Here is a 72089-nt window from a genome sequence, read left to right on the forward strand (position 1 = left end):
CCCACCTGAAGCCTGTTTAAGTACTCATCTTTGGGGTTCATTTCCCCCATTTCACTTGGACGAATTTTGGAGCTCTTCTCCACTCTCTCAAGACCACAAACTCCTCTCTTCTTTAAGATAAGCAATCCCCATTATATTGGTGTGTAATTCCATCATTTCTACGCTGGTGTTGATGAAATTTACACATGGAATCTTTAGATTTTCAAGAAATTTCTTCAAGAACTCAAAGGAAGGGTTTTGCAAGATATCTTCCAAAAGGTAATCCTACACCCTTAGACTTACATGCATGGATTTATTATTAGAATATGAGTAAGAATTAAGTATTGGGACTCATGGGATGGTGATTGAAAGCCATAATTTCCCAATTTAAATACATAACCATTGTAGAGATTGAAAGGTAATTATTTGATTAAATTTTGTTAGTTGGGTGTGGATGGATGGTCGTGCATGTGATGTTGGAAGTTATAAAACATTTAAGAATGATGGTGGGATAAATTATTGGTAAATGGTGGTAGTTGGATGAACCAATTCTATGGCTATGAGATGTAGAGATTTATGCCTACTATGTGTTTGATAAAGTGTCTAAATGGCCTAAACTATGGAATTTGTTACTAATGATGGTCCCATTAGATGTTAATATTGTAGACTGAAGTTGCTTAGTGTAGTGGATCATTGTAGTATCATTAAGGGGCGAATTTCAGGTATGTATGGCTAAACCCCCTTCTTCTTAGAATCGAACCTCTGGTGTACGTGTAATTGGCGTAAGTCCCTAAATTGATCATACTAGAATCGTTGCCCTAATGTGTTGTGTTGAAAGATTAATGTTCAATGATTGTTCTAAATATTTATCATGTCGTTATGCTATTTGAGAATGTGTTTAAATGTGGAATATATGTGTTGAGAAAAGTCAAGAATTCATGTCAAGAATCGAAAAAAGCTTGCTATGCTATTTGTATGAAAAGCCTCCGTATGATTAAGATTTTCCATGCCTTCCCCATGTGTATGCAATAAATTACATGATAGGCCTTATGATATGGATGATAATGTTATTTGAATGTACAAAAAGGGAAACTTGAATTGTAAGATACGGCCAAGTGCCAAGAACGATTTAATAAATAAGGCTACTTGTGCCATGTAATGAAAGATGGTAAGGAAATGTGAATTGAGATGAACGATTGAATGGTTGATGTCTCAAGTGAGATGGCCTAGCCGATCGCGCCGTGATCGGACACCATGCCGCACACATGGTGGTAATTGTGCTGGATTGATTGATTGAAATTATGGAAATGGTTGATGTCTCAAATGAGATGACCTAGCTGGTCGGGTCGAGATCGAACTCCGTGTAGGAACACGGTGGTATTGCGGATTGTGGCACATGGCACAGAGATTATCAAACCTAAATAAGATGAAAAATTAACCGGAAATTGCGTGATCCTTACTTGATGTTTTCGTATGAGTTTGAAGCCCTTGTTGTATATCATGACTGCTTCCCGTTTATTTCATTGTTCGTTCTATTAAGATTGGTGTTTAGTTTTACATACTAGTACTATTCGACAGTACTAATGTTTCTTTTGCCGGGGGCGCTACATCTTTAAATGGATGTAGGTGGTTCCATAGCAGTCGGTGTTTATTGCAACTAGTGGTGCATCATCATCATCTTCCCAGCAGACTTGGTGAGCCCCATTTCTTTCTAGGGTCATGCAGTACATCTTTTGTTTATATGTTTGCCACGTTTTGAGGTATAGCCGGGGCCTTGTTGCCGGCGTTGTTATGACTCGCTTTTGTATCATTAGAGGCTCCATAGACACTATGTGGGTTATATATGGGTATTGGAAGGGTCACTGGATTATGTTGTGTTTTGGACCCTTGTTCCTTCAAATAGAAAAGTGTATGTAATTTTGAAAAAACTTACCAATGATGTAACAATTGAATCGATTTGGAAATGTTTACAAAATCTTCCTGTTATATAGTTAATAATAACTTACTTTCTTGATCATAATGAGTTGGGTAGAAAATGTCTGATACGCTTGCTCAGTCGGGTTCACTCGGTTGAGCATCAGTCGCGCCTCCCGAGGTCGATGTCACCCTATATATGTCATGACCTCGTATCCGTTAAGGAATGTCATGACCTCGTATCCGTCCGAGCTCTCAGGCTAGTTAGCAAAATGGCCGTAAAGGTTAACGGGTACGATATTGAATACAAACCCCGAACGACTATAAAGTCTCAGATTTTGGCGGATTTCGTGGCTGATTTCACACCGACCTTAATCCTCGAGGTAGATAAAGAATTATTACTTGCCTAAGGGACTAGTTCGGGGGTCTGGATCCTATGAACGAGCAGTGCTTCCAACGCGAAGGGGTCCGGGTTGGGAATAATATTAAAACCACCCACAGGTAATATAATAAGGCAATCTATTAGAACTGTGAAATTGACTAACAATGAAGCCGAATATGAGGCTAAGATTGTAGGTCTAGAACTGGCTAAAACCCTAGGGGCTGAGATGATTGAATCCAAGTGCGACTCCTTCCTCGTTGTTAACCAAGTTGATGGAACGTTTGAAGTCAAAAAAGACTAGATGGGGAGATTCTTGGATAAATTACAAGTGGTGTTACATCGGTTTAGAGAATGGACGTTATAACATGTGCCCCGAGATCAGAATAGCGAGGCCGATGCTTTGGCTAACTTAGGATCGTTAGTCGACTCCGATGAATTTAACTCCAGAAGGGTGGTGCAATTGATGAGCTAAGTGATAGAGGAAGGTCATGCCGAGGTAAACTCAATGTGTTTGACCTGGGATTGGAGAAACAAATACATAGATTACCTTTAGAAGGGGAAACTGTCATCGGACTCTAAAGAATCAAGGGCCCTGCGAACTAAAGCTGTCAGATTTAGCTTAGTTAGGGTCCAACTATACCGAAGGTTATTTTTTGGACTGTAGCAAGATGCTTGAGACCCGGGGAGACCGATTACATGATGAGGAAAGTCCACGAGGGAACTTGCAAAAACCATTCGGGAGTGGAATCGTTGGTTCGAAAATTGATCAGGGCCGAATATTACTTAAACAAAATGGAAAGGATGCAAAGGACTTTGTTCAAAAATGCGACGAACGCCAAAAGAATTCCCCGATGATCTACTAATCGGGGGAGCTGCTTCACTAGTCCTTTCCCCTTGGCCGTTCATGAAGTGGGGAATGGACAGCGTAGGTCCTTTACCATAGGCACCCGGTAAGGCCCAGTACATCATGCTTATGACCGACTATTTCTCCAAATGGGTTGAATCACATGCGTTCGAGAAAGTTAGAGAAAAGGAGGTCATCTACTTCATCTGTGATCATATAATATGCCGGTTTGGGATACTGACCGAGATCACATGTGACAACGAGAGACAATTCATCGAAAGCAAGGTCAATAAATTCGTCGAAGATCAGAAAATCAAAAGATTTTATCAACTCCTTATCAACAGAGTGCGAATGGTCAAGCGGAGTCAATACACAAAACCATACTGCAGAACTTGAAGTAAAGGTTGACCAAGTCAAAATGAAAGTGGAAAGAAATTCTGCTCAAGGTCCTATGGTCATATCGATTAACTTCGAGGTCGAGTACCGATGAAACAGCGTTCTCTCTAGTCTACAGTGCAGAACCTTTGATTCCGGTAGAAGTGGGAAAACCGAGCTTAAGGTTCAGATATGCTACGGAGACATCGAATGACGAGTCCATGGCCACAAGCCTAAATTTAGCTGACGGAAGGTGAGAAGCCGCCCAAGTCCAGTTAGAAACTCAAAAGCAACAAATGGGAAGATACTACAACTGAAGGGAAAACCTTCGACACTTCCAATTCAGGGACTTGGTATTGAGGAAAGTCACACTGCATATCAAGAACCCGAATGACAGGAAACTAGGCCCGAACAAGGAAGGGTCGTACAGAGTCACCGGTATAACCGGGAGAGGCTCGTAGCAGCTTATGTCCGGAAATGGTGTACAACTGCCAAACAATTGGAATGTGGCACACTTAAAGCGTTACTACTGCTAAGGTATGAATACATAAATTTCTTTAAGGTTTATTACGCTTTGAACTAACCCATGCAGGTACTCAAAATCGAAGTCATGTCCAATGATTAGGTCTGAAAGCACGTGTTGCACTCTTTTTTCCTTCTACCGGTTTTTCCCGAAGTGGGTTTTATGGAAATGTTTTTAATGAGGCAACAGTAAGAGGGCTACTCTAGTTTTGAAGACCGGCCTAAGACCGGGAACTGAGGATTGCCCGTATCGGATCAATAGTACTCGAGCCCTCAAAATTCAGCCTTGAGTACTAGGGGACCGTCACACCTTGTGGCAATTCTATTCAACATTAAAAGCCAAGGCTTGAATGATAACATTTATTGTAAGGGCCAAACAGCCAAACGAACAGTGCCCATATAGCTCGTTCTCGCCATGGCGGATAGCTTTGTATCTTCGATTACTTACACTACATTTATAGTAATAAAACAATAAATTCTCCTTCTATGATTCAGTGATGCACATTCGCACAATGTTATCATTACTTAGAATGAGCACTGGGTTCGAAACCTCCTAGGTCCATAGGCCATCATTAACCGGGGGCATGTAACCCAGAAGACAGTAAGAGTCCACGGGACCATGCCCAACCACCTAAAGACCCTTACGCTTATGGGTCTTCGAGGGCACTAAGCCTATAAGGCAGAGCCTAAATATGAAAGGTCACGGCCAACTTAAGATACGAAGCCATTGGAGCTTCGATAACGATGTATAAGCGACTCAGAGGCGTTCTAGTTCGTACACATGAAAGTTAAGGTCCTTACATATTTTAAATCCATAAGAGATTACGTCTTATATAATCAAGTCAATCGGTCTCGAATTACGGCCATGAAAAGAGCCACCTTTGGCAAAATTTAATTGTGCCCGGATTAATCATTCAAATATTTTAATAAAGACTTTATTTTATTTTATATCGAATCCTCCGAAGTCAAAGTAACTCAGAGTCGTTACTTGACCCAAGCCTTATCCGGGCTTTGAAAGCTGATCAATTTAAGCAATGTGAAATATTATGCTAAGGAACTGACGATATATTAGATTTGAGACACAAGTTTTATATCGTAAGTCCTAAACATAAGCAAATGCAAAAAAGTTAAAGGACGCGATATGTAGTCAAAGGGAAAATTTCATATATATACTAACCAAAAGGTATTTACAAAGGCACGGTAAATGGCCTCAGAGTAAAAAGCATACAAATAACAAAAAAAATACAAAATAAGAATCTTCTGGCTAGTCTTCCTCGCAACCCAGTTCACTATTCGAACCCTCGGGCTGGTACTTTGCCTTACCCTCTGTTTCGAGCCTCTTGGCCTCCTCAATTTCGGCCTCTAAGTTAACTCATCGGGCTTGGATCTCCTCGAGAGTCTCTCTCCGAGATAACCACTTCATGTACTCGGCCTTCATTATAATACGGGCTTTGGCTATCTCTACATCATTCTTGTACTGGGCCAGCATGTCCTGGGCTTTTGAGGCCTCGTTCAAAGCCAACTCTAATCTGGATGTCAACATCGAGTACTCTTGGCCGAGAGCGTCACGCTCTGCAATGGCCAAGGCAGGCTGTGCCCGAAGCTCCTCATTCAGTCGAGACCATTTGTTGGCCTTCTCTCTAATCACTCGGAGCTGAACTTTGGTTGATGTTAGGTCCTCTTTGGTGGCATCCCGCTCCGATGGTAGAAGGTCCATTTTGCCCTTCAGCTCGTCAGCAGAAGCCTTGACCTCGTCCATATCAGACCTAAGCTGGTCGATCAAGGTTATTTTCTCCTAGACCTGCGAGGTTAGGCGTTAGCATTTTCATTTAAACTCTCGTTATCGATCTCGAGCACTTTTACCTTTTCAACAAGAAGGGCATGGTCCTGTTTTGCCTTCAGAGCTCCTTTTGGGCTTTCTCCAGCTCGGCTTGGAGGACGGAGCGATCAACCATGTCCCTAAGGACTTCATCCTTCTGCTTATAGAGAGCTTTGTACATCTCTTTTGCTGGACTTGCTCCTTGAGCTCGAACTCGAGGTGACTCACCTCCATCCTCGACTGGTGAAAGCTTTCATGGTGAAGCACCGAGGCCGGAGATATAAAAAGAAAATTGTTAGAAAATTGTTAAGGTAACATGAACTCGTTGAGGTAAAGAGGGAAAAGGGTATACCCGATTTAGCGCCTGCTGAGCTTCGTTGAAGACGCTTGGACCTTCTACCTCGTTCATCTTCATTTGGTCCTATTCGGTTACCAAGGAATGGAGATAGTTGGCCACTCCGACTGGCTCGGATATCATGTTATTATCCGTCGGTACTGTGAACATGACCATTTTTTTCCGTTAAGGGTCCACACTCGTGGTGGGAAATAGCTTCTCAAGCTTTGAGCTCGAACTCGGCCCACCTGACCCTGGTTGCACGACCCTTTTCGGGATCTCTAGCTGGCAAAAAACTGGAGTAATCCTCCAGCATGCCGACGTCCATGCCCTCAAACAATGAGTTAAGGGCCCTATCTACGGCCCGGACGCCAAGGTCAATTTTTTTACGGCGGCTCGAGCTTCGTCTAAAATAGCCTTCATATGAGGCGGTGACTCCGGAACGTGGATAACATCGGCATTTTTCGATGCGGCCCCCACAAAAGCGGAGGAGCCTCTTTCGAAGCGGTGCCACTTGTTCTTTTCCAAGCCCTCGAGCCGAGGAAGACTCAGCCTTTAAAGCGTCAACCTCTGGGGCCACCAACTCGAGGTCGACATCGATCGACACATGAGTGACGAACTCCAAGTCACGTCATCCTCGGGAAAGTCCTTAAGCTGATGAAGAGCCTCAGGATTGGGGACCCGGGCACTCGAAGCCTTTTTGGTGCTCTTTCTGGCCCTGAGCATGATCCTTTTCTTGTTCTTAGCCTTGGCAGGTGCGTCCGAGGAGTCAGGAGACCTTTTCTTCTTCTTCGTTTTCTCCTCCTTCTTCGCACCAGCTTCGAAAACTGGCTGTAGTGAACCGGGGTCCTTTGTAGACGGGGTCGAGGCATGGCCTCGGTAATTTCCCGAAGTTTAGTGGTCTTAGGCAAACATGTGGAAGGAAAAGACTTAGTCATAGAAATGACACAATATGAAATGGCCAAAGAAAAAAATAATTCAGCGACAGTTGCATATCAAATGAAACAAATAATGAGAAAGAAGAGCAGATTCAAAAAAAGTACTTTGACAACTTAAGAGGAAGTAAACTTACGTTTTGAGTTCCACTTCTCGAAGGAACGGCAAGAAATCGGAAGGAATAAGGTCCTCGGTCTTTATCCGAACAAAACTTCTTTGCCAGCCTCGGTCCCTATCCTCGTATATGCAGGAGAAGAGAGTTTTCTTTGCCCGACTGGCGAGCTTGAACAACCCCTCTCGGAAGATCCGGGGCTATTAACTCGGAGCATGTGGTCAATTGTGAATCAATGCTCCTCCTAGTTGTTCCCGAAGTGACGAAGAAGGGTCACAATCCTCCAAAAAGACGGATGAATCTGCCTGAGGCAGATTCCGTACCTCTTACAAAACTCGGGGATCACTGTATCTACCGGACCAAACGTGAAAGGATACGTATAAACGCTTAAGTATCCTTCAACGTGCATCATGATGTCCTTATCGAGACTGGGAATGATTATGTCTTTGCCTTCCCATTTGCAGTTCTCTTAGACTACTTTAAGCGTCTCCTCGGTGATGGAGCAAACATACGCCCACGCTTCCTCGCCTCGGCCTCCTTGTGCGAAGGCTTTTTTGACCTTGAAGTCGTTATCTATAGAGCAACCACTAGGGATGAACTATGTAAGGGGAGGTCCCAAGGCTACCACCGGAAGCGCTGCCTCGGCACCGGTGGCTGAGGAAGAAGTTTTGGGAGTAGTTCTTTGGGTCACTGATTTCGATGTCTTAGTCATCTCAAAATTTGGAAGTGTGAAGGTTTGAAGGTTTGGTATGAAGGTTTGAAGGTAAAGTATGAAGGTTTGAGGATAAGATATGAAGATATGCAGATGTGAAGAACAGGTTATGAAGATTTAAAGGATTGATGAACAGATGAAAGACTCGAGGTTAACTCAAGAAGGTTCGGATTCAAAAAGTAAAATGTGAAAAAAGGAAATCGGAGCTTTTATAGGGAAGGAATAATGAATGCATAACGTTTCACATTCGAGAACTGCCGAGTATGATCAACCGATGGCTGACGTGTCCAAATCAGAGCGACGTGACTGATGGGACGTTTTGACTCGTCAACTTGCTAATGGTGTACGAAGGAAGGAACCAGGGTCAATCAGTCACTTCTCATCGTTCCTATAAATCTACTCTCCGAGAGGTGAGGTGACTATCTGTGTACGGGTAAAATCGGGGATAGTGTTATTCCCAATTTTCCGATGAAGAAACGAGGAACAACGTAATTCGTCGGTGGCTCGGGTAAGATCGAGAAGGCCCGCAGACCGGAACCAGGAGCGGACAGGCGATACGTTGGAAATCGAGCATGGCCGAACCCGGAGAATCTCAGCTCAAGCAATACAAAGAACCGAGGGTAAAAGGAAGAAAGGTTAAAGAAGACAAATGAGAAACCGAAATATCCGCCATCAGCCGGGTATCACGCCACGAATCACGCCCGATATTAACTATGGATCAAGTTTTCTTGGGAAGAAAGGAAAGAAAGGATTTTTACCTTACTTAGACTTGTAATAGGGTTAAAAAACTCCTCTACTATATAAAGAGGGGAACCTTTTCGTATTTTGGGTCACTGTTGGCACGCATATCAAAGCAATAAAGTTTACTTTTGTCTTTTAGCAATTTTTAAGTGTTCTTCAAGTTGTTCATCCATGCCGTTACAACCGAGCTCTATTCCGAGGGCTCGATTGGAACCAGTCTTTAGCATTCAAATCCAACGCCAGGCTTAATTACTTCGCCACATTTGGTTTGATCGTTTTTTTTTTCCTTTAATTCGATTACGTGTTGTTCTTTGATCATTCGTGTTAAATTAAATCACGTACAAATTTAATTATTACTTATGTTAAGGGAAAACGGTATTAGTTGAGTTTCTTGTTGGAATAGTTAGGAGATTCTAATGATATACATCTAAACACTGGGAATGGGGAGGGGCGAGGAAAATTAGCTGCATTGTCAGTCAAAAGAAGCTAAAGGACTTTATCTTTTGACTAGTGATTTTTTTACTTAAAGTTACTGAGTGAAGCTTTGAACGTGATAGTCTTACTTTCTTTTTCTTTTGGGTACATTGAAAAAACTAAATAAATTACTTAAAAAAATTCATAAATTATCAGCAAGGAGAAGAAACCACATCTCCTTTGAGCACATATTTTTAGATTATCAAATTTTCCTTACACTTGTAACCTTCATTTGCTAGAAATTCTATACATGTTTTCGCCTCCCTCCAAAGTCTAGACATATATAATAGCAGCCTAACTAATTTCCACCAAATACTTGCGCCTTCGACAATGGACGGAGTGTTACGCAAACATAGCCCATATAACAATTGACTCATGCCATGTTACTTTTTTCCCACTAAATACAACATAACTATGCCCCGCAAACGGGCGGATCGGGTCGGATATGGAATGGGTCAAAACAGGAAACGAAAAACGGATAAATTATCCGACGCGACCCACATTTAATACGGATAAAAAACTTGTTAACCGGCGGATAATATGGGTAACTATATTTTCCATTATTTATTGAATATGAACACTTTTGGGAGAATTTCTAGTCTCCCAAACTTGAGGAACTCCCAATTTGAGCCTTTACAAATGTAAAAGTTAAACTCATTAGTTATCCATTGGTTATCCATTTTCTAAATGGATAATATGGTTCATATCCATATTTGATCCGATTTTAAAAAGTGCATTATCCAACCTATTTTTTAGTGGATAATATGGGTGGTTAACTATTTTCTTTTAACCATTTTATTACCCCTACTTATGGGGAGAAATTCAAAAATAGCCAGATTTACAAGTGGTCGTTCAAAAATAGCTCAGTTTCAAAAGTAATCGAAATTTAGCCACTTTTCATGTAAAGATAAATCTGAGCAAAGACACTGTTCAAAACCCGGAAAATACGCCAGTATATTATGCTGGAGTTCCAACATAAGTATACTTGAACTCCAGCATATTATACTGGAGTTCCAGGATAAGTATGCTGGAACTCCAGCATAATATGATGGAGTTCCAGCATAAGTACACTAGAGCTCCAGCATAATATACTGGAGTTCCAGCAAAGTATACCGGTCCAGTATAATATGCTGGAAGTTCATACACAAGTGCTCGAATCTCGAGTATATTATGCTGGAACTTTCCGTGTGTTGGAGTTCCAGCATAATATGCTGGAAGTTCATACACAGGTGCACCGAACTCCAGTATATTATGCTGGACCGGTCTCTGTTGCAGCAAAATAGTGGCTATTTTTCATTAACTTGGTAAACGCTGACTATTTTTGAATGACCAGTCCGAGAACTGGCTAGACCGTGCTATTTTTACCTACTTATGCCATACAGATCCATACTTGCAAACAGTGTTTTAACAAACATTTTGGGGGCAGAGTCCTGTGGCGAGCCCGGGGTGAGGCGTAATAAAAATGCACCGGGGCGATTTGGGTGACGAAAGTATCGCGAGATGTAAATCTAATTATTTTGGACGTACACTTGGGCATTGCACAAGTTTTTCTTTTAGGGCGTAAACATAGAAAACCTACTAAATTAGAATTAGCATTGTTAAACAAGTCATTATTATACCAATATACACAAAAGTCACCTCGTGTGTTGCATTTCAAAAGGTTAAAAAACGTAAAAGTCAAAAGATCTTTTTAAGCTTAGCCCTAATTTTTATTTTTTCACTTCGTCTTCTACCGGTACCGGATAAAGGAGAAAAAAATTCCTTCTTCGCTCTTCTTCCTTTTAACTTTTGCTCTTTCAAGCTAGTTCATACATTTTTACTCAATTTCTCTTTTCAAAGTTCTATTAGTCTTATTATAAATAAAGCATTTCTGATTTGTTTTTTAGCCAATTGCTGAAACTGAATAACATTTGAAGATGAAGCAGTTTTATCTCATTTATTTATAATCTCTTAATTATTTTATAATTACCTTTTTTTAATATTTATTTTTATTATATTAATCTATAAAATATTAAAACTTAAAAACTCATGAGGCTTACGGCCAACACCTTAAAGCTAAGGCCTCACCCCATATCAGATATAACGTCTCGCCTCGCATCCCGACCACTACTTGCAAATAAAAATTGTACCGTGCAATAACTAACTTTACAATATCGTGGATTACGGCTTGCTTGACTTTATTCTGCAAGGAGTGAGTCAATGAATAAAGAATAGAATTAAAAAAATGAAGTAGGTCGCCTTGATAGTTTTAGACCTTCGATGCAAAATGGGATTGCTACAATAACTCAGCTAACCCCGTTTTTATGTGGAAAAGGCACGTACCAATAATTCTGAATAATTCATCCACAGCTTATTCATTCACAACAAAATAGTTTCTTAGTGCGTAGGTAAAAAAACACCACTCGACCTTCAATTTACTTTTTTATTTTATCTATGTTCCATCTTTTTGGTGTAAGAAACCTTCAATTTACTTTTTGTTTATTTATCTTTTATCTTTAAGGTGTAAGAAACTGAAGCAAAAAAAGGAACTTTGTTGTGCCTAGATATATTTCCCTAGAGCAAGAAGGAAGACTTGCTGGTTTCGGATTCAGGCCTTCTAACCATTGTTTGCCCAGTGAAAATACTGTTCAGTCTCAACAGAAATTAAGCTTGAATTTAGTGTCGGAGGAGACGCTTAATATTAGCTTCTGCTTTAAGTGTCATCTCAATTATTGATTCCCTAAAATAAACAACGAAAGTAAACTAGCACAAGAACTTATCATCCTGCACTCGGCTTTGCACGGTAACAAGACCATCGAACTTGAAAAAGAAAGGCTCCGGCAAAACACCAGATGTGAAAATACATGAAAAGTGTATTATGCACCATGTTTGTCACCGAATTTGATACAGACAAGAGTTCAGACTTATCACAAAGCTATAGGCTATAACCAACTCCAACGTGTGGAGACACTGCAGAATTTGCAGTACTTCTTAGACACCTCGGTGGAACTATACAATCCTCTTGATACTATACGTTACTAAAACGAAATTGACATTTATAGAATGGCTATACCGCAGTTGAAGACCGTTCTCTCTTTTTGGAGTGTATAGTGTGTTTTCCCGTCTTGATCCTGTTAATGTTTGTAAAATGAATTGACATTTGCTGGATGGGACGCTCTTCTTTCTGTCCCACCATAAAAACGAAAGCAGATAATCTGTAAGATCCAAACGCAAAAGAACAGGCAGAGTGCTTGAACCCACATTTGAGGCATAATATGTGCAATTCCTCTATAATCTTGGAGTTAATTTTCATTCCCTACTCAAAAACTCTCATTCCAAGTATCCGCTAGGAAAAATAATAACAAGGGCATAACCACGGATACAAAAACGAGAGCACCAACCTTTGCTACATCACAATACTTCAGCTTCATCTTTATCAACCACCCTATGCAGTAGCCTGGAAATACCCATCCAAAAGCTGACCGGAAGTTGATACTTGAAATGACTGGTTAACGCTGAACCAATGTCAAAAGCAAATTTCTGGAACTCTGGTTTCACCACCATGCGAATCAGCATTGCTGACCACAAATCCGGAGCCAATTTCACTGCACGTCCTAGAGAACGAAACCCACTCATCACACGAACTAGAATACCATGCTCCTGCAGAAAAGAAGGATGGATCATTCTCGGCTTTGTTATGCCTGAAGAGTAAAAGCGGTCACTAGGAAAACAAAGAACCAATCCAAGAAATTAAGATGCAGACTGCGAAGTGGTCAACCAATTAAACAAGAAAACCGCAATCCATCTGTGACCATGTAAGAAACTGAATTCAATAAGTGTCAACAAGAAAATAAAGTACCAAAACAAGAACTTAAGATGCAGACTTAGTAGTGTCAACCAATTAAACAAGAAAAAAAAAATCCATCTGCTGACCAACTAAACTGATTTCCAAGAGATTTAGTGAATTGTGACATCTCATATGACCACTTACAATCAGCAAATTACACAAACAGAAGCAGCAAATCTGTGTGTATCACAAAAGGGAAAAAAATGCAATTTGCCTAGGAAGGTAATAAATTTGCTTCCAATTACTTAATTAATAGGATCCCTTGTAATTTGTTTAAATTAGATTGAATATTTGGAGTTCAGCGAAGGTTGGTTAAATTGTCGAGTTAATAGTGTCATGTTTGAATATTGAAATCAGAGTACATGCACCTTCATTGTTTTGATAAAAAGTACTGTTGCTAAAGAAGAGCATAAATGATAAATAGAATTTACCTCATATCCAAATAAACGTCTCGCTCGAAGCTTCTCATCAAGAAGATTATTTAGAACTTCGTCTTGATAGAAAACATCAGCTGCTTTAACTATGTCCCTGACAAGGAATACACGGACCCTTGAACCCTTGTCTGATAAAATAAATTGGAGAAGATCTTCCGTAGCAGAGACTACGGCCCTTATATCAAATGATCCCAATGGATTTGAATAACTTTCTTGAGTTTCTCCTTCTGTTTCAGAAGCTTGCTGAGATATTGCTGCAATCTGCAGGAAGATACAACATTTTTAACAATTCGCATAAAAGAGTGACCTAATTTACAGGAGTCCTAAACTACTCATCACCACCTTTATCAGTCTCAACCTAACAGATTACAGATTTTGAAGTATTATGAAAGATATCAAGCTTCTGAGGATTATCTTTTAATAGCAAAATGCTTCCTACGGTCCTACCCAATGAAATTTCTATTTGGACACATTAGACAGAAGTGCTTCTTTTATTTATCTAACAAAGAAAAAGAAAACTGACAGCTTCTACCTAGTACTCTTTTTTGATAATGCAACTTCTACCTAGTACTCGTGGCATCATTCTATTCATAAGGATCATATTGAAAAGAAGACCTAGAAAAATCAGATAAGGTTTCACATCTCATAAATTGGAGTCCAGCAGAAAAAAACTAAAATGACCTCCTTTTCACGATCTAGTCAAAGGTACCTGTGCAGGAAAGACATAAGCTTCTGTTTTATTGCCTGCAATTCCCCACAAAGGGATCTAAAACCTCAAAGCACAAGCTAGCTACTGTCAGTTATTGTATCTTAAAGAATCTTAGAAGATTATTTCTTCTCCTCATTTAACCTCCTTCCTACTATACTGACACGCAAACAACAACCAAAATACCTAGTCACCATTACACACTTAGTAATGCCAAGCTCCGCCAACCTCCCTCAAGTACACTGGCTAAAGCAGATGAATTTCTTGGGACGAAGTACGTATTTTCAGGAATAAAGCTGATACAGAAACACAAAGTTACAGGAAAAGGAGCCGAAGCCAACTAAACAAATTTTACAAAAGCAAGCTGTTGTCAAAACATATATTTATTTTCCCCATCCTGCAACGTCGGATGCTGCTCGGTTGCCTTTTATTTCAAATTGGATGACAATTTGGTTTCTTATAATGAGCATAAATTAGGAATATCTTCAAATTTTCACCCTACAACTATTATTTTCCTTTTGGGAGCACGGGAAGAAATTTAGATCTGTACAACAAGTTCTCTATATACTTTGACAGTTTGTGAGAAGCTCTATCCTGTCTAAGCTGATGCAGGCTTTGCTTATTCAGGATCTTTCCTGTCGTGAAAATTACTCATTCTTCCTGCAAATCAAGAGCAACAAATTTGAACCTTCCAAACAAAGTGGTGATAGACGAAGAGTAAAAATAATTGTTTCGTAAAATCTCGTCTAATACTAATATCTAATCACTAACAATCTAAAATCTAATAAAAAAATAAGTAATAAATTAAGGTTCTATTTCAACACGGAACAAAGGGGACAATATACAGTATATCCGTAATAACAATGGTCAGGTGCAGAAAGCTAGGAGCCAAACATAATAGTTTTTATAAGCAGTTTGGAGGAATTACAAAAATTGATAACTCAACAGCTAGTAATGAGTCAATTAATTAAGCAAAAGCAAAGCTGTGTACATGTTATAAGAAGAATGAGCTCATCAAACATGTAGAAAACATACATTTCAATACAGCATACAGAAACAAGTATAACAACAAACACAAAAATAAATGCCCCACCAGTCTCTCTAGCCGATTCCACCTTATAGTACCATCATTGCGGATGAGAAGCTCTCTCAATATTCTCCTCATATCAGGAGTTGGATCTACCAAGAGTCTTCCGATAACAAAAGGATATGCACTTTCAACTACTTTGAAATCTGGATCCAATGCTTTTGCTGTTCCTTCAAGAGATCCAAGCGCTCGTATCACCAAAGCATAGTCAGGAGGAAGAGAAAAGTTGAACTCATACATCACATCATACAATTGATTCATTATGCCCTGAAATCATTTGAAGTGCCATTTAGTGCTTTCAAGGTCATGAAACAATCTAATACTCCTGTCTCGCTATCCATGAAGGTAAAATAAAATTGTGCAATTGGTCCACCAAATTTCGGAGGAAAAATCATCTTATAGTACAATGACGGTGCATCAATGTCATATTCCTTAGATAAATATCAGGAAGTTTATCACACAACTCAGGAAATCCAATCAAGAAGCTATAACCAATCCACCAGGGATTGTTAGATTGGTAGAGACATAGAGTATAACGATATAATAACCCACATCAAAAAATGTAACACTTGGTCTGTATCTCACACCAGTTAATATGTGTTTTAATACATTCTTCCTCTATCTCACTTATCTCTCACATGGTATTAGAGCCTCTATGATTTTACTAAGTACATAGGCGTTTACACCAACCGGCAATGCCATCAACAAGCCTCAATTCCAACCTAGTTAGAGTTAACTATATAGTATATACATACTCAATATCCACCCCGCTCCATTGGACTCATTTTATTCCGATACTAAAATTCTATAACACTAGAAGTTTTCTATTTTCTATGGGCAATACAAATCTCTAAAAATACTACAAAGTGTCTTGGCAAATACCAAGTAAGCGTACTAACACAACTCAGCCTAAACCCTACAAATTGATATAACCTATACGAGTTTTTTGCTTCCATAGTGTTCTACTTTACGTTAAGTCGGCATTGATCCTAAAGATGGTAGGTCTTTTTAGATAACTTGTGATTTCAACTCTATCTTGTCCACTTTCATGACCTTCAATCGTTGTGGAATTGTGCGTATACACAGATGCATATGGAGGTCTATGATGAACAAGACTAGACCATCTTAGCATCCTTCACCAATTTTTTTTTTTGTGTGTGTGCTACTTGCACCTTCTGCCAGATGCTATCGTGATACTATCATTTCTGATCATGTCTAATATTTGTATAAGGGGACATCCACTTCGGAACAACATTTTTACGAAGCTAATATGTGGATATATAACATTGCCAATCTTGCAACAACGCTACAGGAACTGGCTTTCACTTTGACAAGGATACTTCTATCACATAACACTTCCATTAACTCCTCCATTTTCAACCATCTTTTTTTAATCATGTGTACATCTTCATGTATCACATAGAATTCTCCTGTAGCATTAAGCCTAGATATCTTGATTGTTGTATTTAAGCACTGCAATGTATCATCAATGACACCCTAATCGTCTATGATAAACCCTCCAAACAAGCGCAAACTACTATTAATGAACAAATATAAATTTACCTAGTCAAATTTTGGCAATGTGAAATTTCTCAGTGCATTGATATAGGAAGCATCTCATCTAATCTCAGCTCTACTTTATTCTCCTTATGCTAGCTGACATGGAGTTTATGTATTTTGTCCAACTTCTACTAATCCAAAAAACCTTACTCTCTGACTGCATCTCCAAAGTCCAACCTTTTGGTTGACTCCCCGCAAGTCTCATCACTAAACAGCATATATCATGGAATCATATTTTGATTTTTTAGCTCGTTCATGACCATGGTAAACAAACACCCGCTAATTGTAGATCCTTGCTATAAACCCACAATTATGAAATATCCTTCTACATCTCTTCACATTGTTCTCACAATTGTCATAGAGACTGTCACCACCATGGCTCGACACATGATTGAGAAAATGTAAGGAATCCATATAATCCTCCAAAAGTATATATGCAACAAAGGAAAATGAAGTCTAACCACCAAAAAGGCACTAGGAAACTACTTCCCAAAGAAGCAAGGTGGATATAAATAATATCTTCATTAGGAAGTGCTTGAAACTGATGAAGCTGCTCACCATGTATTGATTTGTCGGGTTATGACTGTGACTGTTAAGCTGATTGCAACATGGAAAGCTAAGGAGCAAACAGTATGAGAGCAGACAATGGTTGGTAGGCCACGACACACTTGTGTTGACTGCCCAGAGGGAGAAGGAATTTAGGCTGGTTTAACAAGGAGATTCAGCTCCACAAAAACAACGTTATTAATACCATACTTCATAGCTACTTTTCTTTTTTTGGTCAAACTGAGAAAAATTAACCAAAGTAAACAATATACACAACTAGCTCATTTGACTCTAGAGCTAGATCATACAAAAATAACCAAGTCAAAAACAAACTTAAGATATTGATTGCATAAGCTATCAGTAGCTAAGACCTTAGCACCTTTTAGGAAGGGTATAAGACATAGCCTCTTCATATAGCTGCAAGCTATACCTACTAACAAGGAAATCTATTCAGCTGCTCTAGTTTTGCATTGCTCTGTCCCACAATATGCAACTGCAAGACCATTTCTTTGAGCCTGTCACCACTCTCCCTCTCTATCTGCTTAAATCTCGATAGTTACTCCCTACCCAGATATGATACACAGCTGCAGCAAATAGGAAACCCAGAACCATGAATATAGGCCTGCTATTGCTTATCTGAGAGAATAACCATCTTACCTCTGTATCCCAGTCGCCAATCTGTCTACCTATGCCCATCCACGAGAGCAATGTAAGCCAGGTACATTTGGAGTAAGAACACTCAAAAAAACAGGTGTCAATGGGTCTCCTCAGCATTGGAAGAACATAAGACAGTCTGTAGGAACTTGAATACCCCATCTCCTGAGTCTATATCCAGTGTTGACAGTCTATTCTGCAATGCTAGCCACAACAAAATGATGCCTAGGAGTAGACCTTTAGCCAAAATCAGTTTCTTCCAGGGAACTTTTGGATACTAAGGAAAGAACAATAAGCCCTCTTGATGCTGAAGTGTGACACTGTCCAGCAAATCACTTAAGCTTACTCTACCAGCCAACCAATTCCTAGCAGCAAAGATCTTTCTAAGCAACCAGCTAGCTTGTTTAGGTGTGGAGACAGATGTGAGATGCTTCCCTTTTATATAAAAGGTGTGAATCCATTTGATCGAAGCTTGGTTAAGAGGGAATCTATCTACTATTTTATGTGGGGTAGAATGTGGAATAAGTATGCGGGTATTAGTAACACACACATTACTAAAATAACTAAAATGACAAAATAAAACCTCACAATAATAAACAAAGTTCCATTTTGTTTAAAACGTGAACACATTTAATACATTATGTACTAATTCTTAAATGAATCAACACAGACATCCATCACGGGATAATCCGTGCTACAATCTCTAAATTACTAATTCCCAAATAACTCGTCTTTAAATGAAACGACTCCGTAGTGTTTTAAACACCATCTCTTTGTGATTTTTTCCTTCCTTTTTTTTTTGGTTGTTGTTTTTTTTTTTTTTTGGGGGGGGGGGGGGGGGTTTAAACTCGATTGCTACCTTTTTTTCCGTAGATAAACAAGATTGCACTGTTTTTGTCTTTCTCTAGAGCTCTACCATAACACTTACATGCATAGATGAAAAAATAGGAAGCATTCACAAGCCAGAGAAGAGAAAAAAGAAACATACTCACACACAGAGAGGGAGCAGGTTTAGAACCTGGAAATCTTGGGATTGTCTGGTTCCATCACCAAAGGACGCTTGCAAGGCGTCTGAAACAGATTGAATGTCTACTCCATCAGGTAGAAATCCCAGTGAAAGAAAGTCATTTGCTAAACCCATAGAGTCTCGATTAACGAAATGAACAAGCTGCAGTGCACAGCACTTATCAACTATAAAAATGAATTTATTATGCATATTTTGCTTACAGAACAAATATATTAGAAATAGCAAACCTCTTGCATAAAAAATAAATAAATAATTGCAAAGCTCTTGTAGTGCAGTCCTAAGTTGCTCCGACACGGCAATTTAGGTGCCGCACCCGTGTCGACACAACACTAATATGTGTGTATGTATAGAATCCGTACCGAAGCTGGTCAAACAATTTTAGGTACTTTGACCACGACGGATGAAAAAATTCGAGACGAGATACAATTTGATTCCCGAAATCAGAACCAAAAGTACGGTAAATTTGAAGAAAATAGCATACATTATCAAGGAAACTAATCATTTACTTATCTACAACTTGAGAATAAAAAAGAGATCCACACGTATGTAAGTATTCCACAAAATTTCTCATAATATCTCTGAAAAGAGATTGTAGGAACAAATAGTTAATAGACATTTTGTATGATTGTAGTTCCGTGAGGTTCCCACATCCTGAATAATGGGAAGGGTGACACTTGTCATTCAAGACTCTTTACTACTCAATACATGCCAAACTTTCATCATCATAACTCAATTAATTCACTTATGATGCTCTCAGTTCCTTCTCAAATTATATTCAAAATTGGATGCTGTCAAAAAAGAATTTGGGCTTTTTTGAGGTCAGGTCTGATACTAGCAAATCTTGTTTCATCTTATTTAGCTCATTCTAATATAGATTAATATGTTTTTTTTTTTCCTTTTTGTGCTTTTACCGGAAATCAAGAAATCAAAGTTTCACGCAGCTTATGCTTTAATTACAAGGTCTCTATCTCATAACAGATTAGCTTAGCACTTACCACATACTACAGATTCAGATGCCAAATATCACACATTCATACTCCGTCATCCTTTTGCTACAAGATTATGGTGGAGCTCAATTGTGACTGTATGGAGAAGCCTGTGTTATTATCGACACTGATTTTCTATCATTATATTTGTTTTGGCTTAAAATAGGATTTGAGGCAGGCAATGAGCAGAGCTTTCTTCTTGTTCGGGAAAGGACAAGTATCCTTGTGGTGGAGGGAAATGAAGGTTTAGAGGGCATCATTACTGGCAAGAGCACACAGTATACACGAAGAAAATGATGAAAAACAAGTCAAATGAAGGAAGAGAGAAGATATATGAAAGAAAATAAATGAGCAAGGGGACATCAATGCATCAGAGAGCAACTGCAACAAACAGCTAAGTGGGCTGGAAAGAAGGGAGAAACCAAGAAGCTCAAAAGATAAAAGGGATTAAAAGAAGAGGTTTGGGCAAAAGTTGAGAGGATAAACAAAATTAAAATGTTGTAAGGCCTCTAGACCTGTGATTTATATTTAGAGGCCCAAAGCATTTGCTATCACAGTATTCAAGCATAAGGCAATACTAGCATATAAATAATAAATGCTTCACTATTATACATAGTCCCCCAGCCTTATAGAGTCTACACATCTTTAGTGTGGTCCCATCAGTTTCAGTGTTCCAAGGAAAACAGATTTAATTAACTCCTCTCCTTCCTTTCATTTCAGAGAAAATCTCAATCAAAGAAGGATGCTTAGGCAAAATAGGAACGGAAACTAGGTAGAAGGAATATCTAAAGAGTACATGCTCAGGTCACTCCAACCAAAAAAAAAGGTAGTCTTAGAATCCCAGGTGCCCCGAAGAAAATCCCAAAAGATGATTTCACGAGGACTCCATTGTCTTTAATGGATTGCAAGAAACTGCTTTTTCAAAAAATAAATCTAGTAGAAGAAACAGAACTAAAATAACTTAATAGAACTATTCCTTCTCTAACTACTTAAGCATTAAAATAGAGTGGTAACAAAAATCTACGAGCAGGTATAAGTTGTCTTTTCTCCACCTTAAAAAAAGTAAAGATTATTCATTCTCTAACAAATTAAAAAATGACATAATTGATGGACCACCAGACATGGTGATATACAATAAAACAGGATCTCAAAGACATTCAGAAAAAATAAAGGGCAAGGGCTGTCAGTAACTGCAAACAATTAATGAAGTTGGTCACTATTAATTTGAGCTAAAGGTAATAACGTAAACCCAAACAGATAATAATTTCTTTGACCACTTGAAATGATCCGAACTATAGCCCAATACTCCTACTTAACACAAGATTCAACCATGAATGATGAGAATCATTAGAGCTAACCACTTTAATAAGTCCAACACGATAATGGCGTGGAATGTCTCCCATCATGCCAAAGTCAAAATAGGCAAGAGCTCCGTCCTCAGTAGCAACAAGGTTCCCAGGATGAGGATCAGCATGGAAAAACCCCACCTCCAGCAACTGTCTCAATGAGCAGTATAACCCCTGATAAAACAAAGTTAACTTCACAATTCACAAAGCTTAAGAATAGCATGTAGAGGAGCAGAAACACTCTACTAAGAAAGACAACTAACATTTTTTTTTTGTATAAGAAAGACAGCTACTAACATGGTCAATAAGTCTCCTCCTATTTAGATTTGCCTTCCTCAGACGACTTTCATTTGTCAGCTTAATCCCATCTATCCATTCCATCGTAAGCACCTCCTTACGGGTAAAGTTCCAATATATTTTAGGGACCTTGATACCATCATTTTTCTGACACCCGACATTATCAGTTGCTGCACTCCCTGGGACAATTTTCTCTTTATCTGCACCGAAAAGCTAAGTAAGCATAAACTGAAGTGAACAAGGTTAAGGAAATATTCACTGAGCATTAAAAAAATCACACGCATTAAGTTCACTTACTTTAAGGTTCTGAAAATATTGATTTTATTTCATTGTACTCTACAACTAAGAGCCCGTTCGGATTCGCTGAAAAAAGAAGCTTACAACCACCTGACGCACTTTTGAAGTGCTGGAGCTAGATTTGTAAATAAGAAGTTACGTGTTTGGATAGAACTACTGAAACTGAAAAAAGGCTATTGAGTTGTACTGAGATATCCTTAAAGTTGTTATCACTGTAAAAGAGCTGATTATTCCAAGATTGTTAATTCAAATACAAAATAATTTATTTTCAGTTCACTTTCTGTTCTCTATTGATTACAATAGATAATTTTTAGGTCAAATACATATATAAATACTCCCAAGTTGGTACGAACTGCTACATAGAAAAATCAAAGCAATTTAAGTAAAAAAGCGAACAGCCCCTAAACCCATTTCCTCCCCATCTCCATAAAACAACCAGCGTACACAATGCAGAACTAGAATTTGCACGAACGGAGAGAGACTGACTTATAGCCAGTTGAGGTCTTCTTTTATTATTTTTTTTTCTTTTCCTTTATTTGGTCCAATAAAGGACATAGTTGACCAGTTGTGATCTTCATCTCCGTCGATCTAGTTGTGTGACTTCATACCTATGACTATGTGTGACTAGAAGTATCTAGATATGCTTCCTCCATTTTTGCTAAACTTCTGAAGGTTTATTCAGATCTATGGCTTCAGAGGTGGAGGAAAGGAAGAGGTTATAAGAGAGAGGAAAAGAAACAGGCTAACAGCTGAGATGGAAGAGGAAGAAAAGAAAAGGAAACGGTAATCTAGGAAGGGTATTGTTGGAATTAGAAACAAATATAAGGGATAAAAAGGTAAAATTATTGGTCAAACTAAAATAGCTTTTAAGCCAAAAAGCAATAAATTGGATTTCCCAGCTTATGGCTTGTTTTAAGCAGTGTTTAACTTGTTTTAAGCACTTTTACTGAAAAAAGCTAAAAAGCTTAAATGTTGGTTTGACCAGCTTAAAAGCAATTGAAACGCGTTCTAAGTGACGCATCTTAAGAAGGCAGACGGGGGATGAAAGAAAGGAAAAAGGAGCAGAAAGAATGAGAGAGAACAAGAACAAAATAGAGAGAGACCATTCACGAAGTCTTACTCATCAAGTCAAGTAAATAAGTGCAAAGATCCCCATTAAGATGAAATTATCAAATAATCAGTACAAAATGGAATCAATTTTATATATACTCGTTTATATGCATTGCCAGTATTGCTTTACTTTCTTCAATGCTAAACAACATCAGCAGTGCCCTCACTCCGCATCCATTTTGATTAGTCATACCATGCTTGCTTAATACTAATTTCCTTAATCTAGTCATCCATTTTTTTATAAAGAAATTGATTTCCTTAATATACTGATCCAAAAGCCCATGCAAAGAGAATTTAACCAGCATCTATGCTAAAATTAACTGCAAGGTTATCCTTAGGAAGCATCAGCTTCTTTATCATAACCCAAAACCTTAGCATATCTGCTACAACTGGAAAACTTTCGCAGCAAACAAAAACCTTAGCTCATTGCTGTGAGAATCAAATACATCATCAAGGGAACATACTCCTCGTATCAAAAAGTAATGTCCTGTTTGACTTTTACACCTTACAATAATTTCTGGAGTTGCTATCTGACTACACATTTCTTATGACTAGTCAACCGAACACAAGAGAGTGATTGATTAGCTCTCTGTCTCTTTAGATATTAGGAAGGGTAGAATTATAGCCCATTAAGCTTTTGATGGTAGACAAATAGGGTCATTAGAATATCCAGTTGGAATTAAACATTATCCTGTCAAGACCCGGTATATATTCCATGACAATCAATCTACATTTGTGACAACTAGTAATAAAAATGGAAGACAAAAAAGATATTCCGTGATATCACCAAAACTACTAACAGTAATGTTCGGAAGAAACTTACGACTGCATGCATAAAGAGATGCAAATCTTTCAGCATTTTGTGCTTCCAGGATGTAGTCAATTTCTTCAAACATGTGTCTCACCTATCCATTCAAGCAAAACCTAAGGGTTTAGCAAGTATATAATAGACGACTATTTAAATAAAGCGCAACATTGTTCTCATATTTACAGCAAATGGGGAAAATAAGAGGATAATGAACCAATAGGAAATGAGACATAAAAGTTGAGCAATAAGCAATTACTTAACAACTTTGCCAGCATTCTTTGATTTTAATCTCTCTAAACAAAAAAATAGGTTAAGAACTAGTGGCCAAATGATAGTGTCATCGCTTGAGTAACGTAGAGATCTCTTCATCTTCGTTAATAGCTATTGGTTGACTTGTTCAGTTTCTAGTCAGGATATTTTGTTAACTGTTGCAACTGCTTCATTGAGCTGTATCAAGTGAGCCTGGTAAATTTGACTAATACATGCATTAGCTCGATCAGAATTCATCTCACAATCATCCCAAAGAATTAGCAAAAGACTTGTGATGTACTCTCTGAAATAAAGACAGTCTTGATGTATAACCCGTTACACCCACTGACTAATTGGCTGCCAGAATCATCTTTCGAAGTACAGAAACATAAGATGGAAATTTGGAATCTCACCATCTCATTGACAGCTACTAAGAGATCCTTACGAGCTTTTGCAAATCTTTTTAGTTGGCCACCAATCATGTGAAACAACATAGCATCAAGTGTCAGTAAATGTGACATATGAGGCCTCTGGACCTTAACAGCCACAAGCTCTCCAGAATGCAAATGAGCTGCAAAACTTGAAGCCGAGAAGAAACATTAAAAGCTTGTGAACCCCTGAAGCCCGGCACTCACTCTTCCAAAACCCGTTACATTCCCCTTGTGGATTTATTTTCAACACAAATCAAGGGGAAAAGGAAGGCATGAAAGGAAGATAAGGTAAAAGGTTAGGAGAAGCAAGTGAGAAGTAATGAAACGCCATAGAACTAGCAGTTAGAGAACCACTCATAGAGAGTGGCAGAGAATCACAAAAAAAATTCAAGCTCTAACCTTTATATACTTGCCCCAGAGATGCTGCGGCAATTGGCTCCTTGCTAATGTCAGCAAATACTTGTGAAACGCCAACACCCAACTGGGACTCGATAGATCTTCTTGCAACATGAGTTGGAAATGGGGGGATTTGATCCTGGCAAGATGTGAATGACAAATTAACATTCTGTTGAGAAGTCTATCCAGCTTTCAAGGGTACAATACTTCTTTTCTCCCAATTTGAGTAAGCAATAAGGCCAGATTTTATAAGGTATTTACAGAGTACACGTAAAAGTCAACCTTTTTAAGAATTGAAACTTTCTTTTGAATGAAAGTGTGAGGTCCAGTATATCTTTTTTGTAATACAATATTGAAAGATGAGACATGCTTGGGACAGAGCAAAAATAAATGAAATGGCAAGTTGGGAGATGACCCTAACAGCACCATTGAAGCATTAAGTTTACCTGCAACTTTGCAAGTTCTTGACAATACACTTTCGGTAATATGTCTGGCCTTGTGCTTAAAGCTTGTCCCAGCTGTTATTCAAACAATTGAAGAATTAACCATAAGACCTTTTTCACTGCTGGAGACAAGTTAGAAGCTCCTGTTGGGATCCAGAGCTGATGCACCATGTAAGCAATCTGAAATTACAAGGGCTCTGCGGCCCATTTAACCACATAGAAGTGATATCACACAGGGATTACTCTGTCTAAAAGCTCATCTAGAATCAGATATATAGCCAATAAACAAGAAGAATATCACAGCAGCAAAATATTTCTTCCATAATGGTGTGCTATCAACCCCATTCTCATTATCAGTGGGTGTTGAAGAGGCATCAGTGATCAAATACATCCTCTTTCCATTTCATAGATGCAACAAAGAAGACCTCAACCCCCAACCCCCAAATTGTTTGATTCCTTCAAGAAAACAAATGAAAAAAATACTAAGTTCAATCCCATTCAACAAAAACCAACTGTGCCACGATTAAGATACGTCACAAAAGCTTCAAATGATCTAATCATTTAATCAAAACTCCATCTCATTAGGTTCCGAATTTGATACCACTCTGGCCACAAAAAAAGGAAATCGGAGGGAGACCGACTCATCCTCTTATTTCCATCTTAAAGTGCAGGAATTAGGACTACAAGCTCTGATCCATCACATTATAAGCCTCTTTTTTCGCTTCATATCATGGCATGCCCTTTTCTAGAATTTATCAAATTTAATGGCTCCTTAAAAGGATATCATCCATTAGTAAACCATTTCAAAGAAAGGAATCCAATTTAGACGGTAGAATTGATAAGATTCTTTTTTACAAGGCAAAGCATTATTTTTTATTTTTTTTGGATGAAGAGGCAAAGCATTAATAAGATGTTATGAGTATTTTGATTGCGAAATTTTCGACCAGCAACACAAGGGATAACATTTGACATACATAGAAAGATCAAAGCAGGGAATAGGCTCTTTCTAAACGCATTTGACCAATAAGTCAATTATTTTGTGAGATCAGTGCAAAACCCCTAAATATTTTATTGGATAGACCTTGTTTTTAAAATCTGTAGTAGGTCATCCAAATTTCAATGATCTTTTCCATAACATTACATGGAAGAAATCAGAAGGCTTATAAGTTGGATTTTCTTTTTTCTTTTCTTTTATATCCACACCAACTTGCATCGCACCTTGACTAATTTACTGGTACCTAGTACCTCCTACTAGGACAAGTTCCCGGAGATGGGAAGAATTCACCCATTGTCGCCTCTAATTGTATTCTACCATTAAATCCAAGGTTGTTACCCCAACTCCTCAACTGTCAAACCATTTATCTCTACGTAATCAAGGACATTCTATTATCATTGAACACTTACGCTAACCTTGTTTTCCTCTTAAAAGGTATTTGTTAAAAGGGAGCTACTCTCGTATGAACTACCATCTAGCCCAAACGATCTAACTTGAGCCTAACTTAAGGTAGCCAGAGACTACAACAATGATCATGTTGAGTCCCAACATCTTATTGTCCCCGCTTCGGTCACAAGCTCACGCAACCGAGCTCAGCATCGAGATGGGTCATGCTCTGATACCATTGTCGATGTTGGGACTCAACAGATCAACAGTACTGGTGCCAAAACTTAATAGCTAATCTACTTCGTACAACTCTTTACAACCAACGAAATCCAACTTCAATAATAAACATATCTACATGAAAAAACACTATAGTTCTCATGTTGCCATGCCGTAAAAGGACTCGCAAAATCTTTAGCTAGCTCTAAGAGTTGTAATTCGTACAGATGCAAGTCAAATCACTACTCGTGATTATTTTGTAATGGAGCATGCAAAGCAATGAGGCCTCATCTACGTATATCTTAATCATTCTTTTGCCAACAAGGAAGCAGTAAATGCACTCTTTGCACAATATATACATGCAATTATTGCCAACTACACCTATTTTGCATCATTCCTCTCCAATGAGGAAGCCGGAAAAGCAATCTTTGCAGAAAATTCCAGTAAGGAATCATCTTTAGTTATTCTCTGAATATGTATTTCATCTTTCTCCACTCTTCTCCTAACCCACGTGTTTGTCAATAGTATTTTCAAGGTAAGGCAATTGGACTCTGTGATTGGATCAGAGTTTCTGCAAAAAGCGGTACTAGGTGACACGACGGGTGCAAAAAAAGGCAGAGGCTTCTGATCTGCTCAGTCCTACGTACAGGTTAGAGGAATTTAAGATGCATCACTTTGACTGAAGTGAGCATGTAAGAATGAGATTTCCTCTATTAGTTTAAGATGTTGATGCTGCTTGAAAACCCAATTTGGCGCGTGAAATTAAATGTAATAATGTATTAGCTATAGAAAGTGATATCATGATAAAAGAAATGGAAGATGACTTAATACATTAAGTCTCAGTTAAAATGCCTATTTTTACCTGATGCAACTAATCTTTGAATCAGAAAGTAGTAGACCATTAAATGCCACATATCACTTCTCAAATAAACCATAAACTCATTAAGATTCTGTTTTTTTTTTTTTTTTCTGAAAAACAATTATATGAATTCATTTTAGCAATGACTATTTCAATACAAAAGATAAAGAAAAACTAATTATTTAGATACATATAAGAACTTCTTCTCATGCTAGACATTAACAGATGAATACATTTTTACATTTTAGTTTGATAATTAAACTTTACATCCAGAGACAACATTCGATGGTATGACTTTATATATCAACATCAGCGACTAGATAATTCAATGACGTGAAATTGAAACAGACATAACATTTCAGGTTTCAGATCTATCAAAACAACCCCTTAATTATCCAAATATTCGCTTGCTGACAAGAGACTGGTCAAATTGGGTCTAAATTCAATTAAGTGAAAATCTCGCCGTGCAGTTTATAAATCTCAAGATCCTACTGAAGCAACAACTATGGTCTTATTGAAACTAATTTTGGCCCCTCAACTCTTATTCTCGCTACTTGGCGGACCAAACTAGATTCTCTCCTGCTAATTGTATGCATATCAAGCAGAATCATAAACAAGGAGAAAGATACCTGCTAAGTTCAAAATACGAGCACTTCTGATGGTCAAAAGCTTTTGCGTAAAACCAGTGTTCCCTATCTAGTATTTTTGATGTATAATATAGAAAATAGATTCTGAATAACTTGTTTCTTTTTAGTCTCCTGCCATGCCCTTGGCCTAAGCTTAAACATCTTGGGTATACCAATGTAAGCCACAATCCAAAATGCAAACTGAGAATGGAACAGAATGGTGCCCCTGGCCTCTCGGCAGTGTCGGGCTTAACCCAAGAATAACCTTAACAAGCTAAATTACTTTCTTCTATTTATGCTCCTTCCATGTAATCAAAAGACATGTCATCACCGAACATGCTCCTAGAGCATTGGTTATAAGTATATTGAAGCATTATCCTCACCCCCTCGAGAAATAAGAACTAAGCACAGAAGTGATTATAGATTACACCACAGCAGACCGATGTGAACACTTTTACAAACAAAGCTGTTAGTGCACCAACATGACAAGCCCTTCAGTCAACCGCACATCCAGATAATCATAACAGATAGTGTAACTTGCCTTTATGTAGAAAGGGCCCAAGTGGATAAGAGTTTCACGGAACTGCAAAAAAAAAAAAAGGATAACTAGCTCATTGTTAACCAATTAACCACTTGAAATTTAGTAACAGATAAAAGATAACTAGCTCATTGTTAAGGCCAGCGTGGATAACCAATTACCAACTTGAAGTTCAGTAAACAGATGGGAAAAAGTAGAAATAATTAACAGCCATCAGATAACTTTCTCCGAAAAGCATCAAATATCTCTCTCATCAAATACTTCACTAAACTAAGGTCAATATGAACCATAAACAATAGTAAAGAACAAATTAACACGGAAACGAGAAGGCCTGTCCTAATAAAAGCTGAAACCAAATCTAGAGAATTATATGAAATGCATATTTGATGAAATATGAGAGGGGAAAGATTAAGCAAAGAGTATAAAACCACAAAATTAACTATCCACCTTCCTCATCAGCACAAAGTGAAAGGCAATAGAATCCATACTTTTTAACAACCAAAATCTTCAAGGAGCAGCAATTCTACGATTCACAGACATATAGGTATCAACTAGCTCAGGTCAACGGGAGAAAAGCATATCTTGATACTCAATTCAATAACAGCTGATTGCTTGACAAAACAGCATGTGAAAATTTCCATTCAAATCACTATAATAAGTAAATACCTAAAGAAGGTGCTCCCAGTTAATTTGAAAAACATATAGTATTAAAGAACTACATTTGAATATGTTGTCGGCTTGTCGCCCATTTTGTACAATGAGGATTTTGCCAAGCTCCAAAAAAAAGGTTACTTGTGAGGGCAAAGACTAGTCTATTTGGTGAGGATTTACAACCTTGGATTGATCTTTCTTTATTTTCGCCTTCTTTATTTCCTTAATTTTTCTGTCTTCAGCAATAAGGAAAGGGATTATGAGGCACTCTACCTGTTACGTGTGATAAATAAAATGTTATGGTCAAAGCATGTGAAGTTAGTGCCAGTACTTGGTAAAAGAAGAAATAAAGGTTTTCCTTTCCTCTACTTCTCCATTTTATCATGCAAGATTTCTAGAAAACACTTAACAAAACATGGTGTTTTCACAGCTTTCATGCTCTAAAGCTGAAAAATCCACTTTCTGATCCATTGAATGCAATTGACCAAATAGAAAGCACACCTTCATCTGTCAAAAAATGCCTATAGAACACCTACAGTAAAAAATATCTGATCGATTATATGCAATTGACCGAATAGAAACCACACTGTCATCTGTCAAAACTCAAAATGCCTATAGAACACCTACAATAATAAAATCAAACCTTTCAGATAGAATTTCATTGGAGAACTGAATATACCTTAACAGCACGTCTTCTTATGTCATGGACAAATAAGCGCCAAATGGTTAGCTTCAACACATAGAATGAAATAATGGTTGCTCTGTACAAAGCCAAGAATGGGCCAAAACGATATAATGACGAAAGACTTTTCGACTTATAAGTAAGTGCATGACCAAATTCGCTTTCTAGTGATTCTTTCCTCAACTTAGCATACTCAGCAGTTGGCCTTTCCCCATGCACACTGGAAAAACCAGTAGAAAAACTGCACCAAAAGCGTATTAACTCATGAATTAGGGGGTCGCACTTAGGAAGAAAATATTCCACCACAGACTGTATGCACAAATGTTAGACTATAAAATAAAATGAGGGTGGTGAAGCAAATAAATTGATTAATAATGCAAAAGAAAAGTACAAGGGCATGCCGAAACAGTATTGAACTGGTTCAATAATCAGCTACATATCAAAAGAGAGGACACAAATCAAATATTCATTCTTACTATTTTGGGGCTGACAAGCATGATCCCACAAAATTGACATGTTTTCCAGTTAGAATAGCCTCAGGAAAACTACTGGATGAGTATTCGCACAAAGCAGTCTCAATTGAGCAGCCAAAGCGCAGAGCTGCAAAGAAGAGTCACCACATAAGTTGCTGTTATTAGTTAAATAAGTGGAGCGATAACATCATATTAGAACCTGACTTAAAAGCTGAAACTTCATCAGTAATAGGCAGAGGATAATGACAGCTACAACGACAAAATATAAGAAACGCTCAAAAAGGTGACACCTACAACAGTCAATTTTTCACAAGCAAGATGCTAGTTCAAAGGGAGGAAATACAAATCCAAATAAAGTGAGCGAGTTCAAAAGGGCCCGATGTAAAATATATTGAATATGCAAAATTAAACCATGAAGAGGAAATTCCACACAGGATTTTCACACTCTCTATATAGCAGCCGAGGATATAGCCAAGAACCACAGAATTTACACAAGGGATCAGCAGTGAGTGCGTACTTTTTACTTGAATGAGCTAGCTAACACCATCACATGGTGCATGCTATTTGCTAAGAATGTAATGTCATTTGACGAAATCAGGGACAGGGAGAGTGTCAACCCAAAACGTGAACTGCAGAGAAGCACTCTAAAAAGTAAAGGTTTTAGGATAAGTAAAGGTAAGATTGCATATATTTACTGCTAGTCTAGACAGCATAAGAAGAGTGAAGTTGAGGTGAAATTACAGGGATTGCGGTGTCTAAATGCAAGGAATTCAGATACCTAAGCTCGATATTCCAAAGAGAATGGGATGATAGTTGAGAATGTTACACAGAGAATTAAGATGGATGATTAGCATTATATAATTGGCAAACAATATTCTGAATGTTCACTGTTCCTACAAATAAAATTACCCAGCTAATTCCGCGAAGAACTTTTAGAACGGATTTTACGCCTAAAGGACCACAAATTGTATATGCTTTAGCACGAGATGAGGAATAAAAATGGCAATTACTTGGGGACAACACTGCAACGCGCCGTTGCTTAAGGCATGAAATGATACTCCTCATCGGCTGCTGATGGGATACAACGATGAAATGAAGACGACAATTTGAGTGTTCATATAATAACCTTCCCCAGCGGTGTCCGGTACTTCAACTGCATAAGGTGTTTGAGAATATGCCTCTGAAAACGGTAAATTCAGGCGGAGCGATTGAATTGAAGCTGCGGCAACGGTGCTTCGTTTTGCTGCTTTGCCGCTGCCCGCTGCTTTCTTGCTGCTGGGCAGACTTGGGGACCTAAGAATGCGCCACGTTCCGCATACGTGGCTCCCAAGCAGAAAGAGTGAGAGTGAGCAACAACTCACAATGTTAAAAGAAACAAAAAACTGACAATGTAAATTTGCACTGACAAATGTGCGGGTTGAGTCGGGTTTAAATGGATTCAAAATAGGAAAAATTCAGAAATAGCCATATTTAATATTTACACTTGATAATTAAAAAATAACTACGGTTTCAAAAGTAATTAAAATTTAGTTAAATTTTCATGCAAATATAAATTTTGAATAAACATACTCTTAAAAAATCGAAAATATTCCAGCATAATATGTTGGAATTCGAATTTTTACATATGAGCTTCTAGCATAATATGCTGGAATTTTATAATATGCTGGAGTTCCATTATAATATGATGGAAGTTTATATGTAGGAGCTACATAATCCCGCATATTATGCTGGAACTTCGTGTGCACTGGAGTTCCAACATAATATGATGAAAGTTTATACGCAAGAGCTCCATAATATTGCATCTTATGCTGAAACTTTCCGTGTTTCAACAAAATAGTAACTATTTAATGACTTTGCAAATGCTCACTATTTTTCGATCATCGGTCCGAAAAATGACTAGTCCGTGCTACTTTTACATTTAAAATGGGGTTGCAATCCAATTTATCCCTATTTCATGAGGGGTGAAAAAGAGTTGAATGAAAAATTGTTGGATGTCTATGTAAGAAGGTCATCTAATTTTATCCCAGGCAAATAAGAAATACAAGAACAATGGAGAATGTAGAAACATACCATTGCTCATTTTCAACTCGTTCCAAAAAAGCTTTCTATTTCGTTTAATGCAAAATAAAGATGATTTGGCTCATATTTATTTATATATTAATTTTAGTATACATGAGTTGCACGTATTTTTGCGTAAATTAAAGATATATATGAAAAAAAAAATATAAAAAAAAAGTATTGCACATGTATTACTTTACTATCTATCTATATAGAATAGGAGAAGCAAAAGCACTACATTAAGACAAGTGTCATAACCACAAAAAGCCAAATGGTATTGTTAAGACAAACTAAATTACTTTTCTAACTAATTTTTTTTTTTTAATTTTAAATTTTTGAATTAATTAGTTACACTACTTAAATTAATAAATATAGATATCTTATAATTATCAATTAAAAACAAATATACAAAAAATATTCTACTCATTCAAATTGGACCAAGAAACAATTTTATATATATATATATATATATATATATATATATATATATATATATATATATATATATATATATATATATATATCAGAAATCATACATATACACATAACTAAAATCATAATAAACAAATAGTCATAAATGAAGAATACTAAAAAAAACAATAAAGCAAATGATATCTTAAAAATACATATACTAATTAAATTTCTCATGTAGGAAAGTTTAGTTAATAAATAGAACTCATAATTTCATAATGAAAAAAATAATAATATAAAGAAACTATTAGGATATTATACATAAGATAATATATTATATAAAACACATTTTAATTATTAAAAATATTAGTACGTTTTTTATAAAAATAATAAAAGGCTTATCTCTTTATACTTTTGATGAATTCAAAATTATTTAGTAAAAAATGATACTTCATTTAAATTTTTAGTAAATATAAAATGAGAAAACTAATCAAATATTATAATAAAAATGAATGTACGAAAAGAGGTGGATAAAGATAATTTTATAATTTTTATATTTCGAATTAGTTAACAAATAAAATATAAATAAATAACACTCAAGAAAATTATTGATAAATTTAGACGATTGAAGAATTTTAAACAGTATAACATAAGTATAAAAATATATATTTCCAGAATAAGAAAATATATACGTATGTTCTACTAGAAGAGAAGTAATATCAAAATATTAAGCCAATTGACAAATTAATAAAAAATCACATTCGTAAACGTATCGTACTAAGTACTTGCTAATTTAATAAAGAATACACAAGAACAATTTATTTGATTACTATAATGCTTTGTATCCTTCGATTTTGTATAAATTTTATTATATTTTAATGTATACTTCATTAAATAATAAAATAGTACAACTATTATTTATTAAAATAATATGATATATTAGATCATAATTTTATAAGATAACTATTCCGTCAAATTATTCACGCATCGCGCGGATTCTAACACTAGTATATTAGAAGAGGAATAGTTTCGACGAGTTTCGACATGCGTATTTAGTGTCTTTTTAAAAAAGCTTGAGGATAATTTAGTCATTTGGCCTCACTTTTATTATATCATACCTTTACGTGATTTTATTTGCCTACCCATAAGTCTTGTTACGCGGCGCCTTCCTGAGATTCCTTAGAAGGGCGATGTAAGGCTAGGCAACTGATGTCAGTGCAGTTGTTGTCCGCCAACTGAGGTCCCCTCCGTACGCTAGACGAGATTGTCAGTGCCGTACGGGAAAACCAATGTCAAGAGCAATTGAGAGAACAGAAATGAGAATTCAGAATGAAAGAAAGCTTGATTGCATTAATGAAAGCTATTACAGAAAAGCAACGCGGTGTCGAGGGGGAGAGACACCAGTACAGAGAATTGCTTGCTTGCTAGAAAGTTTTGATTGCTTGATCCCCCCTAATAGTACTTAAAAAAAATAATCCAAAGTTACAGGAGTAGACCTAATTAAGCTAGAGAAACATAATGGAAGTGCATGAAATAAAACTACTCTATATTTACAATGAAAATGACTTATTCTTCTATAAGGCAGCAGCAGGTCCGTTGTCAGCAGCAGTGTCTTTGGCATCACGGTCTGCGCGCGCGGTGCTGTTGGCTTCTGCCTGCGGCTTGGCGCTCGCGAGGGATATCGGTGGGGCGACAGAGGCACCTGCGCGCTTGTCACTTGGCGCGGCCAAGACCACGGGGCCGTCCGTGGTGCTAGGCATTGGGAGGTTTGCTAGGACGCCACGGGGCGCGCCCAAGGGGTCATGGGGCATGGCTGGAAAGCCGCCCATGACATTCTCCCCCACCTGAGTTGGCGACGTCCTCGGCGCCTTACTTGCAAAATAATCTTCAATGAGGCTCTTGTAGGCTTTGAGGTTTGTTCCCCTCTCCCAAGTATTCTCTTCTGCATCACAGCCCTGCCATTTCACCAAAAACTCTTGGTGATCTTTCATTGAGGCATGAATCACTCTGTCATCAAGGATAGCTTCAACACGCCTTTTCCCGGTTGAATTGGGACCTCGAATACTGGGTATTGTGAGCTGGCTCCTCGAAGGATCCTCCGTGTCTTCCCGAAAAGGTTTCAGGAGACTGACATGGAAGACAAGATGAATTTTCCACCAAGCTGGGGTATCCACCCGGTATGCAACCTTTCCAATACACTTTTCAATGGATAAGGGTCCAATGTATTTTTGCAATAGGCGAGGGTCATGGACCCCTGCAAATAAGTACCGCTTTGGAATTTTGACCATCACTTTGTCTCCTACTTGATATTCAACAAAGCGACGATTCTGATCAGCATGCCTCTTCATCCGCTTTTGGGCTTTGACAAGATAGCTCCGCACTATCTCTAAATTCCGCCTCCACTCTTTTGAGAAGCTGGCAGCTCGAGGAGATTTAGCCATGTTTGGTGCATTCACAGTGTGTGGGAGTAGCGGTTGCTGTCCGGTAACAATTTCAAAAGCGCTTTTGTTGGTACTAGAGCTCTTTTGTGAATTGAAACACAGTTGAGCAGCATCCAGAAGCTTCACCCAATTCTTCTGCGATCCGGTTACAAAGTGGCGGAGATATTCCTCCAACATACCATTGAACCGCTCCGTCTGGCCATCAGATTGCGGATGAAAACTTGAGCTGTGACTCAATTTTGACCCAAGGCACTTGAAGAGTTGGGTCCAAAAGTTGCTAGTGAAGCGTGAGTCGCGGTCACTAACAATGTCTTTGGGCAGGCCCCAATATTTAACGACATGAGAGAAGAAGAGTCGAGCTGTATCTTCTGCTGATATATATTGTGGGGCTGCAATAAAGGTGGCATACTTGGAAAACCGGTCCACCACAACCAAGATGGTTGTGAGATCTCCGACCTTGGGCAATCCGGTGATGAAATCCAGGGAAACGCTTTCCCAAGGTCTCTTTGGGACAGCGAGTGGTTCCAAGAGTCCCGCTTGTGTCAAGCGGTCCGACTTGTCCTTCTGGCATACTAGACAAGTCTTCACATACTGAGCGACATTATCGGCCATTTGAGGCCAATAATAGGTACGACGAAGTAACGCCATGGTGCGTTCTTCACCGGGATGGCCGGCCCACAGAGTATCATGACATTCTGCTAGAAGAGTCCTTCGCAAATCTCCTCCTTTAGGAACATAAAGTCGGTTCCCTTTTACTTTCAGAAAACCATCTTCCATGTAGAACTGGCGAGTCTTGCCCTGTCCTACCAAATCAACCAAATACTGAGCAGCAGGATCCGTGATGAGTAGATCCCGTATTTGGTCCTTGATGGATGTGGCTACTTCGCTCCCCCTTAGGGTGGCGAGTAGGCACACCGATGCTAGATCAACTCTCCGACTGAGCGCATCAGCAACATGATTGGTCTTTCCACTGCGATACTCCAAGTTGAAGTGGAATTCAGCTAGGAGTTCCTGCCACCTGGCCTGTCGACCGTTCAGCTTCGGCTGGGTCATGAAATGGCTAACAGCTGTGTTGTCTGTCTTGACCACGAACGGGGTTCCCAGCAGATAGTGCCTCCAGAGGCGCAAGCAGTGGACGACAGCCAATAATTCTTTCTCATGGGCGGCATAGCGCCGCTCTGCATCCTTCAGCTTCCGACTCTCGTACGCTACAGGGTGCCCTTCTTGTAGCAGGACTCCGCCGAGGGCATAGTCAGATGCATCTGTTTGTACCTCGAACGGCTTGGCCAAATCAGGAAGGGCCAAGACGGGACTACTAGACATAGCCGCTTTTAATGCGTTGAAGGCCTCTGCTCTCCTTGGTCCCCAATCCCAAGGTGTGACCTTTTTGAGGAGTTCTGTCAATGGCACTGCGATAAGTGAGTAGTTCTTCACAAACCGCCGGTAGAAGTTGCATAGGCCAAGGAACGCCCTCAAGGCGTGGACATCCTTAGGTGGCGGCCAATCTGTGATGGCCTGGATTTTCTGTTGGTCCATCTTGATGCGTCCTTCCTCGATGACATGTCCGAGGAAATCAATTTGCTTCTGAGCAAAGGAGCACTTGGATAACTTTGCATATAGTTCATGTTCCCGCAACCGAGCTAGGACCTTCCGCAAGTGTACTAGGTGTTCTTCCAATGTCTGGCTATATACCACAATGTCATCTAAGTAGACCACCACAAATTCGTCGATGTACTCTCGGAAGACTTGGTTCATGAGAGTGCAAAACGTAGCAGGGGCGTTGGTCAAGCCGAATGGCATGACCAGGAAGTCGTACGACCCATATCTTGTCACACAAGTCGTCTTGTGTTCATCACCCTCTGCAATCCGAACTTGCCAATAACCTGTCTTCAGATCTATCTTGGTGAACACCGTAGCACCACCCAGTCTATCAAACAAGTCCGCCATTAGGGGAATAGGGTACTTGTTCTTCACGGTGATTTTGTTTAGAGCTCGATAATCCACACAGAGTCGCAGGCTGCCATCATGTTTCTTTTGGAATAGAACAGGGGACCCATATGGGGACTTGGAGGGTACAATGATCCCTGTATCAAGCATTTCCGTCAATTGTCTCCGAAGCTCGGTGAGTTCGGGTTGTGACATTCTGTAAGGCGCCCGGGCAGGTGGCTTCGCGCCCGGCACCAACTCAATTTCATGGTCCACAGTGCGCCTAGGCGGGAGCCGCTTTGGCATGTCTTGTGGCATGACATCTTCAAACTCCAGTAGTAACTCCTTCACGGGTTCAGGAATGGGACCCGAGGAGCGTTCTATATCTTCAATGCAGAGGGTTGCCAGGAACGTAGGTTCATTCCTTTTGACCCCCTTCTTCAACTGCAAGGCCGAGATGTTCTCAACGGCCATCTTCATGGGCAGGCACGGGATAATGCAGGGCTTGGCCCTATTGGTACCCATCATCAGTAGCATGTCTGCAAATGGTACAGGCATGGTGTTGGTTTGCCTTAGGAATTCCAGCCCAACAATCAACTCGAAGTCATCTATGATCACCACTCGCAGGTTGAATTTTCCTTCGTAAGGCCCAAGCTTCACCGGTACTTCTTTAGCTATTCCACCCACTGGCTGGGGAGGTGAGTTGATAGCCTTGACGCTACCTTTACCTTTCCCTACAACTAGTCCAAGGCGCTCCACCTGAGTCGAGGCTAAGTAGTTGTGGGTAGCACCCGTGTCTATCATAGCCCGAATGGGCTTGCCATTCACCTTCATCTCGACGAACATTAAGGTCCTCTCTTGTTTAAGAGGAGTCTCTTCATTCGCCTTCTTTTTCCCTTTCCTGGTGACGGGACATGAGTCCTTCTTCTTACGAATACCAGCACTGGTCTCCGCTAGTGCCTCAGAAATGGAACCCACAATTGCATTGAAGGCACCTACTGGTTCAGTCTGGTCCGCATCGTCTGAGTCGTCATCAGTCCCATCATCAATAGCCTGATGGGCATTCATCTGTGCATGTGGGCACTCATTGTTCCAATGTGGACCGCCGCAATGACGGCATCCTGAAGGAGGCTTTCTCGCCCGATCATTGTTGTTTGACGCAGCACTGTTGCTGCCGGAGGAAGGAGCTCTAGATTTGTTTGAGTTCCGATCTCCCCCATTTTTGCTAGGACCACCACTGCTGGGCTGGCCCCCTTTGAACCCTGCTCGGGCAGGCGGCTGAGGCCTGTCCCTTCGAGCTTCCATTTGATAGTCCCCAAGGCATTCAGCTGCTTGGATTGCCTTGGGAAGGGAATCTACCCTTTGTCTCTGTAGCTCCACGCGGGCATAAGGTTTCAACCCTTCCATGAAGGTGAAGAGTTTGTCCTTATCCCCCATGTCGCGTATGCTGAGCATGAGTGCGGAGAATTCTCGCACGTAGTCCCGCACTGATTTTGTCTGGCGGAGCTCCCGTAGTTTTCTCCTTGCATTATATTCAACATTCTCGGGGAAGAACTGCAGGCGTATAGCTGCCTTCAGTTCGGCCCATGTCTCGAGAGCATCTTCACCGGCCTTGATGGCTTCGTACTTCACACGCCACCAGAGTTTAGCATCACCCTGAAGATACATGGCAGCAGTTGCTACCTTCTTAGCTTCCTCCAGATCCCCAACAGCATCGAAATACTGTTCGACGTCAAAGATGAAGTTTTCCACTTCCTTGGCATTCCTAGCTCCACTGTATGGCTTTGGCTCAGGAATTTTCAGCTTCTTTGTCGCGGAAGCGGAGTTCACAGCACCTCCGATTTGGTTTCCACCTCCTCGGAGTAGGCCCTGTAAAGCAGCGTTGACAACATTGAGTTGGTCTGTCAATTTGTCAATGGTTTGTTGCATGGCAGTCACCTTTTCTGCCTCTTGTGCCTTGTGGGCTAAATCCTCGGTGCGCTCCTGTTGGAGCCCCTCGAATTTCTCAAAGATTTCGGCTGCCTCTATGGCTGCCGTCTGTCGGTCTCCCTCGGAGTCGCGACTGATGTTTTCAACGTCAACTTCGACCTGAAGCACCCTGCGGTCCAGGTCGTCCAACCTTTGCAGTAGGCTGGTTCTTAGTTCAGGCACCGTATCCACAATATGCCGCAATACCTCAACCGTCCCTTCGAGGGCCGCAATGCGGTCCCCATGATTCACCATGGTCAGAAATGGTGGTATGTCAATACGTTCCCTCGTCCGATGTCGAGCCTAGGCTCTGATACCAACTGTTACGCGGCGCCTTCCTGAGATTCCTTGGAAGGGCGACGTAAGGCTAGGCAACTGATGTCAGTGCAGTTGCTGTCCGCCAACTGAGGTCCCCTCCGTACGCTAGACGAGATTGTCAGTGCCGTACGGGAAAACCAATGTCAAGAGCAATTGAGAGAACAAAAATGAGAATTCAGAATGAAAGAAAGCTTGATTGCATTAATGAAAGCTATTACAGAAAAGCAACGCGGTGTCGAGGGGGAGAGACACCAGTACAGAGAATTGCTTGCTTGCTAGAAAGTTTTGATTGCTTGATCCCCCTAATAGTACTTAAAAAAAATAATCCAAAGTTACAAGACTAGACTTGACTAAGCTAGAGAAACATAATGGAAGTACATGAAATAAAACTACTCTATATTTACAATGAAAATGACTTAGTTTTCTATAAGGCAGCAGCAGGTCCGTTGTCAGCAGCAGTGTCTTTGGCATCACGGTCTGCGCGCGCGGCGTTGTCTGCGCGCACGGCGCTGTTGGCTTCTGCCTGCGGCTTGGCGCTCGCGAGGGATATCGATGGGGCGACAGAGGCACCTGCGCGCTTGTCACTTGGCGCGGCCAAGACCACGGGGCCGTCCGTGGCGCTAGGCATTGGGAGGTTTGCTAGGACGCCACGGGGCGCGCCCAAGGGGTCATGGGGCAAGGCTGGAAAGCCGCCCATGACAGTCTACGTGTAACATGTCTTCTCTTTAACAATCTTAATTCCCGTTTCTCTTTCTTTCTACCCCAATATCCCAATCTGAAATTTGCTACGTCCACAGAGAAAAAGTACAACAATAATTCATCATAATCAAAGCGTAACACCAAGAAATGGCGAAAACCAGGTGATAATCCCTTTTTGACTTGAAATTTGAGTTTCATCTTAAGTCTTTCTGCTGGATTATTGCCCTATTCCAGCTTTTCTCCTTAATTTTTTCTTCACTCTGGCCATTAGCTGTACTTGATTTCTACATTTTTTTCATTTGCTCTTTGGTTTTGGGGTTTATTACATATTTGAATTCTTCTTATTTTGGACTATTTTGATGGTTGTGTGAAATTGATGAAGGATTGTTGTGATTACTTTCTCCTAATTGTTTTGGGATGGCTAATTCAAATTGCACTTTCATATATTTCCTTCAAATTGCATGCCATATGTTTGACCAATTGACTGAATGACATTGGAACCTTTGATCTAACAACTAAATTGGCTTAAAACTGTTTTCAGTCGATATATATTGCAATACATGTTTTAATTTATATTTCTACTATATATAGATATATAGTAATACATATTATAATATATTATATTATTATATTATAAGTGTAAAGCCCAATGTAGGCTATTCGTCTATGTAGATTTTTCATTTCTTTCATGGAAGCATGGGTTTGATTGTCTAGTGTTGTTGCCTGTTTTCGTACAATTGAGAGTAGAAGTAGATATGGATCCTACAGGTCATTTGGGTAACAAGTAAATTTCTCTATTGGTTTAAGTTAATTATAACTATCAGTGAATAATTCTGCAAAGGTAAAGTTGGTTACACCTGAAGTTTATATATATACCAATTCACACTAACTTCTAACGTTTAAGCGAAAATCAAGGTGAGAATATGTATGAATTACTATGATTAATTAAATAATAGATGTATATGAATTCATTAATCTTGTGGAAATAGTAAGTGTCCGTAAGTTTTTTCTTTTTGGCCGTGTGATTCCTTAAACAAGGTATATGTCAATAGGATTATAATTAACTTCGTTCTACCAGTGGTCTCATATTACAAGTTCTATGCACCAAATACAAATATAATGAACTGCATTTGTCTACAGACTATGTTGGTGGGTTATGCTTTCTTCTGCAAAGGCTCTTTCTATAATTTGAGATAGCGACGATGTAATAATTTATGGAAATGGTTCCTATTGAACTTCTGACGGTACGGTCTTTATGTTATCATCTTTATGCAAAACCTTGAAGATGTTAGACATGCTTCAGACAACTAACTATATACATTTAGAAGATCTTGAGTCTTGACCCGTAGCATGTAATATAAAATGATTCTTGTACATTACAAATTACACATTTGATTGCATGCTAGTAGATCAATGTAGAGCTGTTACTCTTGAATCAATAATAGTGGAGTCACTTTCGTCAAAATCAGAATAATCATGAACCTCAATCAGAACCTATAGTTCATTACTAATTGATCGAGAAGTCTAAATTTTTCTTTTTTGAAGTTAAAAAGCTTGCATCTCTAACTGAAATATTGATGTTGTTATTTCGAAAATTTTAATGAATTCAGGAATCTTCGGTTAGTTTGTACATACATAGTGGTAGTATATATAGTTGCAATGGATTCAAGTATTAAACTGAATATCACATGCACACAAGATTACAAATGAGTTTCTCTGTGTATAACAAATATGCAGAAAACTTTTCTCTCATACATATGCTTGAACATATAGAAGAACAAATGTTCAGATTTTAATGTAATTGTAGGGCCAAAATTTTTGACGATTATTATTGCATACATAGCAAGGAATACAGGTCCAACAGGCTATCTTTTATTTGTGTCACGACCCAAATCCCCATGTCGTGATGGCGCCTAACGTGAAACTAGGCAAGCCGACTCATTTATCAAAACAACCCGATATTTCAAAATAAAGATTTCTTTAAGCTATTTAATTAATAAAACTTCAGAAGATAAATCTGAATAACAAAGTACGGAAGAAAAATTCGACATCGGGGTGTCACTAGTCATGAGCATCTATTAAGGACTGTCCGATAAAACTAAGACTAATATAGTCTGGAAAACAACTAATAATATCTAAAGGAAGATAGGAGGGAGAAGAGCAAGGCTGCGATCGCCATGCAGCTACCTTGCTGACTCCAACAGATCCGCGGCGGATGAAATCAACGCTCGCTAGCACGTCCAGCAACCCCTGGATCTGCACACAAGGTGTAGGGAGTAATGTGAGTACGCCAACTCAGTAAGTAACAAAGGTAAATAAAGACTGAGCAGTAGGAAACATATAAAATCCACATCATGAAATCTCAGTAAGTACAACATGCTTTCAAATTAGTATATGAATCAAATCATCTCGTTTAAAATCTAGATTTCGGTAAAAACATTTGAAGATATTTTTCATCAGTTCAACAGAGACTCAATGCAAATGAGAGTAAAAGTGATGAACATCATAAACAACCCCTCAGTCACAACATCGCTCAGAATCAGCCCCTCGGGCAAACCTCATAGTCACTCGTATACGGCTCCTTGGGCATATCTCATATCACTCACTCAGGGTACCGCGCTCACTGGGGGTGTGCAGACTCCCGAGAGGCTCCTACAGCCCAAGCGCTATAATTCGCACGGACAACTCACGTGCTGCACGGATAACTCACGTGCTGCACGGACAACTCACGTGCTATAGTATCAATATCATAATCCGCACGGATAACTCACGTGCTGCACGGACAACTCACGTGCTATACTCTCAATATCCTCACAATTACAGGCCCTCGACCTCACTCAGTCATAAACCTCTCAAGCCACTCGGGCTATCAGCAAAAAAAATAGGATGCTCAGCCAAAATAACATTTTATATTCATCAAAACGGTATAATAAAGACTGAGTTATAAAATCAGTAAACATAGCATGACCGAGTATAGATTTTCAGTTAAAAATAGTGAGAGGATAATAAGAAAAGGCCCCTAAGGGTCCAAACAGCTTTGGCACGAGGCCCAAATATGGCATTCAGCCCAATTTATAGAAATTCTTTCTAAATCACATAAGTATCATATAATTTCAGTCAAATATGCAACTTAATAGTTGCTACGGGACAGACCAAGTCACAATCCCCAACAGTGCACGCCCACACGCCCGTCACCTAACATGTGCATCACCTCAAAGTAGTAAAACGATGTGCAATCCGGGGTTTCATACCCTCAGGATGAGATTTACAATCATTACTTACCTCAACCCCGTCAAATTCCTACTCCGTGATGCTCTTGCCTCTCGAACCGGCCTCCAAATGCCTCGAATCTAGCCACAAACAATTCGATACAGTCAACATGAGCTAAAGGAATCAATCCCATAAGAAAATGCTAAGCTTTAGATCAAAAGTAAAAAAGTCAACTCAAAAGCCGAGCCCGGGCCACGTCTCGGAATTCGTCAAAAGTCGCAAAATCCGACAACCCATTCGATTATAAGACTAACCATACTAGTTTCACTCAATTCCGACCTCAAATGGGCTTTCAATTCCCAAAAATTCATTTTTATGAGACTCCACCACTTTTCCCCAAATTCCACCCCAAATCACGAATCAAATGATGAATTTAGTGATATATTCATGAATATTAGCCAAAACCGAGTTAGAATTACTTACCCAAATGATTTCCTTGAAAAACTCTCGGAATTTCGTCTCAAATCGAGCTCCCAAAGTTCAAGATGTGAAATAAAACCCTAAACCTTGCTTATATAGTGCCCTCTAAACCTCCACTTCGCGGTCCGCATAATTCCATCGCGGCCGCACTCTTCTCGCCGCGGTCCGCGTAAATCCTGCCGCGGCCGTGGGCCCTGTGCCTTACCTCCCGCGGTCCGCATAAGATACACCGCGGCCAAATTCCTTCTTCCGCGGCCCACGAAATTCCCACTGCGGCCGCATTATACCACCGCGGTCCGCACCAATTTTACGCGGTCCGCACCAATTTTACGCGGTCCGCACTTCCTACACCAGACACAACTAACACCAGAAATCTGCAACTTTTAAAGTCAAGATTTGATCCATTAACCACCCGAAACTCACCCGTGACCCTCGGGACCTCAACCAAACATTCCAACACATCCCATAACATCATTCAAACTTAATTGAGCCTTCGAATCACTCGAAATAACATCAAAACGCCAAATTAACCTCGGATTCAAGCCTAAGAACATCTAAAGTTCCAAATTCCGCAAACGATGCCGAAACCTATCAAATCACCTCTGAATGACCTGAAATTTTGCACACACGTCACAAATGACACTACAGACCTACTCCAATTTCCGAAATTCCATCCCGGCCCTGATATAAAAATTTTCACTGCCGACCGAGAATCGCCAAATTTCCAATTTCGCCAATTCAAGCTTAATTCTACCACGGACCTCAAAATCACATTCCGGACGTGCTCCCAAGTCCAAAATCACCTAACGGAGCTAACCGAACCATCAGAATTCACATCCGAGATCGTTCACACATAAGTCAACATCTGGTTGACTTTTCCAACTTAAGCCTTCTCAAAAGAGACTAAGTGTCGCAATTCACTCCAAAACCACTCCGAACCCGAACCAACCAAGACGATATGATGAAATACAGCTGAGGAACACATAAGGAAGAAGAAATGGAGGAAACGGGGCTATAACTCATGAAACGACCGGGCGGGTCGTTACAATTTGTTCTTTTCGAGAAATAGAGAGTACAAATTATAGATATCCAACAACAATCTCCGGTAAGAACATTAAATGTTTATATGTACCGTTCTGAATTTTTAAGTGCTTTTTCTGATCACGAAAAATAAATATTTGGCATTCTTGAAAAAGGGCCAAGTATTTTACATAGAAGTTGAACTCGCACTACAAAACGAGAACCGACAATACTGTATCTTAGCATGTTTAGATGCAAATAGCACTTCACAAGAACTTTTCACAGAGAAAATTCTACTACTCTAACTGTCATCAAACTACCCAACTTATTCCTAGGTATAAATGCTACAAGATTCTTCCACGCAACTATTAACAATTGACTATTATCTATTTTTCATCTATTCAACTAAGCATTTTTCTATTTTATAGTAGATGCCAATATGAAGTCACTATCACAGGCAAGAGCGGTTCTGCAACAACAATTATTTCAAACGAGCATGCAGAAAAAGTATTACTTCTCACTTTAGAAGAGATTTATGATATCAAAGTACATATTACTGTTGACTACGAAAAGCCACAATAGGTACTTGTCGCGAGATGATTCTTCTGATATGTAAATAACCAATCTTATCCTCCTAGAAGCAACTATTGACCTTTGTGAACGTGCAAAAGCATCTGATGGGGAAAATATTCAACATACATTCAGATGAAAAAGTTGTTTAACGAAAAACCATGATGCGGTGCCAGGGAAGCTAGTTATTTTATCTCTCATAGACAAAGGCAATCTGTTTACCTCACAAATGCCATCCACCATCATGGACGTTGCAGAAGGAAGCAAACATAAAATTAAACAAATTGGCAGAGGAAGGAAAACACCAACACACAACCAGCAAAAGCAATACTTCCTACAACAAAAGTAATATGGAAATGAAAATTCCTCCTTTAAAAAAGTGCTGAAAGGTATTTGAACTTTTTATTTCTTGTAGATTTAATATGAGATTCAATTATTTGAAAAAGCCAAAAAAATGGAATGACTACAATTTGTTGGTACTTTTGCCAGTAAAGGATCTTTTGCTACTATTATGGGATGTGACTGAAGTCACTTTTGCTGATGTTTTTGAATGCGATTAAGTCCATTTTTGCTGTTGCTTTCTGGGTGCTCCTTCAGTATTCTGCTGTGATATTAGGCCAGTTTAATTGATTACAAATAAAACTCTTCATTACTTTTAACCTCTAAACCAACATCTACAAAAAGTCATCTTGTGTGCCCCATTTTCTCCTAGCTATATCTCTATAAAAAATGACAGCTATTTGCTGATGTTTGGATATGATTACAATTGATTTGGTTACAACTTTAAACATAAACCTTTTGCGAGCTAGAAAGGTTAATTGTTGAAAATTTTGGATGTTTAGTATTTTGGCTGAAGAAATCATAAATATACAGTAGTGATCCAGAGAATTTGGTTGAATTAGTGTGTCATGTTTGTGCTTTTGACCTGTGTGTTTTAATGTAATGACTCGACCGGTCATTTTGAGCATTTGCACTTGACTCGGTAGTATGGGGGCACGAGTAGCTCTGTATGATGTGTTAGGACTTGTTTGCAAAATTTGAGTTCATTCCGAGTTGATTTGATATATTTCGGCGCGAGTTTTGGAAGTCAAAAATTCATTAAGTTTGCTTTGAGGTACGTTTCATCGTTTTGATGTTGTTATACAGGATTTGAGGCCTCGAGTAGGTCCGTATTATAATAAGGGACTTGTTGGTATGTTCGTACGGGGTGCCGAGGGGCTCGGGTGAGTTTCGGATAGGTTTGAGTTGTGTTGCGCTCGTTTTTCTTATGTTCCGACGTCGTTTCTTTAAGCATAAATGGTACCACATTAAGCAAATGAGCTCCAATTTCTATTTTGATTGAAGCATTAGATCCGTATTGTAATTACGGAGGCATAGAAAAAAGAATCGTCGAATTTGGTCATCGTATGAGGATTTTATGGAAAGTTTTACTAAGAATTGGGTTGCTAGATTTTTTTCAGATTAATTACTAAATTGCCACTGCCTCGTATTTTAAAATCTGCACTATTTTCAAATATTAAAACCAACATATCTCCTTCATTATAAGGTCAAATGGAGTGATTCAAAAGCCTATCTTGACTGAAATTTCACAAGGAATCCATTGGAGGTATCAAAGCAAGTTCGGGGTCATTTGGCACGCAAAACGAGGCAGAACAGCTGGGCAAAATTACTTAATATATATGGTAGGTTTGTTTATTTGGTCATATTTTGAGTTGGGGACCTTGGATTTGGACAATTTTTTGAGGTGATTTTCACCATATGGATTGGGGTAAGTGTTCTATACTCAATTTTGGTTATATTTCATGAATCCATCTTCGTTTTTGGCATTGAGGCGATTTTCACCATATGGATTGGGGTAAGTGTTCTATACTCGATTTTGGTTATATTTCATGTATCCATTTTCGTTTTTGGCATTTGATTGATGATTTCAAAGTAAAATTTGGGGGTTTTGTCTAAAATTTCATAAAGTGAATTTTGGAGTTTTGAACACCGATTTAGAGTCGGATTTGAGTGAAACTAGTATGGTTGGACTCGTAATTGAAAGGGTTATCGGATTTTGTAAATTTTGTCGGGTTCTGAGGTGCGGGCCCGGGTTGGGCTTTTTGGTCGATTTTGGGCTTTTGATTAAAGATTCGACCTTTTTCGATTGGGATTGGTTCCTTTAGTATTGTTTGATGTATTTGAATTTGTCTTTTGGTTAGTTTTGAGTCGTTCAGAGGTCGGAACGCGCGTGATGGAATTTTTGGAGCATCGCTTGGCTTGCTCGGTAGTGGAATCGGCTTGTTCAAGATAAGTAACTCTTTTAAACTTAGTGCTGAGGGTATGAAACTCCGAATTATGTGATGTGATTGGTGTTGAGGTGATGCACATGCTAGGTGACGGGCATGTGGGCGTGCACCCTGTGAATTGTGACTCCGTTGTTTTCCTAGCATTGTTTAGTGGCCCTAGTCTGTTGATATCTGTGTTTTCACCATGTGATTAATTAATTGAGCTATCAATCATGCTAGATATCATGTTTAGGCTTTATGCTGATATTGTTGGAGCCATAGTGGTCGTTTCTTGTTGTCACTTCTCAGTCACATTCATGCATTCATATCATATCTCAGTCTCCACTGTTATTTATTGATACATCATATCATTGTTGTCGGGCTAGTATCATGACATTGAGGGCCGGAGAGACTGGAGAGATTGATGACTGAGTGAGGCTAAGGGCCTGATTGTGAAGATATTTATGGGATCGGGCTGCACGCTGCAGCATGTTCTATTGATTTATGCCTGAGTGAGGCCGAGGGCCTGATTGTGAGGATATTTATGGGATCGGGCTACACGCTACAACATGTTCTATTGATCTATGCTTGAGTGAGACCGAGGGCCTGATTATGAGGATATTTATGGGATCGGGCTGCACGCTGCAGCATATTTTATTGATTTATGCATAAGTGAGGCCGAGCGCCTGATTGTTATGCCATGATTGGCTTGTTATAGCGCTTGGGCTGAAGGAGCCTCTCCGGAGTCTGCACAACCCCAGTGAGCGCAGGTACCTACTGAGTGTGAGTGCCGAGTGATTGGGAGGACTAAGTGGCGTTGAGGACTGAGTGTCTGGGAGGACTGAGTACCTGTGAGCACTGAGTGATTGGGAGGACTGAGTGAATTGATACTCTGAGAGTACGTGTATGGTTTTGCTACTGAGTCGCATTGCATTTGACATGTACATGACATACAGGTATAGATATGCATTTTTTCTCATGATGTACGGTATCACGTCATTCATGACTTTTTTACACACATTGATATGTGGGCATAGAGAGGTATTTCACACATGCTATCTGGAAGAAATGAAACATCATATTTACTATTGAAAGGATTTTTCAAAAAACTCATAGTTTTCAAACTTGTATTTTCGACGATTTCGGTAAAAGAGTTGATTTTTCACTGATATACTTGAAAGGCGGAACTACTTTGCGGAAAAACTATGAAAAAGCCAAGCATTTTATCTCTGAATTACTTCCTTATTTATATGTTGTACATTGTTATGAACTGCTATTGGATATTGGTGTTGGACCCGACCTATGTTCCAGCTCGTCAATTCTTTCAACGTACGTTTAGGTTTGTTACCTATTGAGTACATGGGGTCGGTTGTACTCATACTACACTTCCAGCACATTGCGTGCAAATTCTGTATGCCGATGTTGCTGTGTTCAAGGGGAGCTGAATTGGAAGATGTACTTGCGTCCCTGTTGCAGCTGCCTCTTGTTCATGGTATCCTTAGAATTATAAAACTCTGTTTAAGTATGTTTCAAATAGATGATGTATTTACTTCATGTCAGCTTTGTAAACTATATTCTTAGAAGCTCGTGAATTGTGTATAAGATTTAGATAATTTCTTTGATTAATTATCCTGTTAATGTCATTGAAACTGGATAGATATTTGTTGGCTTACCTAGAGGGTTGGGTTAGGTGCCATCACGACTGATTGATTTTGGGTCGTGATAGATTGGTATCAGAGCTCTAGGTTCATAGGTTCTACAAGTCATGAGCAAGTGTCTAGTAGAGTCTTGCGAATCAGTATGATGACGTCCATAACTATCTTTGAGAGGCTACTAGGCATTTAGGATATACTTCCCATCTTTCTTTCCTTATCGTGCGGCAATGATTCAGCTTTAAGCGTAATCTTTTGAACTCCTTCCACGTATTTGTATGCACACTTGAGCACTCGGTATCAGATGTGCATCGACGGCCTGTGATTTCCTGGATGAGGTGCGGGATGTGATTTTTGTGTGTTGATGATCGGCCAGTCTGGAGGACTTGAGGCCGGGTTTTGATTGTAGATTGAGCTCAGAGATGTTGATTGTGTGAGCACGTGCATTGCATTTATATGTCCCGTAGTGTCCCTATTAGTGGGATTTGTGGCTGGATGGCTACGTGATGGGTATGATGTGGATGCGAGATGTGTTCATATGGGTTGAATTTGACAAAAAAGAGTTTGATTGAGATGTAAATTGGGTGCTTGATTTCTGCCTTGATGTGATATAGTATCGAGTTATGAGCATATTGGAGGATCTTTCATGTTGTTTAATTGTAGAACGAATTGGATTCTCATGTCTGTTGATGAGTTCAGAATCAGGAAGATTAAGTAATTGCGTAGTATTTGTGATTGTGGAAGGGCATGGAAAGATATCGGTTTGAGGTTAAGCAGGTGGGTTATCTCCTGCGGGGTTTCCGAAGGTTGTGTCATCCCTATGTTATTTTGTAGCGAGTTCTCTTTTACCAGTGAATTATACGTGTTGCAATTTGAGTTTGGATCATTATGAGAGTTGGCTTGACTGTTACAAGGGTGAATGCGAGAATTTATAGATGATCTGAGATATTAGATGGTTTGTATTACATGAGCTTATGAAGGATTTAGTTGGATTTCAATGCGGGAGTGTGGCAGCAATAGAGTAAGGGTACTGTAAGTTATCAGATGCTTTATTCCTTGGCTTTGTGCCAAGTGGGGAAGTCTGTTATTGACGGCTTGATTGTACAGTTATGTGTTGTATTGGGTTCATTTTGAGGTATATTGGTGAATTAGTTATGGCTTACAGAGGTTGAGGTTGAGGTTGAGGATGACTCGAGTAAGGGAATTTCTGGATACGGGTACTATTACACTCTATGGGTATATGGAAATCATGGAATGATTGAGTGGTTATTCGTGAAGGATGTAGTGTTCATGGAGTAGAAATTTGCTCGGTTGCTTAGAGGTGTGAATTACTTCTTAGGGTCTTGGGGTGCATATGAGGCACGGGCCACTCAGTTCGTTTAGTCGTTTTGATTGAGATTTGGGCAGAATGGAAGGCACTCGAGAATGGTTCCAATGGATTCAAGATTTAAACGTTGCAATTCAAAGTTTTGCGGATTTGTATATGGCTAAAATATGAGATTTAAGTTGGATGGTGTTGAGGATTGTGGCATTTCTATACGATTATGGATTTTATATTTCAGTAACAAGAAGGTGAAGGAGAAAGTTTTAGGTTCACATAAGGTCTCTTCAGAGTGGGTGTCTTGATTGTGGTGCTTTAGGTACTTAAGAGGGTATTCAGCGGCTTATGGGCCTTAGGGCGGTGTGGTTTTATGCTAGGGTCTCGTGTGGTGAGATTTGGTTGCGGATTGTGGTATTATGGCAAGGAGAAGTATCAATTTGAAGGAAATCTAGAAGGAACTCGAAGAATTAGGACAGTGTGGTAACGGGTTGGATCAGCATGGTAACGGATGTGATTGGCTCTTTTAGTTCTTATGAGGTAGTGAGTTCCTGCAGGTATTTTGTGGTGATACTCTTGGGTTTTGACGACCTGCGTGGCTTGGTTGAGTTAGAGCGATTTAGTTCTGTCGGCTTGGTTATGTGCAAATGGGCTTCAAAGAGTTCTCAATGGTTTCTGCCACGGGTCGATGTGTATATTTCCTATTGATGTGCGGGACATGATGCGTACAGTGATTTTCTCCTGAGTGGGATCAAATGAAAAGTTCTAGGCTGATTGAGTGAGTAGTTGCTTATGACTCAGAGCGGATTATGAAGTTCTCGTATTTTTCATATAATGGCATGGTATGTGCAGTGTGTTGTGTGGGATTAAGATTGGCATGTGCAAGGTCATGGTTCAGTTTTAAAGGGAAGGTCATGAATCCTTAAGCAGCATGGGGTTTCAGAGGACTAGATAAATGATATTACTATAAGATATGGCTTGATGAGAGTGTAAATTTCAGAAGGGGCACTGTGTTTTGATTTATGGATACTTCATTGGTATTGCGACACTCGCATGGTTGATCGATTGCTGATATTCAGATTTTCTATGTGGCACAGAAGTATTATATTAGTATTCCTCGTGGGATGATCATGTATGAGAGATGTGTTAGACATTCGAGCTGTGTAGTTGCGATCAGATAAGGTGATTCGTGTGTTCTATGAATTTGGAGAGCGGGAGCTCTCAGAATAGATTGTTTTGTGGTTGTGGACTCTGAAGATGTGGCCAAAGCTAGACTGATGATAGTATGCTTTATGGTTCAGTCATTGTGGACTTTCGGAGTGTTATGTATCTATTTTTCGGTGACCAGAGTTGGTTTAGGGTCCATTGGTAGGCCCAATGAGGATGTGTGTTCTACACCGGGTCGGAATGGTTGGCTCCATACTGCTATTGTTGAGGGATGTGCCATTCGGTTATTGTTGAGCTTATTTTTGTACCAAAATGGTCTGTGAGTTACTCTTCTATGCTACGAGGAGTTGTGATTCGTTGGTTATATACACACACGGTGCGGTTTTATTCGGACTTTATAGCGGAATTTGAGCGAGATGGGTATTTGGGTGTTGAATCATTGATTACGCATTGATTAAGTTCATTCCGGACTATGGTATTGAGTTATTTGCTTCAGTGGGTATGGTCGTGCACCTTTGGTACTAGACGTCAAATTGCGTGTGGTTGTTGATTTTGAGCATTGTGACTTGAGGTATTTCATGTGGGCCAGTGTTTCGATGGGGTCGCGCATTGCAACGAAGTTATGTTGGGATATGATCATTTGTGTTAGATTCGTGTGTTTTGGTTCTACGGCGTGTGATGGGTTCTTAACATTGTGTTGTGATGGTACTTGTTGAGCTTACTGTACGGTTCTCTCATTGGAGTCATTTTCTATGTTTGAGTACGTTTGAATTATTGCGTATTGGTGCAAAGATTGCACGATTTGTGTCTCCGGGTAGTATTGGTGAGGCATGTCAGTAGAGTAGCTTGTATTTGATAAGATGAGGTCGTCGGACCTAGAATGGGTGCTATCGTATTTGATTGCGGTATATTTGTAAGGATATGTCGCTGATCGGCTTAGAAATTGGCTATAGTTCTTGTCGAAGGAGGGTGAGCTCCATGACTTGTTGATCTGATGAATGATTATGAGTGTTTCCTTCATCATCTGCAGTACACAAAGGCTTTAGAACGAGGTTTTGTTGACATGAGTTTTATTACCGGTATTAGGTTGTTTTGAGCAGCTACTAAGATTAGAAATTTTGCTACGAGTATGCGAGTCGTGTGGTATGTCGGGTGATTACATCTTGGGTTGTGGTTATGGCTTGATACAGCTTGTTCAGACTAATACAGTACGTAGATGCGAAGTTTAGGTCTTGTAGTAAATTCTGGATGTTGAAAATTAGATTTTGTGGTTTACGGACTAAGGTTGAAGTAATGATCTTCAGTTATGTCGTGTTGTCAGGCCTATATGGTATAGGGTGACGTGGGATCACCCCCGGGTATGTGCATGGTAAGGTTACACGGCGGTTTGACGGCTTAGGAACAACTCTTGGCACGTTCGAGGACGAATATATGTTTAAGTGGGGGAGAATGTAACGATCCGACCGGTCATTTTGAGCATTTGTACTTCACTCGATAGTTTGGGGGCACGAGTAGCTCCGTATGATGTATTAGGACTTGTGTGCAAAATTTGAGTTCATTCCGAGTTGATTTGATATGTTTCGGCGCGAGTTTTGGAAGCCAAAAGTTCGAAAGTTCATTAAGTTTGATTTGAGGTGCGTTTCGTCATTTCAATGTTGTTATACATGATTTGAGGCCTCGAGTAGGTCCTTATTACATTATGTGACTTGTTGGTATATTTGTATGGGGCGCCGAGGGCTCGGGTGAGTTTCGGATATGTTTGGGCTGTATTGCGCTCGTTTTTCTTATGTTCCGACGTCGTTTCTTCAAGCATAAATGGTACCACATTAAGCAAATGAGCTCCAATTTCTGTTTTGACTGAAGCATTAGATCCGTATTGTAATTACGGAGGCATAGAAAAAAGAATCGTCGAATTTGGACATCGTATGAGGATTTTATGGAAAGTTTTACTAAGAATTGGGTTGCCAGATTTTTTTCAGATTAATTATTAAATTGCCACTGCTTCGTATTTAAAAATCTGCACTATTTCCAAATATTGAAACCAACATATCTCCTTCATTATAAGGTCAAATGGATTGATTCAAAAGCCTGTCTTAACTGAAATTTCACAAGGAATCCATTTGAGGCATCAAACGCAAGTTTTGGGATTGTTTCGCATGCAAAACGAGGCAAACAGCTGGGCAAAATTACTTAATATAGGAAGGTTTGTTCATCTGGTCATACTTTGAGTTGGGGAGCTCGGATTTGGACAATTTTTGGAGGCGATTTTCACTATATGGATTGGGTGAGTGTTCTATACTCGATTTTGGTTATATTTCATGAATCCATCTTCGTTTTGGCAGTTGATTGATGATTTTAAAGTGAAATTTGGGGGATTTGTCTAAAATTTCATAAAGTGAATTTTGGAGATTTGAACATCGATTTGGTGTCAGATTTGAGTGAAACTAGTATGGTTGGACTCGTAATTGAATGGGTTATTCGATTTTGTAAATTTTGTCGGGTTCCGATGTGCGGGCCTAGGTTGGGCTTTTTGGCCGATTTTGGGTTTTTGATTAAAGATTCGACCTTTTCCGATTGGGATTGGTTCCTTTAGTATTATTTGATGTATTTGATTTGTCTTTTGGTTAGTTTTGAGACGTTCAGAGGTCGGAACGCACGTGATGGCATTTTTGGAGCATCGCTTGGCTTGCTCGGTAGTGGAATCAGCTTGTTCAAGATAAGTAACTCTTTTAAACATAGTGCTGAGGGTATGAAACTCCGAATTATATGATGTGATTGGTGTTAAGGTGATGCACATGCTAGGTGACGGACGTGTGCGCGTGTACTTGTGAATTGTGACTCTGTTGTTTCCCTAGCACTGTTTAGTGGCCCTAGTCTGTTGATATCTATGTTTTCACCATGTGATTAATTAATTGAGCTGTCAATCATGCTAGATATCATGTTTAGGATTTATGCTGATATTGTTAGGATCCATAGTGGTCGTTTCTTGCTGTCACCTCTCAGTCATATTCATGCATTCATATCATATCTCGGTCTCAGTTGTTATTTATTGATACATCATATCATTGTTGTCGGGCTAGTTTCATGACATTGAGGGCCCGAGAGACTGGAGAGATTGATGACTGAGTGAGGCCGAGGGCTTGATTGTGAGGATATTAATGGGATCGGGCTGCATGTTGCAGCATGTGCTATTGATTTATGCCTAAGTGAGGCCGAGGGCCTGATTGTGAGGATATTTGTGGGATCGGGCTACACGCCGCAGCATGTTCTTCTAATTTATGCCTGAGTGAGGCTGAGGGCCTGATTGTGAGGATATTTATGGGATCGGGCTACACGCTGCAGCATGTTTTATTGATTTATGCATGAGTAAGGCCGAAGGCCAGATTGTTATGTAATGATTGGCTTGTTATAGCGCTTGGGCTGAAGGAGCCCCTCCGGAGTCTGCACACCCCCAGTGAGCGTAGGTACCTACTGAGTGCGAGTGCCGAGTGATTGGGAGGACTGAGTGGCTGTGAGGACTGAGTGACTGGGAGGACTGAGTGAATTGATACTCTAAGAGTACGCATATGGTTTTGCTACTGAGTCACATCGCATTTGACATGCACATGACATACAGGTATAGAGATGCATTTTTCCTTATGATGTACGGTATCACATTATTCATGACTTTTTTACACACATTGATATTTATACCATGATTGGCTTATTATAGCGCTTGGGCTGAAGGATCCCTTCCAGAGTCTGCACACCCTAGTGAACGCAGGTACCTACTAAGTGCGAGTGCTGCGTGATTGAGAGGATTGAGTGGCTGTGAGGACTGAATGATTGGGAGGACTAAGTGGATGTGAGGACTGAGTGGCTGTAAGGGCTGAGTGACTGAGAGGACTCAGTGAATTTATACTCTAAGAGTACGCATATGGTTTTTCTACTGAGTCGCATCGCATTTGACATGCACATGACATACAACATAGAGATGCATTTTTCCTCATGATGTACGGTATTACATCATTCATGAATTTTTTACACACATTGATATGTGGGCATAGAGTGGTATTTCACACATGCTATCTGGAAGAAATGAAACATCATATTTACTGTTGAAAAGATTTTGGGAAAAACTCACAGTTTCCAAACTTACTCGTATTTTTGACGATTTCGGTAAAAGAGTTGAGTTTTCACTGATATACTTGAAAGGCGGAACTATTTTTCGAAAAAACTATGAAAAAGCCAAGCATTTTATCTCTGAATTACTTCCTTATTTATATGTTGTATATTGTTATGAACTGCTATTGGATATTGGTGTTGGACCCGACCTACGTTCCAGCTTAAGTTTAGGTTTGTTACTTATTGAGTACATGGGGTCGGTTGTACTCATACTACACTTCCTGCACATTGCGTGCAGATTCCGGATGCCAATGTTGATGTGTTCGAGGGGAGCTAAATTAGAAGATGTACTTGCGCCCTTGTTGTAGCTGCCTCTTGTTCATGGTAGCCTTAGAATTATAAAACTCTGTTTAAGTATTTTTCAAACAGATGATGTAGTTACTTTATATCAGCTTTGTAAACTCTATTCTTATAAGCTCATGATTTGTACTACCAGTCCTTGGGAATGCATAAGATTTAGATAATTTCTTTGATTAATTGTCCTGTTAAATATCATTGAAACTGGATAGATATTAGTTGGCTTACCTAGAGGGTTGGGTTAGTTGCCATCACGACTAATGGATTTTGGGTCGTGACATTTAAGGCAATAGTTTATAAACTAAGGGCATATTGGAATTTTCAAATATTTACTTTTACGTGTATTTCATTGCGCAATTGAATAGCCACGTCGCATACCATGTTTCCAATTCTCTTGTTTATCTTGCTTCTCCATTTGTTCATCACTTTTCTCTGCTCTTTTCAGCCCTTCCATTGCTCTCTCACTCGAAGATTTTGTTTATCTGTCTCTGAATAATAGGGACCAAATTCGAATATTTTCACCATCTGTAGAGACGCTTCGATTATTAGGTTTTATCAAATTTGAATCATTTTGATATGTGCCGAGATGGCTTCGATTATTGGGTTTCATCTTAGGTTATCTTCTTTAGTTTGATTTCTTTCTTCTGTAGTAACCCTTGTATCAATTCCCCATTCCTGGTCTTCTCTCCACATAGAATTTTGTTGCTAAAAACCCCTGGAGTATTATTGAAGATTTTTGATAAATTTGTCTGTTTAAGCATATAAGAAAGTGCGTCAACACTAGAACTTTCTGAGTGGTGGTAGCTTCTAAAAATTAATTGGTGATTACTCATTGAGGACCATATATATGATTATTCAATTGACTGGAGTTTAATCCAATGAGGGGGGTCACATCACCTTTAGCTAATGTGTAAACAGTTATCTCATAAGTATATGTTATAAGAACTAATTTTAATACGCTCTCTAGCTTTTCTCTCTCGGCGCACGATTAAGCGTGCATGCTATCTTGCGCTGATCGGAAATGGGGAGAGAAAGACCAAAACGGAATGTAACAAAGGTTCAGCTAGCAGAATTCATAACATCAGGTAGTAGGAGTGGAAATTTGGGGAGGAATTGTGGAAATGATCCACAATTAGGAACTCTAGCTTGCGAAAAAGGAATACCAGTGCTATCATCTAATTCTGAAGGATCGAGTACCATGCAGATGAAGCTAACACAAGATCTGGGGAGTTTGAGTCCTAATTTGAGGAATTCTACACCTAAATCAGCTAGTGTGATGACTGGTGTGAAAAATTCAGAAGAAGTCACTGTTCCACTAACGGACACATTGAATAATCAGAAGGAGAAGAATGTGATAGTTGAAGAAGTTACAAATCCAAGGACTACAGGTACTACAAGCAAAACAAAGCAACTGGAGGAGCAAAAAGGAAAGAATCAGAGTACTACAAGTGCACTAGTTCAGGAGACATCAAAACCAGAGTCTGGGAAAACTGAGAAAAATTAGGCGAATCTATTTACTAGCAACAAAGTGGCTGCAAAGGGTATGGATATAGTGTTCATACCCCCTACCATTCAAGATGGAGTAAAGAAAGTGCAACTACAACGGGAGGAGATGGAGCTGGAAAATGCGAAATGGCAGAAGGCTGTTATTTTGTACGTTATTGGGGATTCACCTTGAATAGGAGCCATGGAGAGATTTATAGCGTCACAATGGAACTTTGCTGCTAAACCAACAGTATTTTATCACAATGAAGGATATTTTGTTATACTATTCAACATCATGGAAGATAAGAATGAAGTGTTGTATTCAGGGCCACATACTATGGGAGCAAAGCCATTAATTCTAAAATCATGGTCAGCAGATTTTAACTTGTATAATGAAGTTCTCAAAACTATACCACTATGGGTCAGCTTTCCTAATCTACCTCTGAATTGCTAGGGAAGGATGACCTTAAGTCGAATTGCTAGTGGATTGGGATACCCTATTTATGCTGATGAGTGCACAACTAATACAGCAAGGATTTCTTATGCCCGAGTCCTTATTGAAATGGATATACCAAAATGTATTAATATACAAGATCCTTCAGGGAAGGAGTTTGAGCCGATGTGGAATATGACTGGGTGCCACAATATTGCAAGAAGTGCTTGATGGTGGGACATGACTGTGATAGAGAGCAAGGCAGAGCTGGGGCAACTAGGAAAATTCTCAAAGGAGAGCAGCAACAGCAAAGACCAGTACAACAAGACAGAGTTCATACTGTTAATGGAAGCATGCAACAGATAAAGAATACAAAACTAGCAGCTCAGTGGGTTGCAATAGGGCTAATAAAACAAACAGGAAAGGATACAGGCAAGTAGATAAATCAAGTACAACAGACTAAACCACAGGAATCAGATGATGATCAGCAACTGTGGACAAAAGCAAAAGGTAGAGGAGTTCTGATAAGCCCAACTCAGCAAGTTATCACCACTACTAATAGTTTTTCTCCATAAAGAGTGGAAGCACAGGAAGGAAATCCAAGATGGGCAGATGAGGACAATGCTGGAAGTAGCAAAGGAGCAGTTGAAGGAAGAGCACCACCCAATCCTAAATCTATATGAAGATAGCTACGTGGAATGTGAGGGGGTTTAATAAGGTATATAAGCAGAAGGAGATGAAATTTTCTTGCAAAGTCATAAAATTAGCCTTATAGCAATAGTAGAACATAGAGTACAGGATAATAAAGCAAAGGAGATTATTAATAAGTGTGCACCAGGGTGGTGCTGGTGCTCAAGTAGATCAGCTGGTGATAAGGAAGAATATGGATCATTTGGGATCCAAACAGTGTTCAATTTACTTTGGTTCAGACTCACACTCAGTACATTCATGGTATAGTTCATAGTAGCAGTTCTAGCAAACAATTTGCTTTACAGCTATTTATGGATTACATACAATTGCGCATAGATGTGATATGTGGGAAGCATTAAAGAGAATAGACTCCCAGATAACTAATCCTTGGTTAATCATGGGAGATTTTAATGCAGTAATGGATATTGAGGACAGGGTGAATGGTACAATAGTGCAGGAAAATGAGATCAAGATTTCAAATCTCTGATGGAGGATTGCAGACTGAATGAGCTTACTACTGTGGGCAGATCTTATACATGGACAAACAGTCATGTATATAGCAGAATTGACAGAGCCATTATTAATGCACATTGGATAATGAACATGCCACCAGTGCAAGTTAATGTGATGGATCCTCAATTCTCTGATCACTCTCTATTATGTATAGAGCTGGAAACAGAAATGGACACTAAAGGAAACCTTTCAAAGTTTTCAACTGTCTAGTTGGTCATCCAGACTTTGAAAGTATAATTAGGGACAGATGGGACAAAAAAGAAGGGAATATGAAAGGCATTTGGTACAATTTGAAAAATGTTAAAGTTGCACTTAAAAGCCTTAATAGGAATGAGTTTGCTAGTACAACAAGTAAGGTACAACAACTAAGGGAAACATTAGCTAGCATACAAGCTCAGATGAGAACCACTACAACACTTGCAGATATGTTTGATACAGAGAAAATCAAAAAGCAGCAGTTGGAGAAATGGAGCAAGATAGAGGAGAGCATATACAAACAAAGATCTAGAATACAATGGCTCAAATTGGGTGATTCCAATACAACCTTCTTCTTTGCCAGCATGAAAGGAAGAGCAACACAGAATCAAATTAAACTCCTAACAGCTGGAGATGGTAGATTGATCAGAAAGCCAGAAGATATTGAACAAGAAGTAGTGGGATTCTATAGAGGATTGCTAGGAAGATCAACTAACAACATACCTGCTATTAATCCTAGTATAATGAGGAAAGGACCAGGGCTTACAAGATCTCAGCAGCTACAACTTATTTCTCCTTTCACTAAAAAAGATGTGGTGCAAGCATTGCAGGGGATAAGAGATTCTAAGGCACCAGGTGGGGATGTCTTTAATGCATATTTCTACAAAAAGACATGGCACATAGTTGGTGAGGACATTACAAAGGCTGTGTTGAAGTTCTTTGATGAAGGGTCAATGTACAAGCCCATAAATAGTACATCAGTTACCTTGATTCCTAAAGTAAAGAACCCCTCTTCTATCAAGCAGTTCAGACCAATATCATGTTTTACTATTATATACAAGATTATTTCAAAAATGCTCACAAGCAGGCTACAACCAGTAATGAGATCCCTAGTAGATATGAGTCAAGCAGCATTTGTACCAGGTAGAGTGTTGAATGATATATTTTATTGGGGCATGAACTTGTTAAAGGATATGGGAGGAAAGGTGTATCACTCAGATGTATGGTCAAGATTGATATGCAAAAAGCTTATGACTCTATAGAATGGAGTTTTCTTGAACAAGTACTCACAGAAATGAATATCCCAGAGAAGTTTCTCTCATGGATCATGACTTGTGTTACTACAGTGTCCTATTCTATAGTTATCAATGGAAAGCCAACAAGTCCTTTTGATGCCAAAAGTGGAGTTAGACAAGGAGATCCACTATCGCCTTACCTTTTTGTTCTAGCCATGGAGTACTTAACCAGAATATTAAAGACTCTCAAGGAGAAACCTGATTTTAACTATCATCCTAGGTGTGAAAAGCTAAATATAGTCAAACTTAGTTTTGCAGATGACTTGCTGTTGTTCTGTAGAGGTGATGTGGTATCCATTCAGCTGTTGTATGAATGTTTTGATCAGTTTTCCAGATCCTCAGGTCTTATTGCAAACCAAGACAAAAGCTCTATCTACTTTGGAGGGGTCCCAGAGGAAATTCGGCAACAAATTACTCAATACTTAGGATTCTCTACAGGCACTCTACCTTTCAGATATTTAGGGTTTCCATTGAGCACTAAGAGGCTATCTATAACTCAATGTCAGCCCCTACTGGACAAGATGTTAGGCAGAATCGAGCATTGGACAGCAAAATTTCTATCATATGCAGGAAGGTTACAATTGATCAGGACAGCAAAATTTCTATCATATCCTTTTGGTCGCAAATTTTTCCTCTACCAAAGAAGATTATTCGAGGGATTGAGACAATTTGTAAAATATTTCTCTGGACAGGTGAAGCTGAAGGCAGGGCTAAAGCTTTAGTAGCCTGGAAGCAACTGTGTTGGCCAAAATCTGCAGGTGGTCTGAACATAACTGATATTCTTATATGGAATAGAGCTGCACTAATTAAACAACTGTGGAATTTGAATAAGAAGAAGGATCTCTTATGGATACAGTGGATACACACATACTATATTAAACAACAGGTAATATGGAATGTGAATGTAAAGCAAGCTTCTTGGCTCACTCGGAAAATTTTAGGTGCTGCAAAATACTTGAATGAAGCAAATATAGGAGTGGAAGAGGTGATAAATGCGAAGAGTTACTCCATCAGGAACATATATGATAAACTCAGAGGTGAATTTCCTAAAGTTGAGTGAAAGAGACTAATTTGCAACAACATCAGTAATCCAAATTGCATTTTCATCTTGTATTTGGCGATACTTGGTAGATTATACACGAGGGATAGACTTATTACTTGGAGAATAGTAGTCAACTCAGATTGTTCACTATGTGAAAGAGATGCAGAGAATCATGATCATCTCTTCTTTAGGTGCAATTATTCAGCAATAGTATGAGGAAATTGTTACACTGGTGGGGGATCAAAAGAGATGTGAAGGGGTGGAATGAAGAGATACAGTGGGCTATAAGGCGTGCAGCAGGCAAGCAACCATTATCAGCAGTATATAGAATCCTCTTAACCTGCACTGTGTACTACATTTGGCAAGAAAGAAATTGGCGAACGTTTCGTGGAAAACAGAGAAGTTGCAAGGAGCTGGTCAGAATGATAATTCAAGTGGTGTACTGTCGAGGAAGTTTGAATTCTAGACTAGATAGAAGTTGCAAAATTTAAATTTTTACCCTTAGATTGTTATAGCAAAAGTAGTAGTTGTAGTAATGAGGACACTAAATTTGGGGCTGCATGTCCAAATCTAAGTGAATAACTGATAGGGTTTTTTTAATATAGTTGTAACTATTTTTCCTGGTAATAATAAATTTAATTACCCAAAAAAAAAGTATATGTTATAACTACTATGACACTTTAAGCATCTCTTATTGTGATGCTCTCATGAATGTAAAGTATATATATTTTGATAAAAATATATGTAAACACAATTCCACACTTACGGCATCAATTTTTATTATTTGCAATTACAAATCATATAAAGTTATATAAAAAAATAATAGTTTCAACTCTCATAGTGTTGGGCCCGTGCTGGCACGGGCTTAACCCACCTAGTAACTTAATAAATGAAGAAATTTAGACTCACATATCTTAGATGCCTTATTGGTTTTGCCTGTAATTACTTAAGTTGTCCGATTGTCCTTTTTCTTATGCGATTAATTAGTAGAATATGCTTAAAATTTTTTGATAAATTTATAGTAATAATAATAATAATAATAATAATAATAATAATAATAATAATAATCTATTTATATTCTCCAAAGTAATTTTTAACCTAACTTGAAATTATTAAATTCCACTCGTAAGTATTTATATAATTCGATGTCAAGTTAAAAAAGTTTAATAATTGCGTATAATGAGAAAATTCATATCTAGCAGTATTTAAGAATATGTATTAATATTTGTATATGTAATAATGAATTAGGAAGGAAAATATATGTATAAAATCTAAAATTTAATTTAAACGAACATGGGAAAAGCTTGTTTACTTCCTAAATAATTCTAGTTTGATATAATGTGGATATGTATTACATCTACCTACATACACATGGGATTTATGAAGTACAAGTGTATATATGTATATACTCTTTTTCTATTTTCTTTTGAAGAAAGTGAATGAAGAAATTGTTATTCTTGTAGATATTCTATATGGACGTGTACATATAGCAAAATTTTGTATGAAATTTAGGAAGCCAAGGATTTTTGCAAGGTAAAATTTTTCTTGATTTTAAAGTACTTAACATTAGGATTTCTACATAGTTCATAAGAAAAGATTTAATAAGTTTTAGTTGAGTTCAAATTAAGATCCTAATTATTAACATAATAATCACAGATTTTATTATTTAATGTAAAATCTATATTTAAATGGTAAAAAAAAGACAAACAACCAAAAGTTTAGTGTGATATAAGCTTTTATTTTCCATCCTTTTTAGTATTTTTTTTTCGTTCTAAGGCATTGTCTATCATTAAAATGAACTAGTCTTAGTGTACGTGTTTTGCTCGTGTAGAATTGTAACGACACGATCGATCATTATGTGTAATTGCGCACTGTTACCCTTTTTATTGCTTCACACATGTGTGTTTATGCTTTTATGACTTGCGGGGTTGATTAGTTTCGTTCCGGTAAGCTTTCGGGTTGAATTGGACCCTTAATTCTTGACTTAGAAGTTTAAATTTAAAAATATTGATCAAACTTTGACTTTTGTGAAAATAACCTCGTAACTGTATTTTTATGACTCCGATAGCTTCGTATCATGATTTCGGACTTGGGCATATACTCGAAATTGATTTTGAAAGTCCGTAGGTTGATTTGCGCTGATTTGCCGAAATTTGAAAATTTTAAGTTAAAAAGTTTGTCCGTAGGTTGACCTTTATCTATCGAGATCGGAATTTGATTTGGGACTTAGAATAGGTCCGTTATGGCATTTAGAAATTGTCTGAAAATTTTGGAATCGTTCAGAGTTGATTTGATGGTATTCGGACGCTCAGTTGTAATTCTAGAAGTTCTTGAAAATTTCTCCGAATTTCCTGCATTTTTTAGTTCAATTCATAGTTTTAGATGTTATTTTTGTGTTTTTATCACGTGAACGAGTTCTTATTATGTTTGTAGACTTGTGTGGATTTTTAGTTTGGAGCCCCGAAGGTTCGCGTGAGTTTCGGACACTTAGCGGAGTGTTGTTGAAATTAAAGTTTGCTGGTTTTTTGCACATGCCTCAGATCTCATATTTGCGAGATTTTGATTTGCATTTGTGAAGGTAGGCCAAGTCTGCTGGGTTCGCATTTGCGCTAATCACTTGGGGAGAGCTTGTTCGCATTTGCGATCTACATGGTCGCATTTGCGGAGGTTCAAGGTTCGCAATTGCGAACTTTTCATCGCAACTGCGATGACAGCAGAGATTGAAGGGTTTTCACTTTTGCGAGTGATTCTTCGCATTTGCGACGTCTGCGACTGGACAAATAGCTGAGGGACGAGATTTTTGAGTTCATTCTCTCATTTTTTAACCTTAGACTCGGTATGAGGCGACTTAGAGAGGAGATTTTCACCTACAAACCTTGGGTAAGTGATTCTAATCTATTTTTAATCGTATTCCATCAATATATAGTAGATTTTAACATCAAAATCATGTGAATCAAAGTAGAAATTTGTGAAACTTTATCAAATTTTTGGAAAATAAGAAATTGAGTTTTGAGAGTCGATTTAGACTCGGATTTTGAAACTAATCGCATATATGAACTCGTGGGATCATGGGTAGACGAAATTTACTACTGGACCCAGATTTTGACCGGGCGGACCCCGAGTTGACTTTTGTTGGATTTTTGTGAACAGAGTAAAGATCTTAACTTTCTCTATTGCAATTGAATTTCCTAGCATTGTTTCATAATATTGAGTCAATTTTGGTTAATTTGAGCCGTGTGGAGGCAGATTTCTAAGGGAAAAGCTATTTCCGAGTGTTCAATTAGCCTAGTTGAGGTAAGTGTCTTGCCTAACTTCGTGTGGGGGAATTACCCCCTAGGGTTGGTATTATTTGATTCAATTGTGCTAAGTGCAATCCGTGAACGCAAAGTGACGAGTGGGCACATGATTTGTACGTAGTATTTGACCGATTTAGGCTACTTAGACTATTTGCATGCTTTATTTGAAATGCATATTATGTTCTAAATTCTCATAGTCAATTTATCCTTAATTGTGTTAGACTACCCTTAAATGCCTTATTTGACTTGTTTAGTACTTGTTCTACATCCTACTTGCTAAATTGCTCCCATGCTTTAGTTGAACTTGTTGCTCCTTTATTGTTACATGCTATTTCTTCATTGTTAATTATCGTTTTTTGAATTAATTGTCCGTGTTATCCCTTTACTTGTTGATTTACATTATTTGAGCCTCATTGTTGAATATTATCTCTTTAATCGTGGATTAGTCCTATCTAATATCGCGGTTATACATTATTTCTCTCATTGTTGAGTTATTTGGTGTTGAGGTTTTGAAAGTCGTTAATACATTAAGGCGATGTTGGTTATTGTTGAAAAATCTATCGTATTGAGCATTTTTCATCCATTGTTGTTGTTGATATTATTGTATACGTTATGGTGGAGCCATGGGCTATTATTGTGTCATTGATATTGTTGTTGTTGGCAAGTTGTGATATATGGGCACTTGTGGTGAGAATTTTTATTGTGATATGATATTAACGCGCATGCGGCGGTATACGGCTTGAGTTGATGTGCATGCGGCGGTATAAGGTGCGACTTATGTGCGTGTTGCTTGTAGGGGAACTACGTGAAGCTAGCGGTGTCATAAGGTGGGCTAAAGCGCGTGTAGCTATTTCAGGAAAATTATTTTCAAAACCTATTTTCAAATGTAAGGCTCACGTGGCGGTATAAGGAAAGTTTGTGATTGAAATTGAGAAAAGTGAATACGATACGGTCCCTCGGTTGTGATTCTTGATAATACGAGGCGGTACCTCTATTTTGATTTCATTATACACGAGGCGGTACCTCGTTGTGATTCTTGCTATTCGTTTCATGTTGCAAAGTGTTTTCATGGAAAATATATCTTGTTGTGTCATTCCTTATTTGTTCTAGCAGTTGTTGTCCGTACATGATCATTGTGACACTTTAGCCGCTTCTTTTGTGTTATATCTATTGTTGGTTTTTAGTACTAGTTCTTGCAATTATCTTACCGCATTAGTTGTTTCTTCACTTTCCATTACATATATGTATTGCAATTTTATTCTGTCTATTTTATATCCTAGTAGGTGTCTTGACCTAGCCTCGTCACTACTCTACTAAGGTTAGGCTCGATACCTAGGTACCATTGTAGTGTACTCATGCTATGCTTCTGCACATCTTTTTGTGCAGATCCAGGTACATCTGCTCGTGCCGGTAGTTAGAGGTTGTTTTAGCTGGTGCTTGGGAGACTTCGAGGTATACCTACTCATGTCCGTAGGCCTCGGAGTCACCTTTCCTATTTTACTTCCTGTTGCATTTTCTTTTGGACAAGGATATACTAGTACTTTAGTTGTATTCTGTAGAGCTTATGACTCAGTTCCACCAATTTTGGGGTGTGTATTGCGAGATTCTGCTTTCGGAGGATTTTTATCTATTATTCAGCTATTTTCAGTAACTTGTTAATTTATATCTGTTCAGTTATTATTATTGTTAGGCTTACCTAGTCATGGAGACTAGGTGCCATCACGACATCCTACGGGAAGAAATTGGGATTGTGACAAGTTGGTATCAGAGCTCTAGGTTCATAGGTGTTACGAGTCATAAGCAGGTTTAGTAGAGTCTTGTGGATCGGTATGAAGACGTCTGTACTTATCTTCGAGAGGCTACGGGACTGTTAGGAAAACTTCACTTCTTTGATTCCTTATCGTGCTAATTGGTTGATTTCGAAAAACTAAATCTTTGACTTTCTATTCTCTCACAGATGGTGAGGGACACGCACCACAGGATTCGACGATCAGATGCCCACATCCCCTGCTAGAGCTACGAGAGGCCGGGCCGGGTCAGAGGCTGAGGACGGGCACGTGGTGCAGCCAGACCACTCGCCCGTGCTGCGACAGAGTGTAACGACCCGGCCGGCCGTTTTAAGAATTAACGCCCCGTTCCCCTATTAACTGCATTTCCCGTGTTTTGGGAGTTGTTCGGTTTTGAGATCTTGTATTGTGTATGCCAAACAACATCTTAAACACTTCTATATTGTTATCTTCGATTTTATATTAGTTTTTCTGCATTTTTTTTCTTTTTCCGAAATGTTAGGCTTACCTAGTCGCACGAACTAGGTGCCGTCACGACATGTTCACGGAGGGCTACTGGAGGTGACCAGACACCCGCGCCCCCTACGAGAGCTGTCAGAGGTCGGGGCTAGGGTAGAGGCCGTGGACGCGCACGTGGTGTAGCCAGAGCACCCGCGCGAGCTACTACAGAGGAGCCACTAGCAGTCCCAGGTGGAGCCCGGGCGCCTGATACGCCTACTGCTACTACTACTCCAGCACTTCAGGAGACCTTAACACAGTTCCTAAGCATGTTTGTTGCATTGGTTTTGGCGGGATTGATTCAGATTGTACCAATTACTCATAGATCGGGGAGGGACCCAGACTTCCACCGTCCCCACTCCAGAGCATCGAGTTCACATTGGTCAGGTTCTAGGTGTCATGGTGACACTGCATGTGGTCCCAATTCAGCGGGTGGTGAGGATCTCTCGCCGAGTAGAGGGCATGTGGGTCTAGGAGAGAGAGGACAGACGAGGTCAGGAGAGAAAGTATAGGGAGGCGAGGAGACCTCGTAGACCGAAGAGATCCACTGGCCCTTATTTGGAGGAAGAGTACGTCATGGTAGAGGTTTTGTGGGTCAGCCAGCTCAGTTTACATTTCTGGTTTCGCATAGTGTTTCAGGTGTTCAAGGGTCTCAGAGTACCCGTACCGCATAGTTCCCACTGCCACATCAGCCGCGAGGTTGTTTTGAGTGTGGTGACACATGCCATGTGGTGAGGGATTGCCCTAGACTTGGGAGGGGTGCACCTCCACAGACTTCTCAACCACAGCCCCACAGAGTTCTCAAGCTATGATCACATCACCAGTTGCAACCCCACCTGCTCAGCCAGCTAGATGTGGAGGTCGGGGAGGTAGAGGTCGCCCTAGAGGGGGAGGCCAGGCCAGATACTATGCCCTTCCTGCCCGTACTGAGGCTGTCGCCTCCGATTCTGTCATCACAGGTATTATCCTGGTCTATCATAGAGATGTATCGGTTTTATTCGATCCAAGCTCCACTTATTCTTATGTGTCCTCTTATTTTGCCCCGCATTTGGGCGTATCTTGGGATTCTTTGAGTTCTCCTGTTTATGTTTCTACTCCTGTTGGAGATTTTCTTGTTGTGGACCACGTTTATCGGTCATGTTTGATTGCTCTTAGTGGTTTTGAGACCAGAGCCGATTTGTTATTGCTCAACATGGTAGACTTTGATGTTATTCTGGGCATGGACTGGTTGTCGCCCCATTATGTTATTCTTGATTGTCACTCGAAAATCGTAACGCTGGCTATGCCAGGTATACCGCAAGTAGAGTGGAGGGGTACCTTAGATCATACTTCCAGTAGAGTTATTTCGTTCCTTAAGGCTCAGCGTATGGTTGAGAATGGGTGTGACGCGTATCTAGCTTATGTGAGAGATTTCAGTATTGATACCCCTACAGTTGATTCAGTCCCAGTAGTTTGAGATTTCTCTGATGTGTTTCCAGCTGATCTTCCGGGCATGCCGCGTGATAGAGATATTAATTTTGGCATTGATCTGTTGCCGGGCACTCAGCCCATTTCTATTCCTCCGTACCGTATGGCTCCCCCTGAGTTGAAGGAGTTGTAGGAGCAGTTACAGGAATTGCTTGATAAGGGTTTCATTTGGCCCAGTGTATCACCTTGGGGTGCTCATGTCTTGTTTGTGAAGAAGAAGGATGATTCTATGCGTATGTGTATTGATTATCGCCAGTTGAACAAGGTTACAGTGAAGAACCGTTATCCTTTGCCTCGTATTGATGACCTGTTTGAACAATTACAGGGTGCTCGTGTGTTTTCTAAGATTGATTTGTGTTCAGGCTATCATCAGTTGAAGATTCGGGAGCCAGATATCCCGAAGACTGCCTCCAGGACTCGGTATGGTCATTACGAGTTCCTTGTTATGTCATTTGGGTTGACCAATGCCCCAACAGCCTTCATGCATTTGATGCACAGTGTATTCTGGCCATATCTCGACTCGTTCGTCATTGTCTTTATTGATGACATTCTGGTATACTCCCGGAGTCGGGAAGATCATGAGCAGCACCTGAGGACAGTGCTTCAGACTTTGAGGAAAAAGAAGTTATATGCTAAGTTCTCAAAATGTGAGTTTTGGTTGAATTCCGTGGCATTCTTGAGTCACGTGGTATCTAGTGAGGGGATAAAGGTGGATCCGAAGAAAGTGGAAGCAATGCAGAGTTGGCCCAGACCATCCTCAGCTACAGAGATCCGCAGTTTTCTTGGCTTTGCGGGTTATTACCATCAATTTGTTCAAGAATTTTCATCCATTGCAGCACCTATGACCAGGCTGACCCAGAAGGGTGCTCCGTTCCAGTGGACAGAAGAGTGTGAGGAGAGCTTTTAGAAGCTCAAGACAACTTTGACTACAGCCCCAGTTTTGATATTGCCTACCGGTTCGATGTCTTATACTGTCTATTGTGATGCCTCGAGGATTGGCCTTGGAGCGGTGTTAATGCAGAACGGTAGGGTGATTGCCTACGCGTCCAGACAGTTGAAGGTATATGAGAAGAATTATCTTGTCCATGATCTCGAGTTAGCTGCTATTGTTCACGCCTTGAAGATCTGGCGTCATTATTTGTACGGTGTGCCTTGTGAGATCTATACTGATCACCGGAGTTGCAGCATCCGTTCAAGCAGAAGGACCTTAATTTGCGCCAGAGGAGGTGGTTAGAGCTGCTAAAGGACTATGATATCACTATCTTATATCACTCCGGGCAAGGCCAATGTGGTGCCCGATGCTTTGATTCGTCGGGCGGAGAGTTTGGGGAGTTTGGCTTATCTACCAGCAGTGGAGAGGCCCATGGCGATGGATGTTCAGGCCTTAGCCAGCCAGTTTGTGAGATTGGATCTTTCAGAACCTAGTCGGGTCCTTGCTTGTGTGGTTTCTCAGTCTTCCTTGTTTGATCGTATCCAGGAGCATCAGTTTGATGACCCTCATTTGCTTGTCCTCAAGGACAAGGTGCTGCGAGGTGATGCCAGAGATGTGACCATTGGTGATGACGGGGTATTGAGGATGCAGGGTCGGGTTTGTGTACCCAATGTTGATGGGCTTCGGGACTTGATTCTAGAGGAGGCCCATAGTTCACGGTATTCCATCCATCCGGGTGCCGCGAAGATGCATCAAGATTTGAGGCAGCACTATTGGTGGAGGCGGATGAAGAAGGATATAGTTAGGTTTGTAGCTCGGTGCCTCAATTGTCAGCAGGTAAAGTATGAGCACCAGATACCGGGTGGATTGCTTCAACATATAGAGATTCCGGAGTGGAAGTGGGAGCGAATCACCATGGACTTCGTAGTTGGGCTCCCATGGACTTTTGAGAAAGTTCGATGCCATTTGGGCGATTGTGGATCGGCTGACCAAGTCCGCGCATTTCATTCCTATGTGTACCACCTATTCTTCAGAGCGGTTGGCAGAGATTTATATCCGGGAGATTGTCCATCTGCGCGGTATTCCAGTCTCCATTATTTCTGATAGAGGTACTCAGTTCAAATCACTTCTAGAGGGCCGTACAGCATGAGTTGGGTACTCATGTAGAGTTGAGCACAACATTTCACCCCAGACAGACGGACAGTCCGAGCGTGTAATAATTATAATTAAATTAAGAATTTGAATTCGCACTATTCAGATTCTTGAGGATATGCTCCGTGCGTGTTGATGGAGTTTGGAGGTTCTTGGGATCAGTTCTTGCCACTAGCTGAGTGTGCTTACAACAACAGCTATCAGTCCAGCATTTCAGATGGCACCGTATGAGGCCTTGTATGGTAGGCGGTGTAGATCCCCGGTGGGTTGGTTCAAGCCGAGCGAGGCTAGATTATTGGGCACAGACTTGATACAAGATGCTTTGGAGAAAGTTAAGGTGATTCAGGATAGGCTCCGTATAGCCCAGTCCAGACAGAAGAGTTATGCGGACCGGAAGGTTCGTGATGTTTCCTATATGGTAGGAGAGCGAGTCTTGCTACAGGTTTCGCCTATAAAAGGCGTTATGAGATTTAGGAAGAAAGGGAAATTGAGTTCGAGGTTTATTAGGCCTTTTGAAATATTGCGGAGTGTTGGGGAGGTTGCTTATGAGCTTGCCTTACCTCCCAGCTTGGCAGGAGTTCATCCGATATTTCATGTTTCGATGCCCCGGAGGTATCACGGTGATCCGTCGCACGTGTTGGATATAAGTTCAGTCTAGTTGGACAAGGATCTATCTTACATTGAGGAGCTAGTGGCGATATTGGACTGGCAGGTTCGGAAGCTGAGGTCAAAGAACATTGCATCGGTGAAGGTTCAGTGGCGGGGTCAGCCGGTCGAGGAGGCGA

General features: G+C 39.5%; 1 protein-coding gene and 1 long non-coding RNA gene across 2 annotated transcripts; one reads left to right on the plus strand and one right to left on the minus strand.

Annotated features, from left to right (window-relative positions):
• Positions 1 to 11918: 11918 nt before the first annotated feature.
• On the minus strand, positions 11919 to 32170 carry LOC109239715 (uncharacterized protein sll0005). The gene is made up of 14 exons (XM_019406298.1): positions 31784 to 32170; positions 30777 to 30900; positions 30298 to 30541; positions 28971 to 29012; positions 25351 to 25422; positions 24908 to 25043; positions 24491 to 24648; positions 23844 to 23925; positions 21614 to 21813; positions 21329 to 21490; positions 18976 to 19125; positions 15204 to 15464; positions 13402 to 13665; positions 11919 to 12783 (listed from the first exon to the last, which is right to left on the minus strand). The coding sequence occupies exons 1-14, from the start codon at positions 31836 to 31838 to the stop codon at positions 12535 to 12537; spliced, it is 2199 nt and encodes a 732-aa protein (XP_019261843.1). The 5' UTR covers positions 31839 to 32170; the 3' UTR covers positions 11919 to 12534.
• An 8384-nt stretch (positions 32171 to 40554) lies between these two features.
• LOC109239716 lies at positions 40555 to 42033 on the plus strand. Its single transcript, XR_002069955.1, has 2 exons — positions 40555 to 40755; positions 41735 to 42033. It is a non-coding gene; the product is annotated as an uncharacterized LOC109239716 (long non-coding RNA).
• The last annotated feature ends 30056 nt before the right edge of the window (positions 42034 to 72089 follow it).

The sequence above is a fragment of the Nicotiana attenuata genome, unplaced genomic scaffold, assembly GCF_001879085.1.
Source record: "Nicotiana attenuata strain UT unplaced genomic scaffold, NIATTr2, whole genome shotgun sequence".
Lineage (NCBI taxonomy): Eukaryota > Viridiplantae > Streptophyta > Magnoliopsida > Solanales > Solanaceae > Nicotiana > Nicotiana attenuata.

Excerpts from the sequence above, each read along its gene's own strand:
- LOC109239715 (XM_019406298.1), bottom strand. The coding sequence starts at position 31,838 with ATGAGGAGTATCATTTCATGCCTTAAGCAACGGCGCGTTGCAGTGTTG. Across the intron at positions 24,649-24,907 it reads TCTGGGGCAAGTATATAAAG|CTCATTTGCATTCTGGAGAG; the intron begins GTTAGAGCTTGA and ends CAAGTTTTGCAG. Across the intron at positions 15,465-18,975 it reads GACAATCCCAAGATTTCCAG|GGCATAATGAATCAATTGTA; the intron begins GTTCTAAACCTG and ends AAATGATTTCAG.